The following is a 70,839-nucleotide window of genomic DNA, read 5'->3' as shown; positions in this document are numbered from 1 at the left end:
AAAACTGTTCTCAAACTGGCAAAAATATTCAAGTAATTTCATAAATGTCATGTCTTTCAAAATGTTTTATAAACTTTATAAATATTCGTGTATTTTTCATTAAAGAACGAAAAATGGTTCGGTATTTCAAAAAATGTTCAAGGTTTTGTTAAAACCTTGAGAGTTAAACAGTAAAATGATAAAAGGAAAAAACCTAAAGTAAACTGAAAACAACAAAATTTAATTTAAATGGATGAAAAAAGGAAAATGATGGAATAAAACACAGAAAAGTGGAATAGGAAAAGAAAAAACTAACTAAAACCATAAAGCATTTTTAAGACAATTCCCTGAAGCTTTATTAATTCGTCACACTGTTTACACGGACGGATGAAAGATTTTCCGGATGACCTAACCAAACATGACGACCACCACCCAAGGCAAGTGCATGATTCGCTAAATTGTGAGCTTCAAAATTTGAGCTCCTAAGTTCATGAACGATATTACATGAAATAAAGGAAACAGAAAGGTTTGTAAACTCTTGAACTATCGCAGTATAGCTGGCCAAATTTTGCTTCTGAATGTCGTCCACCAATACCTTGCAATCCGAAGCGACATGAATTCGTTGGATGTATATGTCCTCCGCGAGTTCCATAGCTTCTCGAATTGCCAAAGCTTCCGGTGTAGGTGGATCTGAGATAAATCTGAAACAAAGGTCGAGGCTCTCAGGAATATACCTCCCCGGTCCCTACAAATCACACCAATAGACCCAAAACCATGCCGGAACACCGCAACATCAGCATTGAGTTTTGCATAGCCTAAGGCTGGCGGATTCCAAGGTGACCTGCGTTGCTGAGTAGTACTGGCAAGAACCATTGGAGCTTTTACCTTGATCTCCTGCAACTCTAATAAGTAAGAATTAATGAAATTGTGTACTGTTGCGGGCGACTGCAAAATATCTTCATGAATTGCCTTCCTCCTTGCTCCCCAGATTGCCCATAGGGTCATCACAAGTCGTACAAAATCGTCATCGACCATTACTTCATGTAAGCCGGGCTGGCACTATCCTCCATGTGGCCACTCATCATCTCTACTATATGATCAGGTGCTAGCGCCCAAACCCCCCTGCCTGGCAATTGGCAAGAGAGCAGAGCATGTCGCCAAGTATCCCGAGCCCCACACAAAGCACAAGTCTTGGTAGTCGCCATATTCCGGTGGTTTAGCAGAACTCCGCAAGGTACGGATTGTCTTGCCAGTCTCCGCACAAAAACTCAAAGTTTTGAGGGAACCTTGATGTACCAAATATATGTCCACTGATTGCTTTCTGACTGGTTCACCGATGTGTCAGCCTCGCCATCAATCCAACTCTCTCTACTAAGTTTCATACGCAAGATCATATGGTATGCCGATCAGGCAATGAAAATACCCCTGCTTTCCTCATGCCAAGCCCAGAAATCTGAAACTGTTCTCGTGCAAAGTGGTATCTTGAGGATATCCTCCGCATCAAATTGTGTGAAAATTGTTCAGATCGAATTATCGTTCCACGAGGCACACGTAGTATCTATGAGCTGAGCAACCATTTGTGGTGGATTGGGAAATAGGGAGATGATAGGCCGTTTGAAATTGTCCCTTGGTATCCAGTCATGTGTCCATATAACCGTGCTCGCCCCATCTCCAACCCTTCGAATAATTCCTTGCGACAAAATATCTCGCCCATTCAAGATCGCGCTGCCAAATCTTAGAGGGATGAGATCCCAGCTCTGCCTCTAGCAAGTTACAGCTAGTAAAATACATTGCTTTTAGCAACCGGGCGCTCCAAGATGTACCATTGGTTATTACGCGCCACGGTTGTCTTGCCAGAAGAGCCAAATTGAAGATCTCCAAGTATCGGAACCCTAAACCACCCAGGTGCTTTGGACGTGCCATTATGTCCCGTGCCACCCAACAGGGCTTTCTCCTCCCTTGCTTAGAACCACATAAAAACTGTAGACTGATCGAGTTCATGCTGTCACACAGCCCCCGTGGCAGCCTGAAATAGGACATAGAAAATACTTGTATAGCTTGTGCTACTGATTTAATCAAAATTTCCTTCCCTGCCGCAAACAAGAGCTTCTCCAGCCACCCTTGCATCTTTTCCCACACTCGACCTGTGAGATATTTGAAAGTCTATTTTTGGAGTGACCAACATCGGTAGGCATCCCCAGATGGCACTCACTAAGGGTTTCATTATGGATGGCAAAACTAAGCGCAGGTGTTCGGTCCGTCCACATACAGCCGTCGTAAACGGGCTGGCCCAGCTCCCACACCCCGTGTGTTCGGGCAGCAATTTTGACGTAGAAAGTGTCAGATAGGATTGTTATTCTTCCGCATTCGCTACCGAGAGCTGACTTGAGAAAACCATTAATGGGTTGAACCAAGATAGCCAAGTTGCAGGTATGTACTTTTTTGTAAAAAGATGTTCACAACATAACATACTAAAATATATACCTCTGTTACAAAGTACAGACAACTATGTAATATTTGAAAAAAATGACTACATCACATGGATCACTGTGAAGAATAGGCTCAATCCCATCGATGACGCGAGTTGTCGAATGTTCACAATTAGCTTGACAAATTTGTTTTTTTTCCTAGAAATAGGTGTTTACGCTTAAAAAACAACTATGTGCTTCGTTGTTTCTCACATAATGCTTCCTTTGTATAGAAACCTGCAACAAAATCCGGATGTGCTTCTTTGTTGCCAACAAGATGTCAACGATGTTGCAATAAAGTTAAGTGCGCTATAACTGAGACAAACCAGGCATTGCTCTAAGTTGTCGGTTGTATTGGAACTGCAATGACAATGGAGAGCTCTAGGCACACGCGGATCTTGCCCATGACCATCTTGTAAAAAGTTGTGTTGAAATATGATTTTATATAGTTGCAAAAAAGTGTTGTAATATTTTTTTCTGTACCTTATTAAATTTGTTTCAATCCTTGATCACTCTCTTTATAATTCCCCATGATTTCTTCGCTAAAAATGTCTCCGTTATACAAGAAAAAAAGTTTCCTTGACACAAAAAGAAGCTTTCAAATCTTGTACAAACATAAGATAGATCAAATCCTTCTCTTGAACAATATTTTTCCGTCGCACTACAAAGTATATTCTACCATAAGTTAAAGGGAATGCTTCCATGACACAAAAGCTATGCCATTGTCGCATAAAAATACGCCTCGGAGAAAATTTGTTATTGTATTGGATTTCGCGTTATTTGAAATGTATGCTTCCATCGGTTCAAAGTAATGTCATCATGGCAAAAAGATGCACATTATCTTCTGTAATTAGTGGAAACGAGGCGCATGCCTAAAAAAAACCACAGGGTCCATGCATGCATAGATATTAGCATGCAGCAGACATTTAATGCTTCAATCCCGGAATCATGCCTGAGACTTTCCTAGTTAATCTGACGACTAGCATGCAATGAATCGGAGGGCCATGGAGTGGTCTGATAGAAAGGAAGCATCAGTAGTCTGATGCCTAGTGTTTTCCTTTATTTAACTGTGCCTATTGTGGTTAATCATCTAGAAGCGTTTTTGTGTTTGTGTGTGGAGCCGAGGTCTATAGAGCTTACCGAGGGAAAAAATAATGAAGAGAAGGGGGGCTAAAGATGCTAGTCAATCTAAACAGAGGATTATTGCTGAAAATGGACGTTTGAAGCCCGAGCTCCATGATGGCCGAAATTTTTGATTTTTTAAAATTCAACATTTTCGGATTAAAAAAATTCTGAAAAAATATGCAAGTAAGGAGGGATGTTATGTGTATGTGCGTAAAATTTTAGGACGAAAACCTTAAAATACGATCTGCACAAAAAAAGACAAATTCATGGTCTGAAACAATGAATAGTATCATGTGTTAAAAAGTTTCAGATTTTTCTTTTTCATACAACCCTCATTTCAACGTATTTTTTCTGGAACTTTGCACACATGTGTGTTACGCCTTCACTTATCTCTGTATTTTGTCAGAATTTTTTGAAAAGTAAAAATAGAAATTTTCATGAAATTTGAATTTCAAATTTAAAGGCCTCCATGAAGGCCGAGCTCCAAAAGCAATTTCCGATTATTGGTGCTATATTTTTGTAGTTAGTGTACGACGACCCTAAAGTCTCAGAAACATCATTGTGCTTGTGGCTCCGGTGCCGTAAATCATGCCCAAGATTAGGGAGCTATGTTTGAGTTCTACTTCGATTCTATGAGTGGAGCATTTGAAGGTGGACTCACTGCCGGCCTCGTGTGAGGAAGATGATCCACCTCTACCATGTGAGCATATCGAGGCGCCTCATGAGTCCTTCAGGTCATACATTCCCAAGGGTGAGGATGTTAGTGTCGCCGCCGAAGTGAAGGCGTGTGTGATTTTCATGACGGATGGTGCTCAGTTTATTGTGCCATCGGTGTGGCTTCGTATGCTCGGCTCATCGTTGTCGGTGTTCTCGTTATGTGTTACGTTGTGTTGTATAAGTGTGGTGAGCAGTTGTTGTGTGTTGGAAGCCGCATGTATGGTCATGGTGCTTTGTGAGCAGCCCACTTCCGGCCTGTTTGTATCGATTTACCTTCGTTTTTATATAAATTAATTGGGCAATATTTTTCTTCTTAATTAATTGATGAATCAAATTATTAAAGAAAAAAGGACGCGGCTCGCCGGTGCAAAGACGTTCCTTCGTGGGCGCGAGCCTACTCCTAGAATAGGACACTACGCACGCCTTGTAAAGGACAGTTCATAAAAGGAAACAAATTGGTTCCCTACGTTCGTTCCTTTTTTTTAAAAGCTCCATCATTTGAATCAAACGCCAGAATTGAGATCCGTTTTCACGGCTCGCTTTCTTACGACGAGTTCTTCAAAGTAGATCCCATATGGATAGGTTTTGATAACGTTTTTTTTACAACTTTAGATGATATTGAGGCAACTTTAGTATTACAGGAAAGCAACTCATTTTGACCTAGTTGGGCTACCTATTTGGTTGATTTTCGTAAAAATTAGAAAATCACACAAAACATGAGGCACATTTAGTGCTACGTACAAGTAATTGCGTGCGGTTGATGCTTAATTGCCTACAAATACTATGAAATTGCCAAACGTTGATGCCTAATTGCCTATTAATGATGATTACTTGCCTATGGTTGATGCTCAGTTGCCTAAAAATAGTGTGACATTGCTCAATTTTGATGCTCGGCTGCCTATTACTAATGATCAATTGCCTATGATTGATGTTCAGTTGCCTATCATTGATGCCCGGTTGACTCCTATTCGTAAATAGTTGACATAATTACACTCGAGTATCACAAAAAAGTTAGCAACTTTTAATTTGTTTTTGCGCAACTCCAGTGCATTCAACAACAACTCATGTGTATACACACGATGCAATTCATCTAGCATCAAAGTTGTTTCTGTTTAGCACCAAGGTTGCCTCATCTAGCATCGAAGTTGCTTTTGAAAAAACATTATTCAAAACATTCATATGGGATCTCGTTTTGAAGAGTTCGTCACGAGGAACCCGATGATGAAAACGTATCATAATTCCACCACACGGTTTAGCTTTTTTGAATTTTTTCGTACAGGAATTAATGCACATCCAACGAATGAGGAGCCGAGCATGCACATTCAAAGCATAATTTAACCATTTCAGTTTAGAAATAGCTGACTACATCTTCCACGTGGTTGATAAAAGGTGTAAGTTAGTTAACCTTCTAGTCATGGAGATAATTTTTAAGAAATTTTAGTTGATAGACGATCATACTACGCACACTAATAACAAATTGCTTTTTCTAGTAGTAAAGTTGTTTCAATATCACCCCAAAGTTGCTCAAAAAAATAATGAAATCTATCCAAATGAGATCTAATTTTGAAGTATTCATCGCAACAAACACAATGGTGAAAACGGATTTAAAATTCGACGCTAGAGTCAAAAGTTACGAATTTTAGAAAATTTTAAAGTCTCAAATAAATGCATACGTGTGGAATCAAAGGTGAGTGCGCTCGAAACTACTCCCTCCGTCCTAAAATAAATGTCTCAACTTTGTACTAGCTCTAGTATAAAATTGTACTAAGCTTGAGACAGTTATTTTGGGACGGAGGGAGTACTTAAGAGTGCAGCTGCACTTTTAAGTATTTGAAGAAAAAATGAGAAACGTTTCCCTTCGGTGCGTCGACCGAACGTTTCGGCTGGTCTCGTCCACTTGCACTGCATTTCAATGAACCAACTCGCGACACATATGATGTGTACTAGCTCCTTTGTTTCTTCCACCTCTAGCATCTTCTTTTTTTCTCTCTCTCCCCGTCGCACATGGTGCCCTCCGCTCTGTCCGCTGCTCCTCTGCTTCTCCGCTCCCCCTTCTTTATAGCACACAGCCGCAACTCCGACGATCCTTAACTGGACGGCAGCTGAGGCATCACAAAAGCCACTGCACGCCCTCATGCTACACCCGCTGTCAAAAGAAGCTTCAAACCCAGATAAAAAAGCTTCAACCAGGCATATAAAAAGTTGCAAGCGGTCATCGCCATGGCGGAACGCTACAACCTTGACATAAAATGCTACAACCCTTGATAAAAAAAGCTTCATCCAGACATATAAAAAGCTGCAAGCGGTCATTACCATCGCAGAATGCTACAACCGTTGACATAAAATACTACAACCGTTGATGAAAAAATCTGCAACAGAAACGATAGAGAGCGCATTAACCGAGCGCTGCTAAAAGATAATAGTTGCAACCCTTGATAGAAAAGCTTCGACCATAGACGAAAAAACCTCCAACCATTGAGAGAGAAAGCTACAACCATACACTGCACAATCAGAAAAGTTACAACCGTTCTAAAGAAAGCTTCAACCGTATGTGCGAAAAGCTTCAACCAGCTTCAGGGAAAAAAGTTTTGACCGTCGGCAGCCTCTGCTACAAGCAACAAGCTTGACAACGATGGTGAGATGGGGCAACGGGAGAAGGACCCCTCAACAGCCGAGGGTGGGGGATGCGGTTTTTTGGACGAGGATGACCGGCAAGGTGCTCGCGTTTGTTGGCTCTGCAAAAACGGTGACCGGCAGCGAAGACGTCCAACGAGAGGGGACGACGGGAGAAGGACCCCTCGACCGTCGGGGAGGGGGGCAGAAGGAGAGGGGAGGGGTGGGGGGCGCCACTGCGCGTTGGACGAGGATGGCGGCGAGGTGCTCGCGTTCGTTGGCTCGAGGTTAAGAATTAGAGAGGAGATCTGACGGTTAAGCGCTCCCTAATTTAACGGCTGCTGTGCGACTGGGACGAGTTTTTCGGCCGGCTCCCCGACGCCGAGTACTGCCACAAAAATAAGTACCAGCAGCGCTATAGCTAGTTGTTGCTGCACTTGGTACTCCACCATGGGGCCACAAAAATAAGTACCAGCAGCGCTATAGCTAGTTGTTGCTGCACTTGGTACTCCACCATGGGGCCGGAGGCAAAGGTACACCGTACACCAACTTGTGAATGGTACGCGACGGTGCGCGGCCCTTCCACGATCGGGCCGTCGGGGCCATGCATGCTAGCTCCCTGCTCGATCGACGGGCTACCCACCGAGCAGAAAACAAACATTGGCAACGAGCTTCAGGACGTCCACCGTAGTACATGTACATGCACGTACGTACGTCCGCACCTGCCTACGAACGTGCACTGCCCACTGGCTGCTGCTATAATTAAGAATGGATGGATAGTTGGAGAATTCTTGCACGTTGACTAGACGCCACTCAGTTCAGCCGTTGAGCAACGCACTCCATAATTAACTAAGTATGCATATCAATATCACGAGCCAGCCTTCCAATGACACTATGACAGCGTGCTATTGCTGGTTATTTGCACCTACAGTCTACACTTTCTGTGCAAAAGGAGATTACAAGTGTTGAAAAACTAAGCGCCACTCGTGCGCAACGGGCGACACTTTGAGCTTTCGGGCCGAAGACATCCCATTTTCATACGGTGCAAGAACATATGGACGACTGGTGGACATGGTCACATATGAGACGACGCAATAAGGTTCAAAGACTATATTACATAAATATCACGCACCGGCACCAAGCAGAAATATTTGACCAAACACAAACTACCACGGTACCACCCCATTCTATTTTGAGGGAAAAAGAAGGGTGACGGTTCCTTGGTGCAGCGATACTTTTCTCGGTGTGGACGGTTCTCGTCAACGACAACTCGTCGGTGGTAAGGGTTGTTATTTTCCTATCTTGAAAAGCAGTGAGAAATTGCAGTTGTATCTTTCTTCTTGGATGCAAATTGTTTTGTGTTCCAAACACATCTATTAAAAAGTCACATTTTACCACCTATGACAATTTTTGTAACACCTCTTAGCCAATTTAGCAGGCATTGAAGCGGTTATGTTTCACCTTTTACCTCTTTCAGTGGGTCGCGCTAATGCTTTTAAATCGTCATGGTGAGCCGAGTCAGACTTCACATTCGACGTGCATTCTCTCGGGCGTCAGTGCAGCAACACATATCTGGTCGGGTTGACCAGATGTTGCCAAATAAGTGTCCCATGCCGCCAGCATCAGCATCGTGTCTGTGCTAGCACTGGCCGCCATGCGCTTGCTTCCCCCCACGTGGTTTATTAGAGCATCTACATGACTCCTTAATTCCATCTCAAACATCCGAGCAGCTCGTTCGGTCACTGACCGGTCATAAAAATCAATTCACATGAATCATTTATATTCATCTCAAACGTTCGGACTGACCGACACCCTCATATCCATCTTAAATAGGAAAAAGTCCAAAACAAACCTTGAAGTTATAGACGGAAGCTAAATCAAACACTGAACTTTAAATCCCTGAAATCGGCACACCGAACTCACTGATCCTGGTCTATTTTAAACCTTGACAGAACTTAGCCGGGATTTTCTGAATTGGGCCGGGCCCATTAGCGCAGTTGCGCACGCGCGCACCCTCTGCTATGTTTTTTTTTGTTTTTTCGTTTTCTTTTTGCTTTTCCACACGTCTATATTTTTTTCAGTATCCAATGTATTTTTTAACACATATATATATTTTTTGATAAACTTCCAATATTTTTCAACACATTATGTACATTTTAAAAGTACACCTTACAAAAAAAATACATGGTAATATTTTTCTAAATAAATATTTTATATTTTATAAATAACAATAAACATTTTATAAAATTGTATATATTTTTGAGGTATAAATAACAATAAATGTTGAATGTTTGGCGCTAGGATTATGCTCCTACAAATTTATAAAATGCATGTTGGACCAATACAAATAGAATTAAAAATACGAATAGACTTAAAAATACGAATAGAATTAAAAAAACCAAACATTTTTTTGAAACAAAAAAGACACAGAATTTGTGACAAAAATAGAAAACATAAATATTTTTAACTTGTGAACAATTTTAAAAATGCGCGAACTGTTTTTAAACTTCGTAATTTTTTTTGTTAGTGGGCCGGTCCAATTTCTGTCTATAAGAGTAGCAGCCTAGCACGTTATCCCGGTCGGGATTGTGGTATTGCCAGAATCCCGGTGTGCCAAACGGGCCTAGGGTTCAAAATAGACCGGGATTACAAGTTCAGAGTGCCAATTTCAGGGATTCAAAGTTCAGGGTTTGATTTAGCTTTCGTCTATAACTTCAAGGTTTGTTTTGGACTTTTTCCTCTTAAATATGAAGAGTGGAGACGATACGAGGGCTCGCGGACACGTCAATCAGTCTGCCGCGTAGGACGCGGCCCCAACCCCGGACCATCTTTTCTCTTTTTTATTCATTCTTTTCTTTCTCATTCCTTCTCCACTAATCACATGACATATGAAAAAAAATATGAAATGTGCGGCTGCACATATGAAAGGGTAGGGGTTTAAAATGGACACATCCAGTTCAAACCAAAAGGGTCTTTCGGCCAAGGGCTGAAAGACCATTAGTCCCGGTTCAAACCAAAACCGGGACTAATGCCACGCATTGGTCCCGGTTCGGTTTGCCGGAGCATTGGTCCCAGTTCGGTTCACCTCATTAGTCCCGGTTCGGGGCAAAACTCGGGACTAAAGATCAAGTGACTCCCACGTGATGTGTTGCGGATCCACGTGGCGTGTCATGGATCATTACTCCCGGTTTATGGCACGAACCGGAACTAAATGGTAGGATATTAGTCCCAGTTTTAGATAAAAACCAGGACTAAAGTGTTGCCTATATAAACCCTCGCCCCTGCCCACCCTCTCCTGTGTTTTTGGGCGTTGAGGTGTGACCATGCATGCCATGCTCTTGCCACTCTAGTTCATGCACATGAGGTGTTCGATGAAATGCCCGAGCCATCATATATGAGAGAAGAAGAATACCGACTATTGTTGTGGGAGTCGCTTCTCCTTCTTCTCCTTGTGTTAGATATTTGTTATGCACTAGGAGGAGAAGGAGTAGTGACCATCATCGACGGTCGAAAAATCACGTGAGGGAGTGTCCATCATATATGAGAGAAGAAGAATACCGACTGTTGTTGTGGGGGTCACTTTTCCTTCTTCTCCTTGTGCTAGATATTTGTTATGCATTAGGGGAAGAAGGAATAGCGACCATCATCGACGGTCGAAAAATCAGGTGAGAGAGTGTCCATCCTATATGAGAGAAGAAGAATGCCAACTGTTGTTGCGGGGGTCACTTTTCCTTCTTCTCCTTGTGCTAGATATTTGTTATGCACAAAATCAGGTGAGGGAGTGTCCACCATATATGAGAGAAGAAGAATGCCGACTACTGTTGTGGGGGTCGCTTTTCCTTCTTCTCCTTGTGCTAGATATTTGTTATGCATTAGGGGAAGAAGGAATAGCGACCATCATCGACAGTTGAAAAATCAGGTGAGGGAGTGTCCATCATATATGAGAGAAGAAGAATGCCGACTGTTGTTGTGGGGGTCGCTTCTCCTTCTTCTCCTTGTGCTAGATATTTGTTATGCACTAGGGGAAGAAGGAGTAGCGACCATCATCGACGGTCGAAAAATCAGGTGAGGGAGTGTCCACCATATATGAGAGAAGAAGAATGCCGACTGTTGTTGTGAGGGTCGTTTCTCCTTCTTCTCCTTGTGCTAGATATTTGTTATGCATTAGGGGGAGAAGGAATAGCGACCATCATCGACGGTCGAAAAATCAGGTGAGGGAGTTTCCACCATATATGAGAGAAGAAGAATGGCGGCTGTTGTTGTGGGGGTCGCTTCTCCTTGTTCTAGATATTTGTTATGCACTAGGGGAAGAAGGAGTAGCGACCATCATCGACGGTCGAAAAATCATGTGAGGGAGTGTCTGCCATATATGAGTGAAGAAGAATGCCGACTGTTGTTGTGGGGGTCGCTTCTCCTTCTTCTCCTTGTGCTAGATATTTGTTATGCACTAGGGGATGAAGGAGTAGCGACCATCATCGACGATCAAAAAAATCAGGTGAGGGAGTGTCCACCATATATGAGAGAAGAGGAATGCCGACTTTTGTTGTGGGGGTCGCTTTTCCTTCTTCTCCTTGTGCTAGATATTTGTTATGCATTAGGGGAAGAAGGAATAGCGAGCATCATCGATGGTCGAAAAATCAGGTGAGGGAGTGTCCACCATATATGAGAGAAGAAGAATGCCTACTGTTGTTGTGGGGATTGCTTCTCCTCTTCTCCTTGTGCTAGATCTTTGTTATGCATTAGGGGAAGAAGGAGTAGCGACCATCATTGATGGTCGAAAATCAGGTGAGGGAGTGTCCACCATATATGAGAGAAGAAGAATGCCGATTGTTGTTGTGGGGGTCGCTTCTCCTTCTTCTCCTTGTGCTAGATATTTGTTATGCATTAGGGGAAGAAGGAATAGCGACCATCATCGACGGTCGAAAAATTAGGTGAGGGAGTGTCCACCATATATGAGAGAAAAAGAATGCCGACTCTTGTTGTGGGGGTCGCTTCTCCTTCTTATCCTTGTGCTAGATATTTGTTATGCACTAGGGGAAGAAGGAGTAGCGACCATCATCGACGGTCGAAAAATCAGGTGAGGGAGTGTGTTAGAGCATATATCTCCATATGTGGTTTTGGTAATTGATGACAATTCCTATGGACTAATGGTTGCCTTAAGTTATATTTATAGGATTTGTCCATAGGAGCTTCCTGAAGTCCATCTGTTGGGTTCAAGGAGTTTATATGTTGACCAAGATGTTATTCAAGTTATTATCCAAAGAATGGTCATAGAAACACTAGGTTGATCAAGATCTAAGACAAAGAGTAAATCAAGATGATCAACACATTGCTTTTATTGCAATTTGTCCATAGGCACTTCTTGAAGTCCATCTGTTGGGTTCAAGGAGTTTATATGTTGACCAAGATGTTATTCAAGTTATTATCCAAATAATGGTCGTAGAAACACTAGGTTGATCAAGATCTCAGACAAAGAGTAAATCAAGATGATCAACACACAAAGCGTATAAGATGTACCGAGAGGGATCAAGTGATCCCATGGTAAGGTAAGCATTGTCCATTACGTGTTTGTGTACTAACCCATGGTCTTTGTGAGACTCCTATGTGGGGGGTAGGTGTGTTTCCATTGGGCTTGCGTCAAAAGGAAGATCTCATACAACCCATGAAGGATGACGTCAAGTGGTGATCGTCATCAAGATTGTGGTGTGCAAGTTCAAGTGGATCAGCACGAATATATCATTGAAACTATTGTCAATGATCATGTGCTAACAAGGATAAGATCAAGATAAGCATTCCTGAGCACTACATGCTTGATTCTTGTGGATGTTCACATGGTGGATAGGACAAGATCAAGATAAGCATTCTTGAGCACTACATGCTTGATTCTTGTGGATGTTCACACATGGTGGACAAATGAAGATAAATACATAAGCTAGGCTTTCCGCATTGTGTATGGGAAAGCTACTTGAAGACTTCATCATGTCTTGCTTTCAACTTGAGCCAAGAAGGAACAACAACATCAAGCTCAGGTGAAAGGGCTAACTCAAAGGTATCAGTTCCTTTGACGTTAGTTGTGCGGAGTGATGATCAGCGAATAAAAGTATACACTCAAGTATGGATCATCAGTACTCTTTTATGATTCTTGAGTCCTTAGGGATCCCGCACTATTAAGAGGGGATCACAGGTTTTGCGATGAACTTGCTCAAACTACATCATCACTTTCTGCTCAGACCACATCTCCACTGTTTTGTTGTTATCTGAAAACAGAACCAGTGCCTCGGACATCCGGCTTTCTCCGGACGTCCGAGGACCGGACGACTAACTAGTTCGGAAATCCGGAATTCTATACCACAGAAATCAGAGCCATATAACTCGGACTTCCGGCTACCTCCGGACGTCCGAGGCCCAGATGTTCGGCCAAGTCCCGGAAATCCGGAAGCCTGCACCAGTAGAAGTTGAGTTCTATATCTCGGAAATCCGGCTCCCTCCGGACGACCGAGCGCCGGACGTCCCACACCCGTCGAAAATCCGGAACCTACCACCAGTAGAAGTTGAGCTGTATAACTCGGATTTCCGGTCCTCTCCGGACGTCCGTATGCTGATAAATTCAAATATGTTCAGGCACATCTACAGGCCTCGGACGACCGACCCCTGTCGGACGTCCGGCCGCTGATGAATTCAGAAGAGTTCCAGTCATGCCTAAAGGTCTCGGACGTCCGGTCCCTCGCGGACGCCCGGATTTCTGACAACTGTCGGACGTCCGGACCCTGTGTGACTTAAAGTGTCCCCAACGGCTCTTTTTCTCTCCACACTATAAATACCCCCCTCCCACTTCGTGAGAGGGTTGCCCAACACAGCCTTATTCTCATAAGAACACACTTCCACCTCACACACATTTGCTCACTCCAAATCTTAGATCCCAAGAGCATTTGTGAGCCCCTTTGAGAGTTGTTCCAATCAAAAGATAGATCTTCTCCCTCTCCTTCTCTCAACCCAAGCTATTTGTGATTTGAGCAAGTTTTGAGCATTCCCCGTGATCTTGTTACTCTTGGAGGTTGGAGACTCCTAGGCAGTAGGAGTTCTTCGGAGAGGAATCAATCCGTGTGATTTCCCCCGGAAAAGTTTGTGAGGGTTTGGAAGCCACCTCAAAGGCTTACCACTAGTGGTTGAGAAACGCCTTTGTGGTGTTATCTCAAAGGGAGAATAGGGTGAGCCTTCGTGGCGTTGGTGTGCCTTCGTGGTAACATCCACCTCTCTAACGGTGACTAGCTTCCCTCCAAGGAAGTGAACATCGGGATACATCTTCGTCTCAGTGACCTTGGTTATCCTTAACCCTAACTCCTTACTTGTGGTTTACTTGTGTTATTTGAGCATACATACATTGCATATTGCTTGTGCTCATTATATTGTGTTGGCCATTTCTTGTACAAGATTAATCATTCAAGCATACTCTCTATATCCACACGTTCATACTTGCAGCCCTTGATATATCGTGTTGATATAGTGTGATCTAGTATCTTGTGTTGTTCACCTACTTGTCGTGTGATATAGCTCAAGTAAGTTTGTGTAACTTACTTGTGCTTGTTAGTAACTGTATTGTGTCCATCTCGGTAGATCGTGTTGTTGATACACGTTGCAGTGCCTAGTGCATTTAGGATTTGTGCTTGACAAGTACCCTCTTAGTTTATTTCCGCATTAGGTTCAAGCCAAATCTGAAGAAGCTTTCAAATAGCCTATTCACCCCCCCCCCCTCTAGGCGTCATCGAGGTCTTTTCAGAGTGTCCACCATATATGAGAGAAGAAGAATGCCGACTATTGTTGTGGGGGTCTGATATGTCTCCATCGTATCTATTTTTCCAAACTCTTTTGTCCTTGTTTTGGACTCTATTTTGCATGATTTGAATGGAACTAACCTGGACTGACGCTGTTTTCAGCAGAATTGCCTTGGTGTTTTTTTTGTGCAGAAATCAAAGTTCTCCAAACGTCCTGAAAATTTACGGGAAGCAGTTTTGGAAAATAAGAAAAATATATGCGCCAAGTTCCACCTCAGGGGGTGGGCCAGTGGGCCACAAGCCCTGTCTCCGCCACCACCCTCCGTGGTGGCGGTGGGCAGGCTTGTGGGGCCCACACGGCTCTGCCACCCCCAATTCCAGCTCTATAAGATCCCTTTCGTCCCAGAAAAAATAAAAAAGAGAAGTTTTCGTCGCGCTTTTGATACGGAGGCGCCGGCACCACCTGTTCCTCATCTGGGGGGCAGATCTGAAGTCCGTCTTGGGCTCCGGAGAGGGGAAATCATCGCCATCGTCATCATCAACCTTCTTCCCTCTCCAATTCCATGAAGCTCTTCGTCGTTCGTGAGTAATCTATTCGTAGGCTCGCTGGGCGGTGATGAGTAGGATGAGATCTATAATGTAATCGAGTTAGTTTTGATGGGGATTGATCCCTAGTATCCACTATGTTCTGAGATTGATGTTGCTACTACTTTGCCATGCTTAATGCTTGTCACTAGGGCCCGAGTGCCATGATTTCAGATCTGAAATTATTATGTTGTCACCAATATATGTGTGTTTTAGATCCGATCTTGCAAGTTGTAGTTACCTACTATGTGTTATGATCCGGCAACCCCGGAGTGACAATAACCGGAACCACTCCCGACGATGACCATAGTTTGAGGAGTTCATGTGTTCATCAAGTGCTAATACGTTGGTCCGGTTCTTTATTAAAAGGAGAACCTTAATATCCCGTAGTTTCCTTTTGGACCCCGCTGCCACGGGAGGAATGTTGGAATTATGCCCTAGAGGCAATAATAAATATAGTTATTATTATAATTCCTGTATCAAGATAATCGTTTATTATCCATGCTATAATTGTATTGAATGAAGAGGAGCAAAGAGGGGCAGGCCTCAGCCTGGGCATTCGGGTATTTTGGTCATTTCGGTTCGGGTAATTCGGTTTATGGATAATTTGGGTATTCGAAAATAGGAACCAAAATTATTTCTATCAAAAAAATACCCGAACCCAAATTACCCAAAATTTCGGTTCGGGTAATTCGAGTACCCAAAATACCCAAAATATTCTGAGCATACATCAACTTTTGATATGAATAACTCAAATAGTATGGGTATTTTTGGTAATATGAGTATTTTAGTTAGTATGGGTAACAAGTTAGTGTAATAATAGCATGAAAATTTCGGACATTATGAATAATTTGGGTAGTATGGGTATTTCGGGTTTTTCACACTAGAACCCGAACCTTAACCCGAAAACCGAATAGTCAAAAAATAAGAACCGAAACCTTACCCGATACCCGAATTACCCGACAATTCGGGTAATTCGGTTTGGGTAGCGGGTTCTGGTACCAAAACGCCCAGGGTGAGGCAGGCTACCTTCTTCAATTCCATCTTACTCGTACCTCACTTGGAGTGGCAACTACTGATGCGGCAATAGTTCAATACATTCTAACTTATCTGCTTTTGATGATCATATTGAAGACAATGGATCAAGACAATGTTTTATGATCATATTTGAGACAATGGATCTAACAATGTTTTGTTGATGCCTACTATATAATATGCAAACCTTGCAAATTTGCTTCAATTTAGCTTCTCAATTTGAACTATCAATTTCATATCTCTACAGAGTTTGAATTATAAATTTAGCTTCTGAATTCATCCGTGAGAGCGCCCAACTATCCCAAAAGTAAGTGCAAATCCTGATTGACTTTGCCCTGTCAGCGTTTTTCTGCCCAAAACGGCTCGAGGGTTCAATTTGGACCGGGATCAGAGAGTTCAGAGTGCTGATTTCAGAGATTTGGAGTTTGGGGGTCTATTTAACTTTCTTCTACGAGTTTAAGGTTTATTTCAGACTTTTCCCAAAAATAATTATTGCCACAAAACTTTTTTCATTGCGAAAATTTGGCACCGAACTATTTTGTTTAGTACTAGTACACATGTCTGGCTCAAGTACAAATGCAAAAAGGCAGTAATAGTTTTGCTTTGACTTTGGAGACCTGGGTGTGAATGGTTCCAGGATCACTGTTCAGTGGTTGGCCTAATTGCCATAGAGTAACAAACATGGCGCATATCTCGATGAACAGTGTCAAAGATCATGTGTCTACTGTCTAGTCTCACTCTCATGGCATGCCTAACTGTTGCCCCGAGTATGTACTGAAGCACGGTTAAGTAGCATGTCTGTCTCACTCTCAGTCTCTTAGCATGCCTAACTGTTGCCCCGAGTACACATTTTCGCCGGACGGAGGTGACGGCCGGCACAGCGGGCAGACGCCGAACCCACGACCACCGGCCGAGGAGCCATGGACGCACAGCCCGGCAACAGTGGACATCAGCAGGAGCAGTTGTTCGGCCGGTCACGTCGTGGCCGGCCCACCTCGATCATAGCTCCTGCTGCGTGCCCACGTTCCTGTCGCTGCCTGTCGTCGACCGAGGCCATGCCGGTTGCGGCGTCGCGCTCCCGGCGCTCGACACGTCCGCCTCCAGATTGGGAAGCCATGACGGGCCCTCTCCTGCCGGCCGGAGTGGCCGTTGTTGTGGAGTACCTGGGGCCGGCGACAGGTGCGCCCCCCACATGCGCGCACAGTGCTCGCGTACCGGTCGAGGTAGACGGCCCTCGACGGATTGTGCGGAGCGCACGTAGCCCGCCCGAGCGCTCCGGCACGCCGACGCTGCTGGACAAAGCAAAGCATCTCGACGTGCGGCCTCCCACGTTTTTGTTACGATTTTGAAAGAAACGGCAGAGAAATGTGGGAGACACCGTGAATTCCGCGCGCCCGAGCACCTGTCGAGCACGCACGAAATAATAATCCCCCGACGATCGATCAGAAAAGGAGAGCGCACCGGACCACGCCCTGGCATTGCCATGGCATGGCAGTGCCACTTGAGCTTGCGCCCCCGACCAGACAAACCCCACTGTGATCCGGGGCCCAGGCAACCCTCCGCGGCGCTATAAATAAGCGCGGCGTGTCCGTGACCGTGCGTGTGTCCAGCTCCGCTCGCTCGCTGGTCAGCTCCACTCACTCACTCACCCGCGCGCGCACCGGCGGCAGCAGCCAGGGTCCCGAGTGGACGCGGCGGAGCGCGACGGCGGACGGGATGAGGCACCTGATCCGGCGGCTGTCACGCGTGGGCGACGACTCCTCGCCGCCCGCGTCGCCGTCGCCGAAGCGGCGCGGCGGGGGCGGGGGCGGGAGGGCAGCGGTGCCGGAGGGCCACGTGCCGGTGCACGTCGGGGACGGCAGCGAGGCGGAGCGGTTCCTGGTGCGAGCCGAGCTGCTGGGCCGGCCGGCGCTGGCGGAGCTCCTCGGGCGCGCGGCGCAGGAGTACGGGTACGACCACCAGGGCCCGCTCCGCATCCCCTGCTGCTCCCCCGCCGCCTTCCGCCGCGCGCTCGCCTCCGTCGCCGCCGACTGCTGCTAGTGCCCGGCCTGGACCCAGCCCAGGCGCGGCCGGACTTTAGTAGCCCTTGCACCGATGCACGGGCCGGCGGGAAGATGGTTAATTAGCTCTGGGTTCGGCCATGTTTTATTTTATTTTTCGTTAGTATTATCATCGTTCGGTGTACGATGTAATGTACCACCTGAAACGACGGGTAGTGTACGTAGCAGAGTATACCACTGCCGGCAGTAGTTGTAGTACTCTGCAGAACTGGAAGGCCACCGGTTCATGATGGTGCATTATGTAGCATGAAGAAATGGCAGTGAGTCTATGCATGGCTATCTTGCTCTGTTCATGCAATGGCGCTTAGCTTCTGCCCAAATCACACGAGCATTAAAATTCAAAATTCAAAAAATATGTGCATTTTTGTGGTGTCAAGACTCTCGAGAACGCTCATGGACTCACGGCCTCGGCAGCAAGATAGAATAAGAAGGCATGCCGACAAATTTCGATAGGAACAATTTTTTTGCTTTCCGGGAACACTGTCACTGTGAGTGCGTGGTGTGTTTTGGGAAATTAAATTACTGCGGGCAGGGACGCAGGGTCGTTGGCCTCTAGCTAGCTAGTCCGGTCCAGGAGTTGTTCAAAGCGACTCCTCGAGCGGTGAGAGGTGCTGGCTAGCTTTGGGAGGAGGCACCTGACCTGAGTTGGGATCTTGGGCGGTGGCTCCCGTTGGTGTCACTTTGCTTGCGACCGTCGCTAGCGCGGAAAGCAGCCACGACGTCCGAGGCAGCAAAGCATACAGTGAGCATTACAGTCTTGGTGGGCAGATTTTTGTTACTGGTAGGATGAACCGTAGCTTTCCATCAACTGTTTCTGATCAGGGCCGCCTTTCCTTTCCTCTTGTCTGGACAGTAATTACCATGCACCCAATGTGGTCCGTTCTTTTTCATCGTGGATAAGAATAAGATAAAAGTGAGACAAGATGCACCATCGGTGTCAGGCTGGCTGTATGTAATGAGAAGTATCATATAATGATACGTATTGTCTTTGTAATAGTATATATAGTATCACAAAGTACAGTACTCCCTTCCTAAACTAAACTAATATAAAAACGCTTACAACATTATTTTAATAATATCAACGATCTTTATACTATTAGTTTACGGATGACATATACGGTTTTTTTTTATGTATGACATAAAATAATATACTCCTTTCATTTTAAAATAAGTGTCTTAAGCTTTGTACAAATTTGTACTAGAGCTTATACAAAGTTGAGACAGTTATTTTGAGATGAGACGAAGGGAGTAACATTTAAGACGGTATGATATTTATCTATGTTACTTTAATCATCTTTCTTTTTAATCACATCAACGTGTTTGTCATTTAACGCTAATATACCAGCGTTATGGCCAGCAATAAGGATTTACGGCCTCATCGCTGTCACGGGAATGAAGGGGGACGAAAGCGACGGCGCGGTAATCACCACTCGCTCGCCCTGATCCGACACTTGTGCGGTTCATCGCAATATTTATCTCGTCCCTGCGACGACGAGAGCGTTTGGGTCCGTCCGTCCGTCCGTCCGTGCGTGGCTAGTGGCGGCAGGTTTACTGGGGTCACGTCACGTCGGCGATGGGTGATCCTCTTGCATAGTTGCATTGCATGCGTGCCGACGGGACGGTGAGAAACGCTGCTCGTCGGCTTCCCTCAGCCGGCGCCGACTAGAGCGCCTAGGTAGAGTAGAGTAGGCAGGTGCCCGTGAAAGATCCGGTGGTGGCCGCTGCATGCCGCTAGTCTCCACGGGGGCAACCGGCCAAGCGACCGTTCTCGGCCGTCGTGCGCGCCGGGGCTCGTTCGTTGGCTTCTTGCCGTCTCATTTGCCGGCTCGTTCGAACCGTGCTACAATAATGGCGGAGCTGCGCCACCGTGGGCCGCCGTCCGTCGGTCTCGGGTCGTGTTTTCGTTGGTTGTTTCGTTCGTTGTTTGTGCTGGATCGGAAATTGGACCATGCATTAGGGTTGGGTTGGGGGGCTCGTGGCGGCCGCGACGACCGTGCACTGTGCGGCGGCGCACGGAGCGAATCCGGCGAGATTCCGCGGGCCGGTGGGTGGTCTCGTCTCGTCTCTCTCTGTGTGTGTGTGCTTGGTCGGGGCCGGTGGGTCGCGTGTCCTTCTCCCCCGTACCCGTAATAACAAGCCTGTTCCGCTCACGCTCGGCCGCATGTGCACGCTTCACCTGAATACCTACTCTACTTGGGTACTCCGCCGCGTCATCACGTTCACATGCGTCCTGGTTTTCTCCGCGCATGATACTCCTGTATCATCATATGGATGCCCGCATTGACCCCATATGTATTCATCATCATCCGCTTGTCAGACTAAACCCTATCCACTTTACTACACTTTCATCTACCATCCAAGCTCACCTCCGACGATCTCAGGCCTTTTTCGACATGACGGGCAGCGGATCCGAGTTCTTCACCCCTAGATCCGTCGACAATGAGCTCATCCCACGGGCCCCGATGAGGAGATGGTCGCCCGACTTGCGCTCCGCCGCTCCCAGGAGGAGGTCGCCCGACACAGCACTCGGACTCGCAACGTTGGGAATCCTTTGCGTTGGCACTACCGGTGCTTGGATCCGACATCGCTGCCTCACCGAAGGCGATGCGGGCCGTCTGGCATACGAACATCATGACGGACGCGAAATCCATCTGTTGGCGCGTCGAGGACGCATCATGGACGTCCTCGGACGCTAACATGACGCTTTGTGCTCGCCGTTCGAGGCAACGAGCACAGGAGGCGCCCGAGGCCCTCGCGGCAGTGGGCATTGGAGAGACGGAGTCACACTCTCCGGCACCCCATATGCTGCATGGTTGCTGGCACCGCAACCGCGTCATGGTGGACACCATCTCCCCCAGGAAAAATCCGTCATCGACCTGACGTTCACCGACACCGTCCGGGTTACGGGCTGCGGCGACGAAGTGTAGGGCACGGGACACTGCAGGAGCTCGACTCCTATGAGTCGACTAGTGTCTCATGTTCTACTCTACCTCGTCGGCGACCGGACCGACACTACGAACGGCGCAGCCAACCGTTGGATATGAGCACGGGGAGCCAGACGAACTCCACTTGTATTAGGTTTATGTTGCATGTAATAATATAGATTTGAGGTTTCTAATTTAAGTATTCGGTTATAGAATGCATTATTTGATGCATGACCGGTCATTGTTCGCGGACGTACTCGGACGTGTCCACGGACGTTTGAGAGATTGAATTTGTCTAGTCCGACTATAGATGCGCTAATACTACACATTCATTACCAAAGGTGGAGGACAAAAATATTAAGGTGTAACAAAGTGTTAAGGAAAAAATTATTTTGATGAAAATAGAAAGAGTCGGTATACGTTACAAATGAAAACCAGATACAAAGAAAACGTAGGCATGTTTTAATAGGAAAACAACCTGAAACATATCTACAATGAAGCTTTCAACGGCGTCTAGAAGTATCCTCAACTGCGAAACATATCTTTCTTTTTCTTTGCGCTGAAACATATCTTTTTGTGTGTGTGGAGAGATCCCAGTTTCCTGCTTAAAACGCTTACAAAAGTACTCTACCCCATCACGAGTGGTCTGGTGGACCGTCGTCGGCCTGGGTCTAGATCATGGTCCCAGTCTGTACAGAGACAAAAAAGAGAAGTCATCAAACACAAAATTTGAAATCATGTCAATATTATATTTTAATAAATAAAGGTGTTCAGCAATATTGCTGATGCATACAAAAATATAGAATGTGTATTAAAACAAATTAAACATAAATCTATTGAAATGTTATCAGTCTATAAAACGTGTTAATTATAGACATAAAAATGTAATCATGTCTTTAAAAACTAAAATATGTAAGTCGTCATGAAACATTCTTCTATAAGTTAATCATTTACTTAAAATTTTGGAATGAAGTATAAAAGATGTTATTTTTACATATCTATTGCAGTGTTGAGTTGTAGCAGCAGCGTCGTGCTGCAGTACTCGCCAAGTGTTGCAGTATATCGCCCCGCTCGCTACAGAGCCCTACTGATGGGCCGGCCCAGTCAGGACGCTCCCTGTGCGAAGGAGTGGCTACCCGCCGCAACAACCGGCGTGTCCCTTGCTTTTCCTCTCTCCCGCGAAATCAATAGTCAGGGAGTACACCTTGCAACGGTTACGCGGGGTGTACTCTGCGCGTGACAAGTGTCGCGTTCTAGGCGCGCTGGAGACCTTTCAACGGTGTTGCGCGTTGTTTTTGAGTACTGAAATAAGTATTCAAATATTAACGTGGAAGATCATTATATTGAATTTTAGAACATAAACTACTGATACTGAACTGAGTCAGGTGGTCGTGTTGTTGTTTTTCAATACGGAGATTAGTATTAAAATATTAACGTGGATAATCTCAATACTGAATTGTAGTAGCAAAAGTAGTGATATAGAAGTGAGTCGAGTGATCATGGTGTTGTTTTTTAGTACTGAAATGAACATTGAAATATTAATGACGGTAATCACAATACCCAATTTTAGTAGCAAAATTAATGATACAGAACTGAGTCAGGTCATCGTCGTAGTGAAATCAGTACTGAAATATAGAACTGAGTCCGGTGATTGTGGGGTTGTTTTTTAGTTCTGAAATAAGTATTGAAATGTTACAGTGAATAATCGCAATACCGAATCTTTGTACTGAATTAGTGAATTTTAGTACCGAAATTAGTGATATATAATTGAGTCACGTGATCGTCGTACCAAAATTAGTACTGAAGTATAGAACCGAGTCGGGTGATCGTGGGGCTGTTTTGAAGTAGTGAAATCAATATTAAAATTTAAGGTGGATAATCGCAATACTGAATTTTAAAAGAGAAACTAGTGATATAGAACCGAGTCGGGTGATCGCGGTGCTATTTTAAAATAATAAAATCAGTATTGAAATATTAACGTGGATCTACTAATATAGAACTGAGCCAGGTGATGGTGGTGTTGTTTTTTCAGTACTAGAGTCAATGTTGAAATATTAACGTGGATAATCACAATACTGAATTTTGGTACAAAAAGTATAGAACCGAGTCCGGCGATCATGAGGTTGCTTTTTAGTATTGATATATGTGGACAATCGCAATACTAAATTTTAGTACCAAAACTACTGTTATAGAACTGATTCGGATAATCGTGGTGTTGTTTTGTAAGTACTGAAATCAGTGTTTGACATATTAAGGTGGATAATTCCAATACTGAATTTGAGTCCAAAAGATTGTGATATAAAACTGAGTCGGGTGATCGTGGTGCTTCTGGAGCTCTGTAACCATTTCGCGGGATGAACATAGTTCAAAATGCACGAACTGTCTAGTTGGCACGGGATGAACATATTTCAAAATGCTATCTTCACCTATGATTGTCTCTCCTTGGTGCAGGGACTTAACTCTTCATCTCTCAACTGATCTTTCAATTGACTCGATGGTGGCTGACATTAAGTTGAATCATCGATGGCTTTGCCTCCCTGATGTTCAAGCATGTCCGTCGACATTGTAATGTAACAGCTCATTTATATTAGCCAAATCATGTACCAGTATGTACCATGTTGACCATGAAGGGGTTTTATCCGTTTTATATTATAAAGCAATCATCTGGTACATTCAGCTTGCTGGGGCCGCAACACAATTAAATCCAAAAGAAAAGAGTGAGAAAAAAGATAAACAAATGCCGATACCGGCAGGTCAATAAAACGAAGATGACCGTTAACTGTTGCACCCTTCGGAGAAGTTCCATCGCACTCCTAGCACTTTGAAGCGTCGCGTATCGAGCAATACCTTCAAGAAATAATGCGACGACGACGCCGCTGCTGCCCGGAAAAGACCTAGGCCTCCCTCGGTACATTTGCATATACATATTCGTCAAAAAGAATGTTAGGAAAAAATCACAAAATGTTTCATACCTTCTCTTAAATGTTGTTGTTGTGTTATAAAAAAAATTTGTTGTTGTGGTACGGTTCCTAAGGGTTTGCTCTGTGAGGGGTGATGATGTGCCGTCTCTCGTTAGTGCACGCATGTTATCAAAATTTAAGCTCATGCGTGGCGGCGAAGGACTAAATTTGTCGTAGGTGAAACCTGTAGCATGTAGAGAAAGTGACATGACACAAAATATAAACTCATCTTTCATGACCATATGAAGATTAAAGTGGGATCCATCACCAAATGAAGTTTATTGGACACTACCAATTTATAAAATGGAATCTACATTTTAAAAAGTATATTATTTTGCTAGGACTACGTCATGTTTGCTAGGGTTTTCCTTTTTTTTCCTGGTACTGTATTAGGTCCTGTTTGAAACCACGATAGATTATGATAATCTGGATTATGAAGATAAATTATATAATCTGGTTTATAAAAATAATCTAGGTGGACATGTTTGGAGGCCAGATTATATAAACTGTAATCAAGGTTTACATTGCATAATGACCTGAGTGTCTTCTGTTTTTTTTAAAAAGAGAAGGGTGGCGGTGGTAGGAATGTAATTATCTCCAACTTTCCAAGAGTAATGGGTCATTAACAATCCATAATCTGATTTTAGCTTGTGTAGAGTAGATTATGAGTTTTTAATAATCTGTTCACCTAATTTTTATAATCTACACGATAATCTGTCCTGTTCGGAGACAGAATAGATTATAAAAACTGGATGGTTTCAAACAGGGCGTTAGTTTCCTAGGACTACGTTAATATCATTGAGATCGCTAATTACTTCTTTGATGAACGCCCAACCATTGCCATAACATGTCGTGGCCCAATCATTGCCTTTTTTTTTCTCTTTCCTGATCGCCCAACTACCCATTAAAAGCACACACAAATTTGATGCAAACGAGAAAAAGCCCCAGGCCCAACTCGCTGCCTGGTAGAACGTTTCGGCTTTCTTCTTCATCCAGAACACACACAACAGCTTCAACTTCTCTAATGGCGCTTCCATTTGGAGTAGAATTCCTTATGTATTCCTAGCACCGGGCTCCTTGGATACGGGGGCCCGAGGCGTCCGCCCCTCTCGCCTCCCCCTCCCCCAGGGTTGGGCCTGCTATAGGCGTCACTGTGTTGATACCATCCAACCTGCCGTCCACCGGCATGTGTGTCACGCCCAAGATGCGACCCTATCCTCAATTTGGCACGAGGCCTCGTCAGGGATAGAAGCGCACCTCGTCGTGTCGCAAGAATGGATATCGTTACAAGTACATGTACTGAAAAGATGAGATATACAAAGGGTTGGCTTACACTCGCCACAAGCTACATCAGAGTCACATCAGTACAGTACTTAATCATCAAGAGTAAGAGCAGGGTCCGACTACGGACGAAAACAAACGACAAAAGAAGAACGACGTCCATCCTTGCTATCCCAGGCTGTCGGCCTGGAACCCATCCTAGATCGATGAAGAAGAAGAAGAAGATGCAACTCCAAATGAACAATCAACGCGCTCGCGTCAAGTAACCTCTACCTGTACCTGCAACTGGTGTTGTAGTAATCTGTGAGCCACAGGGGACTCAGCAATCTCATTTCCAAAGGTATCAAAACTAGCAAAGCTTAATGGGTGAGGTATGGTTAAGTGTTGAGGTTGCAGCAACAGCTAAGCATATATTTGGTGGCTACAACTTACGAGTACCATAAATAAGAGAGGGAAGATCTACGTATAGCGGACGTGATCTACAGATGATCAAATGAATGATCTTGAACACCTACCTACGTCAGACATAACCCCACCGTGTCCTCGATCGGAGAAAGAACTCACGAAAGAGACAGTCACGATTACGCACACAGTTGGCAAGTTTTTAATTAAGTTACTTCAAGTTATCTAGAACCAGTGTTAAACAAAGTTTCCACGTTGTCACATAACCGCGGGCACGCCTTTCCGAAAGATTTAACCCTGCAGGGGTGCTCCAACTAGTCCATCACAAATTACCACAAGCCGCATAGGAATCCTCAATCACGAAGCTCGCGACCTCGTCGGATTCCCTAGTGGAAAACCTCAACTCTGAGATTACCCAAAGCATCACCGGAATCCCGATGCACAAGATATCTCGTCAAAGGTAAAACTAATCCAGCAAGGCCGCCCGACGTGTCGACGTACCCGATAGGAGCCGCGTATCTCGTTCTCAGGACACGACGGATGGAACTAGCTACACGTGCCAAACCTCGAGTTTCCTCGCGGTGGCCCCGCAGGCAGACCGTTTGGGACCAACACCATCAGCACTGGCCCCCCCTGTTTATGTAAAATTACTCCTCGGGTAGCGCTAACTCCCTATGCATTTCAATATTATCAAGTTATTATGTTGGGCAAATGTAGAACCAAAGTTGGGCCTTGCCAGACCAGCCTTAATCTAAAACGAATTATCAAGGGGGTCCCAATAACAACCCCGATCGTGTTAGGAGCGCTCATTTATGGAACATAACACCGGTAGCCGAAACTAAGGGGGCAAAGGTGGAACAAAACACCAGGCTAGAAAGGCCGAGCCTTCCACCTTTTTACCAAGTATATAGGTGCATTAAATTAAATAGCATTAATATATGGTGATATGACAAGGAACCCATGTTATCACATGGAAGCATCTGCACCTGCAACTAGCAACGCTAACAACAGGGTTAAGCAAGCGGTAACATAGCCAATCAGTGGTTTGCTAGGTCGAACAGGTTGAAGGTTTCATGGCATTGTTGAGAGGCTGATATTTAACATGTGGTAGGCAACGAGACATCATCGATAGAAGCGATAAAACTAGCATGGCAATGATAGCAATAGTATCTGGGGAAATGATCATCTTGCCTGAGATCCCGCTTGGAAGAAGAATGACTCCGTGAAGCAGACGAACCGACGTAGTCGAACGGGTCCTCACATCCGACACGCTTGCGGAACTCTATCGAGACGGGGGAAACGGAAACAAGCATCAACACACGACATTCACCACACGATGCACAACACATATGATGCATGAGATACTGAATACATGCAAGTCACGGCATGACAAATCACACAATCACACCTACACATTAAGTGAAGTTCAATATGCACGAGTTGCATATTGACGAAACTCCACGTTAATTATTTAGTTCATTCCCGGTTATCTACACGGCAATATTAATGTTGTCAAACATACACGAGGTGAAGCGGAAATTAAACTACTTATCAAGACATTTTAAATGAGGTCGGAAATGACATATAGCACCTCCGAAACGACCTCACATGGTAATTTACAATTCTGTCCAGATCTGAATTAACACCTTTAATTAGTTGTTAAACAGAAAAACCAATAGGTTCACGTGATTCTACGCGTCAAGGCAAGCAACCTACACGTAAAGAACATCTCCAACGGAGCTACGGAACAAGAGCTACGAGCACCGCAAGATATGATGGCATGAATGCAAAATGTGTGCAACGGCGGCTATGAGCACCTCAACACAAACAACCAGCAAGAGAAAATGAAACTACACAAGATTCTAAGCAAGTTTCATGCAGGACACGATCAAATCGGAGCTACGGTTCGAAAACTACGAGCAAAACAAGAAAACACTACAATCTGCCAAAATCAGCCTCATAGCATATTCAACGCCTCACAACTTCGGCTACCCAACTCCGATAAGCTCAAGCAAGGCATGGCACGGAAGAGGGCAAGAAGCACTACTACAAACAACTAACAACATCTAGCATGGCAGCAAGGAGCACTAGGACACGAAGACACAAAATGGCATCTCACGCACTATTCTGACTTAGTGAAAATTACACCTCATGAAAGTGCAGTTTCAGCCTGAAGGCGTATTGACAGCAGCAAAAACCTAAGCTACAGGACTCCAAATGGCGTGAAACTTAACAGCATGCTAGAGAAACATAAGGGGTACAAATAACTCCATTGGACCAACCCCAAAAGATATACAGATCACAAGATGCAAGCAAGACAAGACAGCAACAAAATAATAACAGATTCCAGACTTAGAAATATTTCAGCTCCTCTAAAACAGCACTATTCAAGCAACTTGAGAGCAAGCAAACAACACCTAAACATGCATTTCTATCGCAACCAAAAATACCAGGGGCTAAACAAAACATCCAAGATCAACTCCCTAGTTGACAACTAATTCAAACGAGGCACGGAATAAATCCTACGAATTAAACAAAAGGGCATCACGGCAAAATATCTCGCGAACTAACTTCCTCAAAAACTAAAACTAATTGCACAGAAAAATCCATGGGATTTTTCTACCCCGATAACATATAAAATAAGTGGGGTTTGCAACTCAAAATAAAGCCACCCATTAATGCGAGTTAATACCTCTGAACGGGAAAATAAACTACCGGCAAAACCCTACACGGAAAAATACGAGTGACCGCTCTAAAATACGTAGAAATATGGTCCCTAAAACATGGACATTAAATCTATGGCATACGGACAATCCGGATACGCACGAAAATTAACTACGGAATGGATCCTAGTTAAACAGCACGTAAAACGAGGCATTAGGCACTCTAAACAGCGTTAAACAAAAATGCATGTTGGATAATCGTGTTCTACTCGCGAAGCTACCCCAAAACGATATATAACACGCGTCGTTCCGACTTACGGTTTAGAAACTACGAGCGTTTAAAAATCTAGTGATTTCCTGAAAAAGATAAAACTGAAAACCTAATAAAAAAAACTAACGGGCCGAACGGGGTGCAAACAGATAAGGTGCGCAGGGGGGCGAGGGATAGCTTACCTTGGCCACTTGGGCCTGGCCGGTTGGAGAGGAGGCCGGCCTGGGGCTGCTCTACTGGGCCGAGGCGAGGCGAGGCCAACCCGGCTGCTGGGCCCGGCTCAGGCGCTGGGGAAGCTGGGCCAGCGGGGCCCACACGTGGGGTCAACGGCGCGGTCTTGGGGCGAGCGGGTGCAGCGCCCCGTCGTGCTGCTCCCGACCGGGAGCTAACTGGCGGCGGCGGGAGGATGGTGCGGGCCGCAGGGGACCCGAGGGGCGGCGTGGCCGGCCGGATCTGGCCGGACCTCGCCGGATCCGGCCGCCGGCGGGGCGAGGCAGCAAAGGCGGCGGCGCTAGCGGGACAAGGCAACAAGGTTCGGCCGGCAGGGAAGCTCCTGCGATGATGCGGCGCTCCGGCGGCTAGGGAGCTCCGGCGACGCGGCTGGCCGACGGGAGGGGGCCGGTACGGCGCGCTGGAACCCAGAGGAGGCGGCGCAGGCGTCCCGGGCAGGCGGCGAAGACGGTTGGCGGCGCAGGCAGGGAGAGGAGCCGGCGGCGGCTCGGGCCCAGATGGGCTCGGGCGGGCCTGCCTCGGGCTCGCGGGCCCGGCGGCGCCGGCAGGGGAGAGAGAGGCTATGGGGGCGGCTAGGGTTTGGTAGGATGGGCACGGAAAACGAGGCAGGGAAGAGGGGCTTTCTAATTAATGGCATGGGGGGTATTTATAGCGAAAAAGGGGGTTCGGTTAACCGGAATTTCGTTCCGGATCCAACCGCGGGGTCGGATTCGGACGATTCCGAACGCGGGTATGGGTACGCGACCGTGTTGTGTAGATGTCCGGAGACGAGAGGGAGAACGGGCAGCGCGGCACGTACTTTAACAACACCGACAGACATCCGACGAATAACCGAAGACGGTGCCGCTACGGTCGACCGTTCGGGTACCAGTCGGTCTCCGATCGCGACGAAATTCGACAGGCGGCCTAGCTACATCTAATCGCGACCGCGTGCCAAGTCTCACCGCGGTCAGAGAGAGTTTTTAAACGCACTACATAAACAGGGTTTCAACGGTGCCGCGGGCGCGTGCGTGTGCGGTCGGGCTCGGAACGGACAACGACGCGAACCGGCAACTAACAACGGATGCAAGTTTTGAAAACTGGCGGCAACGGAGATGCCGATGCAATGCTGATGATGCGCATGATCCGATGATGATGCGGCAACTGAAAATACCCACACGTCGAAAACGGAAAGAAAAGGGGAAGTTTCTGGAACGTCGGCATCGGGCTGTCACAACTCTCCTACACTACAAGAGGATCTCGCCCCGAGATCCAAGAATGAAAGGGGGAGGGGATGAGAAAGAACAAGAGGTAAAACTTAGTCGCTTCTTGACAAACGAGTGAAACCAACGAACCTTGAAGGTTGCAAAGAGATGAGGACTGACATGAGAAGAAGCAAGAAATTCACGGAAAATTTCGGCAGCACTTCGGTAGGAAAATGGGACAAAATTTTCGAAAATGTGGAAGAAATAGACCATATTCACAACAAACAAGTAAATAGAGCAAGGGAACACCATGATCTTGATAGAACAACAAGACAGACCCAAAAGAGCAACATCACAAAGCCTCCGGAACAAGAGAGTAGAAACTAGCTCATACGGAAGAAGAGTATGAAGAAAAGAATGACAGCTACTAACTCCAATGAACTTGACAAGCATCCTTGCAAGAAGAATTGGACGAAGTTGTTGGAAAAACAACAATGAAAAGAACAAGATAGTAGTGGGCTTATGAAAATCATCTCAACAAATATGAGGTGACAAACAACCACTAAAAGGAACAAGGACAGATTAAAGCGAAGATATGAAAACTTCTTACACCGAGAGGATACATTGAGAACTGGGATTAATGACAAGCACCACGATAGCACAATCCATAGGAAAAGCTTTAGGTGAAATCCAAACCAAGATAGCTCGATGAAGAAACCATGAGTTAAGAATAATCTCATGATCAAAGGATTGGTGGGTTTAATTATCTCATTCTTGAAAGAAAAACTCTTCAAGGCTCCTACACTAACAAGAAGGCTATAATACCACCTGAAAGGATAAATGAAGAACAATTGCACATATGAATGCAAGAGAAAGGATACTTGAGGAACTCCAACAAGAAACTTGAAGAACACATGAGAATGAATTGAAACCTTGATGAACCACCAAGAAGGACCTCCGTATACGAATGAATGATGCAACGATAACAAGGTAGAAAAGAATAAGATTATGACCTTACTTGGATTTAGATGAAGCTTCACAAAGAGATACTAAAAGAACTTGAAACTCCGGAAAAGAAAGATAAGCGCTAGAGAAAATAATTAATATCATGAGTCCTCCGGAAGAAGAATTGAAATATCTTGGAAGAAAGAAGAACAAGAATAAGAATTAAGTTATGCTTATCCTTCATCAAGTTAAATTGATGACAAGCAACGGACCTAGCATACCACTTATTCTTCTTGAAATGACTAAGGAGAGATATAAGCACAAACTAGAAGAATTCTTGAAAGAGGCACCGGTGAGAATTGAAATGAATGGGAGTTCCAAGAATGCATGGAAACACATGAGAATGAAGAGATCATGATCCACCTAACAGAAAACTTGAACAAAGCACCAGATAATCGAGAGACGAACGAAGAGACAACAATTGAGAAGATTTGAGGATGAAAGCTGAAAGCTGAGAACGAAGAATCTTCTGAAATGATGGCCTTCGAAGGACCGAGAAAATAAAAAACAACTCAGAACTACACCGGATAGCAAAAAAGGGATACTCATGATAGAAACAATTGAAGATGATAGCCCCAAGCTGAAATGACAATCTTCACGAGAATGGAGCAAGATTAAGAGAAACACTCCTTCGAATTTGCAAGCTAAGAATGATGACGAGGAACAACACCAAGAATAGCTGAGACCTCCGGAATAATGAAGAATAACAGGTTGAGCCAACTATGAGAATTAATTCAAATTGATCTTGACGAAGGAATATGACTGATGAAATTCATACTTACGTCATAGCTGAAAAGAATTAATGATCTCCGGATAAGACTAAAGAGCCAGGTAAGATCCTGGGAAAAACCTGTGGGTTATGGGCCCACTCAAGAAATCACCGTTGAAAAGATTACTAGAAAGATTGATATAGCGCCGGTATGAAGAGAACTAGATGAGGTTGAGCACCTCGAAATAATTAAAAGAATTGAAAACACGAAACTTCCGAGATATCTTCAACACTCCGGAAGAAAAGAGAGGGATGAATAACCAAGATAGGCTGAAAGAATCTCCAACATAGGAAAGAATTACAAGGATCAAAAGGATATGAAGAACACGGACAACTGAATTGAATTCACCGGAAAAATAACAAGACTGAATAATGATGAACATGAAGTTTCTGAGAATCTTTACAACGAATCAACGGATAAGATAGAAAAGAACAGACAGCGGAAACACAAAGAAGAGAAAACTCTTGGATGAAAATTGAATCACTAAGAAAAGGGTGGGTGGGCGGGGAAAAACAAAGACAACTCGGGACAGATGAGAGAACTCTGGAAAGAATTGAGGGAATGATCTGCAAAAATTAGAGTGGATTGAATCCATTTGGAGAGAAACACGCCGGTTGAAAAAGATTGATATGGCGACTCCGGTAGAAAAGAATTGATAAGACAACTGATTGAGCAAAGAATTAACGCTCACATAAAAATATGAGAACACCAATTAGGAAGGATCTGAAAACACCACTTGACATCGAAGCAACTGAATTACCATATCCAACAAAACAAAGGATGAGGCTTAAGAAACAAGCCAGAACAAACTCATGAGAAATATTTCGTCCGATATTTTCGTGGACAGGATCGCACGGGCACGGTTTACAGTAGCCATCAAGTGCAAGGCAGTGCACCTGACATACGAAGCGTCCCCGAGTCGTAGCAAGCTACAAGGACTCTTTAAGACACAACGTGTACCGCTGTAAGTCGACCGTGAACAAACGGATCCACTAGATGTCGAACCCCAACCTAACATCATGCATTTGTTGGAAGATTGTCCTATAAGTAACTACTTGAATTCCCACCTGTGAATTCCCGAAATATCTGGTCATGCAATCTGGTACACGGATACAAGGAGTAATATCACACAACTCCTATACTAAACCGTCACTTGTATCACATCCGTCAACACACGACCAGAATCTCGGACCTTCATCCACAACAGACCCTCGTGATCACAACGATACAAAGTATGGCAGTACCCCCGAACAATCTGCACCAGTACTGGGGACATCGGGGTTATCTCGCCACAACTAGTATTGAAGCAATTACGAACATCCTTCGTTCTGAGATACTAAGAAATCTGAATGATAACGATGTGCTCAAGAATCCCCTGGAGCTCAACTCCCCGGAAGAAAATCAAGTCACACAGGAGGCACCAAGACAGAACTCCGTCACATCGGCATCATATAGATTCCAAGAATATCCGCGTGATCCTAAAAAGATTTTGAGTGAGAAGAGGAGTAGATTAAATTATTACGTCGAGATTCCTCACCAGAGCATAGAAGAGGAGAAAAAAGAATCCTACTCTCCGATATATAACTAGACTCAAATAGTTTTTCACTAGACTCGACTCGGCCAAGTTCGATCAATCAAGGGGGCTCCTAGGTCGGTCCTTGCTCTGATACCAACTTGTCACACCCAAGATGCGACCCTATCCTCAATTTGGCACGAGGCCTCGTCAGGTATAGAAGCGCATCTCGTCGTGTCGCAAGAATGGATATTGTTACAAGTACATGTACTGAAAAGATGAGATATACAAAGGGTTGGCTTACACTCGCCACAAGCTACATCAGAGTCACATCAGTACAGTACTTAATCATCAAGAGTAAGAGCAGGGTCCGACTACGGACGAAAACAAACGACAAAAGAAGAACGACGTCGATCCTTGCTATCCCAGGCTGTCGGCCTGGAACCCATCCTAGATCGATGAAGAAGAAGAAGAAGATGCAACTCCAAATGAAAAATCAACACGCTCGCGTCAAGTAACCTTTACCTGTACCTGCAACTGGTGTTGTAGTAATCTGTGAGCCACAGGGGACTCAGCAATCTCATTTCCAAAGGTATCAAAACTAGCAAAGCTTAATGGGTGAGGTATGGTTAAGTGTTGAGGTTGCAGCAGCAGCTAAGCATACATTTGGTGGCTACAACTTACGAGTACCATAAATAAGAGAGGGAAGATCTACGTATAGCGGACGTGATCTACAGATGATCAAATGAATGATCCTGAACACCTACCTACGTCAGACATAACCCCACCGTGTCCTCGATCGGAGAAAGAACTCACGAAAGAGACAGTCACGATAACGCACACAGTTGGCAAGTTTTTAATTAAGTTACTTCAAGTTATCTAGAACCAGTGTTAAACAAAGTTTCCACGTTGCCACATAACCGCGGGCACGGCTTTCCGAAAGATTTAACCCTGCAGGAGTGCTCCAACTAGTCCATCACAAATTACCACAAGCCGCATAGGAATCCTCAATCACGAAGCTCGCGACCTCGTCGGATTCCCTAGTGGAAAACCTCAACTCTGAGATTACCCAAAGCATCACCGGAATCCCGATGCACAAGATATCTCGTCAAAGGTAAAACTAATCCAGCAAGGCCGCCCGACGTGTCGACGTACCCGATAGGAGCCGCGTATCTCGTTCTCAGGACACGACGGATGGAACTAGCTACACGTGCCAAACCTCGAGTTTCCTCGCGGTGGCCCCGCAGGCAGACCGTTTGGGACCAACACCATCAGCACTGGCCCCCCCTGTTTATGTAAAATTACTCCTCGGGTAGCGCTAACTCCCTATGCATTTCAATATTATCAAGTTATTATGTTGGGCAAATGTAGAACCAAAGTTGGGCCTTGCCAGACCAGCCTTAATCTAAAACGAATTATCAAGGGGGTCCCAATAACAACCCCGATCGTGTTAGGAGCGCTCATTTATGGAACATAACACCGGTAGCCGAAACTAAGGGGGCAAAGGTGGAACAAAACACCAGGCTAGAAAGGCCGAGCCTTCCACCTTTTTACCAAGTATATAGGTGCATTAAATTAAATAGCATTAATATATGGTGATATGACAAGGAACCCATGTTATCACATGGAAGCATCTGCACCTGCAACTAGCAACGCTAACAACAGGGTTAAGCAAGCGGTAACATAGCCAATCAGTGGTTTGCTAGGTCGAACAGGTTGAAGGTTTCATGGCATTGTTGAGAGGCTGATATTTAACATGTGGTAGGCAACGAGACATCATCGATAGAAGCGATAAAACTAGCATGGCAATGATAGCAATAGTATCTGGGGAAATGATCATCTTGCCTGAGATCCCGCTTGGAAGAAGAATGACTCCGTGAAGCAGACGAACCGACGTAGTCGAACGGGTCCTCACATCCGACACGCTTGCGGAACTCTATCGAGACGGGGGAAACGGAAACAAGCATCAACACACGACATTCACCACACGATGCACAACACATATGATGCATGAGATACTGAATACATGCAAGTCACGGCATGACAAATCACACAATCACACCTACACATTAAGTGAAGTTCAATATGCACGAGTTGCATATTGACGAAACTCCACGTTAATTATTTAGTTCATTCCCGGTTATCTACACGGCAATATTAATGTTGTCAAACATACACGAGGTGAAGCGGAAATTAAACTACTTATCAAGACATTTTAAATGAGGTCGGAAATGACATATAGCACCTCCGAAACGACCTCACATGGTAATTTACAATTCTGTCCAGATCTGAATTAACACCTTTAATTAGTTGTTAAACAGAAAAACCAATAGGTTCACGTGATTCTACGCATCAAGGCAAGCAACCTACACGTAAAGAACATCTCCAACGGAGCTACGGAACAAGAGCTACGAGCACCGCAAGATATGATGGCATGAATGCAAAATGTGTGCAACGGCGGCTATGAGCACCTCAACACAAACAACCAGCAAGAGAAAATGAAACTACACAAGATTCTAAGCAAGTTTCATGCAGGACACGATCAAATCGGAGCTACGGTTCGAAAACTACGAGCAAAACAAGAAAACACTACAATCTGCCAAAATCAGCCTCATAGCATATTCAACGCCTCACAACTTCGGCTACCCAACTCCGATAAGCTCAAGCAAGGCATGGCACGGAAGAGGGCAAGAAGCACTACTACAAACAACTAACAACATCTAGCATGGCAGCAAGGAGCACTAGGACACGAAGACACAAAATGGCATCTCACGCACTATTCTGACTTAGTGAAAATTACACCTCATGAAAGTGCAGTTTCAGCCTGAAGGCGTATTGACAGCAGCAAAAACCTAAGCTACAGGACTCCAAATGGCGTGAAACTTAACAGCATGCTAGAGAAACATAAGGGGTACAAATAACTCCATTGGACCAACCCCAAAAGATATACGGATCACAAGATGCAAGCAAGACAAGACAGCAACAAAATAATAACAGATTCCAGACTTAGAAATATTTCAGCTCCTCTAAAACAGCACTATTCAAGCAACTTGAGAGCAAGCAAACAACACCTAAACATGCATTTCTATCGCAACCAAAAATACCAGGGGCTAAACAAAACATCCAAGATCAACTCCCTAGTTGACAACTAATTCAAACGAGGCACGGAATAAATCCTACGAATTAAACAAAAGGGCATCACGGCAAAATATCTCGCGAACTAACTTCCTCAAAAACTAAAACTAATTGCACAGAAAAATCCATGGGATTTTTCTACCCCGATAACATATAAAATAAGTGGGGTTTGCAACTCAAAATAAAGCCACGCATTAATGCGAGTTAATACCTCTGAACGGGAAAATAAACTACCGGCAAAACCCTACACGGAAAAATACGAGTGACCGCTCTAAAATACGTAGAAATATGGTCCCTAAAACATGGACATTAAATCTATGGCATACGGACAATCCGGATACGCACGAAAATTAACTACGGAATGGATCCTAGTTAAACAACACGTAAAACGAGGCATTAGGCACTCTAAACAGCGTTAAACAAAAATGCATGTTGGATAATCGTGTTCTACTCGCGAAGCTACCCCAAAACGACATATAACACGCGTCGTTCCGACTTACGGTTTAGAAACTACGGGCGTTTAAAAATCTAGTGATTTCCTGAAAAAGATAAAACTGAAAACCTAATAAAAAAACTAACGGGCCGAACGGGGTGCAAACAGATAAGGTGCGCAGGGGGGCGAGGGATAGCTTACCTTGGCCACTTGGGCCTGGCCGGTTGGAGAGGAGGCCGGCCTGGGGCTGCTCTACTGGGCCGAGGCGAGGCGAGGCCAACCCGGCTGCTGGGCCCGGCTCAGGCGCTGGGGAAGCTGGGCCAGCGGAGCCCACGCGCGGGGTCAACGGCGCGGTCCTGGGGCGAGCGGGTGCAGCGCCCCGTCGTGCTGCTCCCGACCGAGAGCTAACTGGCGGCGGCGGGAGGATGGTGCGGGCCGCAGGGGACCCGAGGGGCGGCGGGGCCGGCCAGATCTGGCCGGACCTCGCCGGATCCGGCCGCCGGCGGGGCGAGGCAGCAAAGGCGGCGGCGCTAGCGGGACAAGGCAACAAGGTTCGGCCGGCAGGGAAGCTCCTGCGATGATGCGGCGCTGCGGCGGCTAGGGAGCTCCGGCGACGCGGCTGGCCGACGGGAGGGGGCCGGTACGGCGCGCTGGAACCCAGAGGAGGCGGCGCAGGCGTCCCGGGCAGGCGGCGAAGACGGCTGGCGGCGCAGGCAGGGAGAGGAGCCGGCGGCGGCTCGGGCCCAGATGGGCTCGGGCGGGCCTGCCTCGGGCTCGCGGGCCCGGCGGCGCCGGCAGGGGAGAGAGAGGCTATGGGGGCGGCTAGGGTTTGGTAGGATGGGCGCGGAAAACGAGGCACAGAAGAGGGGCTGTCTAATTAATGGCATGGGGGGTATTTATAGCGAAAAAATGGGTTCGGTTAACCGGAATTTCGTTCCGGATCCAACCGCGGGGTCGGATTCGGACGATTCCGAACGCGGGTATGGGTACGCGACCGTGTTGTGTAGATGTCCGGAGACGAGAGGGAGAACGGGCGGCGCGGCACGAACTTTAACAAAACCGACAGACATCCGACGAATAACCGAAGACGGTGCCGCTACGGTCGACCGTTCGGGTACCAGTCGGTCTCCGATCGCGACGAAATTCGACAGGCGGCCTAGCTACATCTAATCGTGACCGTGTGCCAAGTCTCACCGCGGTCAGAGAGAGTTTTTAAACGCACTACATAAACAGGGTTTCGACGGTGCCGCGGGCGCGTGTGTGTGCGGTCGGGCTCGGAACGGACAACGACGCGAACCGGCAACTAACAACGGATGCAAGTTTTGAAAACTGGCGGCAACGGAGATGCCGATGCAATGCTGATGATGCGCATGATGCGATGATGATGTGGCAACTGAAAATACCCACACGTCGAAAACGGAAAGAAAAGGGGAAGTTTCTAGAACGTCGGCATCGGGCTGTCACAATGTGCCACCACGGTCATCGAAATGACCTCATCGTCTCACTAAGGCCATCGACACGAGACCTGAAGGGAGGAAGAGGAGACACTGGGCTCGGGGGCATCCACAACTTAGTCGATGAGAGGGAACATCCTCAACCGCCGCCTCAGGGGCGAGCAGACGATGGGGATCTACGAGGCCCTCACCGGCCCCGGCCGTGGGCCTAAATGGGTCCAGGCAGCTCTTGTCGGCCCGCTGCAACACGTCGGCCGACGATGACAGGGAAGAGAGGCGAATAAGGGGATCGAGGGTTCGCCCGTCGCCCGCGCGGGAGGGGGGGGGAGGGAGCGTAGGAGCTCCTTGTTATTCTTTACTTTGTTCTATTTTTTTCCTTTGGATTACCATGTTACTCCTTGTATTTTTCGTTCCATTCTGGATTATACCTGAAAACTTGGTGATATACTCATTTGTTTTAAAACGTAAATTTTTTATAAAAATTATTTTAAAAAAATTATGTGACATAGACGTTGTCCTTATAAATGAGACTAGTCTATAACAAAACCTTGAAAAAGACTTATCTCTCCCTAATAATAAAGCAGCTACTGTTTTTTGTCGTCCGTCGTGGCGGTTTTGCAAAAAAGTCCCTTGAAAAAGACCTCGATGACGCCTAGAGGGGGGGTGAATATGCTATTTAAAAACTTCTTCGGATTTGGCTTAAGCCTAATGCGGAAATAAACTAAGAGGATACTTTTCAAACACAAATCCTAAATGCAATAGGCACCGCAACGTGTATCAACAACACGATCTACCAAGATGGACACAATACAGTTACTAACAAGCACAAGCAAGTTACACAAACTTACTTGAGCTATATCACCCGACAAGTAGGTGAACGACACAAGATACTAGATCACACTATAGCACACAATATATCAAAAGCTGCAAGTGTGAACGTGTGGATATAGAGGGTATGCTTGAACGATTAATCTTGTACAAAGAAATAGCCAACACAATATAATGAGCACAAACAATATGCAATGTATGTATGCTCAAGTAACACAAGTAAACCACAAGTAAGGAGTTAGGGTTAAGGATAACCAAGGTCACTGAGACGAAGATGTATCCCGATGTTCACTTCCTTGGAGGGAAGCTAGTCACCATTAGAGAGGTGGATGTTACCACGAAGGCACACCAACGCCACGAAGGCTCACCCTATTCTCCCTTTGAGATAACACCACGAAGGCGTTTCTCAACCACTAGTGGTAAGCCTTTGAGGTGGCTTCCAAACCCTCACAAACTTTTCCGGGGGGTAATCACACGGATTGATTCCTCTCCCAAGAACTCCTACCGCCTAGGAGTCTCCAACCTCCAAGAGTAACAAGATCACGGGAAATGCTCAAAACTTGCTCAAATCTCAAATAGCTTGGGTTGAGAGAAGGAGAGGGAGAAGATCTATCTTTTGATTGGAACAACTCTCAAAGGGGCTCACAAATGCTCTTGGGATCTAAGATTTGGTGTGAGCAAATGTGTGTGGGGTAGAAATGTGTTCTTATGAGGATATGGCTGTGTTGGGCGTACTCTCATGAAGTGGGAGGGGGTATTTATAGTGGGGAGAGAAAAACAAACGTTGGGGTCACTTAAGTCTGCCAGTGGTCGGACATCCGGCAGTTTCTCGGATGTCCGAACACCCACAAGGAGTCGGACGTCTGACAGGGGTCGGTCGTCCGAGGGCTGTAGATATGTCTGGAATCATTGTGGAGTTGAACAGGTACCGGACGTCCGGAGAAGGCCGGAAGTCTGAGTTATTCGACTCAAACTTCTCTCGTGCGAGATTCCGGATTTCCGAAAGGGGACGGACGTCCGGCCCTCGGACGTCCGGAGGGAGCCGGAAGTCCGAGTTATATGGCTCAAGTGCTTCTGGTGCAGAGCTCCGGATTTCCGAAGCTGGTCGGTCGACCGGCCCTCGGACGTCCGGAGGGAGCCGGAAGTCCGAGTTATATGGCTCAAGTTCTTCTGGTGCAGAGCTCCGGATTTCCGAAGCTGGTCGGTCGTCCGACCCTCGGACGTATGGAGGAGGTCGGATGTCCGAGGCATTAGTTCTGTTTCGAGATAAGAGCAGAGTAGTGAAGATGTGGTATGAGCAGAAAAGTAGAGATGTAGTTTGAGAAAGTTCATCGCAAAACCTGTGATCCCCTCTTAATAGTGCGGGATCCCTAAAGACTCAAGAATCATAAAGGGGGTACTGATGATCCATACTTGAGTGTATACTTTTATTCGCTGATCATCACTCCACACCACTAACGTCCAAGGAACTGATACCTTTGAGTTAGCCCTTTCACTTGAGCTTGATGTTGTTGTTCCTTCTTGGCTCAAGTTGAAAGCAAGACATGATGAAGTCTTCAAGCAGCTCACCCATACACAATGTGGAAAGCCTAGCTTATGTAGTCATCTTCATTTGTCCACCATGTGAACATCCACAAGAATCAAGCATGTAGTGCTCAGGAATGCTTATCTTGATCTTGTCCTTGTTAGCACATGAGCTTGTCCTTATCAACACATGATCATTAACAATAGTTTCAATGATATATTCGTGCTGATCCACTTGATCTTGCACACCACAATCTTGATGACGATCACCACTTGACGTCGTCCTTCATGGGTTGTATGAGATCTTCCTTTTGACGCAAGCCCATGGAAGCACACCTAACCCCCACATAGGACTCTCACAAAGACCATGGGTTAGTACACAAACACGTAATGGACAATGCTTACCATACCATGGGATCACTTGATCCCTCTCGGTACATCTTATACGCTTTGTGTGTTGATCATCTTGATTTACTCTTTGTCTCAGATCTTGATCAACCTAGTGTTTCTATGATCATTCTTTGGATAATACCTTGAATATCATCTTGGTCATCATATAAACTCTTTGAACCCAACAGATGGACTTCAAGAAGTGCCTATGGACAAATCCTATAAATATAACTTAAGGCAACCATTAGTCCATAGGAATTGTCATCAATTATCAAAACCACATATGGAGATATATGCTCTAACATCCCTGAAGTTTTGTGTATTCAACCCGCACTCCCTTTTTAAGTGGAAAAACAAAAAACGGTTCCCTTAATTTGGTGTATATAAAGTGCCACCTCAATTTCAGCACAATCATCTACCTAGCACAGTGGTTGACGCACCGACTGCTTGTTGCACCAACAGGAGTAGACGAGAGTTTGACTCCGGCACCGGCCTGTTTTTCCTTTTCCATTGCTTCTTTTTTTGTGTAAATTCAAATGCTTTTAAAACATTAATATCTTTTAAATCCTAACTCCAAATCTAACATGTTATATATGAAAATTGCTCGGAGAAAAGTGAAGATTTCAAATATGCTATTATTTTGCAAAACCGCCATGACAAACGACAGAAACAGTAGCTGCTTTATTATTGGGGAGAGATTTTGCATGTTACTTTCCTGTTTTTCCTTTCCTATTGCTTCATTTTTTGTGTAAATTTAAATGCTTTTAAAACATTCATATCTTTTAAATCCTAACTCCATTATATATGAAAATCACTCAGAAAAAGTGAAGATTTTAAATATGGTATTATTTTGCATGTTACTTTCTACAATAAATCTTATTGTGCAATATTAATTAATACCTCCTCTATATTGGTTATTTTGGAAATGCCTATTACATATGTTTCTTGTCTCATTTGACTTGAGTAGATATAACAGTTTAATGCTCACACAAAAGATAGAGTTGACACTATAGCGGATGTTGATTCCTACTAGCTACCATATGCTAAAGGTTACAATATGTACATAGGCATCCTATTTTTCATCGTGCACAATAACCAATCTTTACCTAATAATAAAGAGGCTATCGTTTCCGTCGGAAAACCCACCAAAAAAGCCCTTACTGTTTATGACATTAAACTCGTAGTATATATTAAATATTTTTTTAAACTCATATCTTTTAAACCGTAACTCCAAATTTAACATATTATACGTGGAATTTGATTAGAAAAATATGTAGAATTTAAATATGATATTATTTTATCTGTTAAACGTTTAATAAAAATACTATCTAGGGTGCAATCTTAATAAATAAGTCATTATTCGTCTTTCATTCATACCGGTACTCATCCGAGTTGGGAATGAACACGTCAACAAAATCATGATTAGAGATGAAACTCAAGGTCACTTGACTGATTCTTTGTACGTATTAAATCTACATGCAAGCCATGTTAAAATAGAAGACCTGTGAAATTTTGAACTGCATTTTTATAGGATAAGACCATCTTTATTTGTATCGTAACTATAAATTCTCAAATTATAGACATTTTTTATAAATTAAGAGCGTGTGCCGTGTGGTATTTCTTTCTTCCGTTGCAACGCATGGACCCTTTTGCTAGTCAATATACAATGATGTATGCTAAACTGTTGATATGAGGTTTATGTAAACAAGTGAACTAATGCTGACCTTCATATTTATTTAAATCGTGTCCATAAGGATTTTTAAAAACACATTGAGTACACTAAAAAAATCATGCAGTCATTACATTTTTATGTAACACGTTATTTATCATGTTGGTAGTTGTCAAAGGATTTACAAATATCGTCCAATATATATAAGGGGGTGATTAACGCAGGGGCATGTTTGCTAGTATTTAGAAACGTAAGGAGTAATGTCGTTGTTGGATCAATGTAAATCCGATGTTCTCCCAAACGTTGGAACATTACGAAGAGAAAACAACTCGTTTTTTACGGAAAGAAAAGGCACCAGAAGCGATGCGCGCCGCCGCCTTCACACACACACACACACACAAGCGCTGACACAAGCTGAGCACTGCAGCAAGATGGCCCGTTCCCCAAGAAAGGAGCTCCGTGGGGCCCACATCCCGATTATCATCGTCGTCGTCATTATCATCATCGGCGCAGCCGCACCGCAACGCAACGCAACGCGAACGAAAAAAAATACACATCGAAACTATCGTCTGCTGTTGCTATTACTCCGCGAACTGCCCCCTCGGAATTTCAAATCCCCAACCGATTTCCCGAGGGCCGTGCCGGATTTGGAGAGCGAGCGGCGGCGGCGGCGGCCGGAACCCCTTCCCGATCCGCCTCCCCCCCCCCCCCCCCCCCCGGCCGGGCCGAATCGAAGCTTGCTTGGGCGCCGGCGCGGCGGGTGAGGGGGGCGATGGATCCGGAGCAGACGTTCCTGCGGGTGCACGCGCGGCTCTCCGGGATGCTGTCCCAGCTGCTCACCCCGCGGATCCGCCTCGCGCTCGAGTACCTCTACCTCGCCGGCGCCGTCGCGCTCTTCTGCCTGCTCGTCGTCATGCACACCAACTTCGTGCAGCAGGTGACCGACCCCCCCCCCCCCCCCCCCCCCCCCCCCCTGCCCCGCCCCGCCCCGCCCCTCTGCCTCGCAACGAAGAGGAATCAAATTCGGTGCCCTAGCTAGCCTTCTCACCTCACACATATACGCGATGAATTAGGACCGGGCTTCTGTTGGATCCCTGCCATTGCGTTGCCAATTCGATTGCAAAATTGGTCCAATCAGCGTAACATTTTGGTGCGCTGCTGTGCTGACGATTTCCCGACCAAGGAGCTTATGAATCATCATCCTCGTTTCCTTACGAGAGCCTATGGTCTATAGATATCTTGTTGTTGCTAGACTAGTCCAGCTGTTGGTTGCTTTATTAGGCTGCTTCTGTAACTCGGACTTCATCTCCTGTCATGTTTTTCATGTGTTTTGGTCAAGCTCTTTCCCACAATACCAAGCATTCTGACCCAGTAGTAGCCTAGCAGAAAAGTCTCAGATGTAGTACTATTATTTCCGCCTTTCGTCAAATCGTCACCGCGTTAATCTCATATCTATAATGTCCTTTGCTTCCATTCCCTCTTTTGCATTCATGGCGAATGTTTCTTTGAATTATTCTGCCAACTGCTTAGGTTTTACTATGAGATACAGTCTGCACCTAAACGAGAAAGTTTGAAGTACTGTTGCCTACTTCCTCTGTTCCTAATTAGAGGGCACCTAGTTTTCCCCTTTTGTTCCAAGTTAGAAGGCGCCTTCCCTCCCGCGTCGCTATTTTCCCGTTTATACCTTGTTTTCCAGTATGCAGCAGAGCTGGCGACGCTTGGCCTGCCGTCCGCATTAATTGTTTGAGTCGTTGCATCGAAATCAACCGGCCACTAAATAGCCCAACCAGCTGCAACTCAAATGCGAAACCCAGTATATAGCCCAACCAGCTGCAACTCAAATGCGAAACCCAGTATATAGCCCAACCAGCTGCAACTCAAATACGTAATCAGTCGGCTGCTATGTAGCCCAGCCAGCTGCAACTCAAATGTGAAAACAATCAGCCAGTACGTTCCCCGCCCGCATGTGGAGAGCTCATCACCGCCGTATTGGCCATGCTGCTGTATGCACTGGAGTGTGAGCATTAATTGCTGCAGCGCCTGCATCTTGACGTGTGTGAGCGGCGAGATGGCCTACCCTAGATTAGTAAGAAAACGAGAAGAATACCAAGCCATTCTATTTCGTGCGCAGTAGCTCATATTTGTTCCTTCTGAATTTTTTTTGGGTCCATAGTTGTCCAGTGTGTATGTGTAGCCTCTAATCTTTGAGTTGTCTTTTCCATGCGAAGCCGGGCTGCTCAAGTGAGTTCACTGGGATTGAATTTGGTGAAGCACAACTTGTCCAAATCAAGGTATGTTTTTATGCTTTTCCTCCTTGCATGCTTGGATTTCCAGTATAGAAATGTTCCCCGTGATTGTTGTTCCTATTTGCAATACATGTTCATGTTTCCTATTGGTATTATTGTATCGTCTGTAAAGTGCTACCCTGATTTTGAGTTGTAGATAATCAGTGGTGGGCTATGGGCCAGCAAAGGTGCGTCTTATATTATGGATCTCCAGAACCTGGGGCGTTCAGCTGAGAAAATTCTAGAGGTTAATGGTGATAAGTTCAATGTTTTGGCATCTAAGTTTTTGTCAACTTGGGTTGGTCCTGGAGCTAGAAGGAGTAAGATTATGTTTCGAACTTGGAATGAAGACAAAGAATTTGAACCACAGTCAGAGAATGCAGCTGACGCAATTGTTACTGCAATCATTCCAGGGGTACCGGAAGTGAAGACAACCGGAGAGGGTTCTGTACATCATCCTTTATCTGCTAAAGAGTCGATTAAAGCAGCGGTTGCATACTTATCCAGAAAGTGGTACTCTCGTGCGGCCATATTTTGGAGGAACATAAAGCAGGTTTCAGATAATACCCTCCAACTAATGGTAAGAAGTTTGATCAGTATCATAAACTATTTGCATTTGTAGCTCCTTTCCATACTTTTCTTCTACAGTTGGTCCTTGAAGGATCATGTTTGCAGTAACACAACTGTTAGGTGCTATTAAAGTAAAAGAAAATTTGTTAGGTGATTCCGTTTGTTGTATGAGGAGCACATCTGGACGTGCAAGCTAGCAATATCATTTGATTAATAAAATGGATACTTATTGAGATAATTCTCCATGCTGAATCTCATAAAGCGGGGTCATGATTTTCCTGTTTTGGAGTTGCTCTTTCATGACTGGTGCTGGTGCTGATATTTGTGTCTCGTTTATTAGTCATGCGTATATTCTAACTAGGGGTTGATCTTTTCTTCCCATATATGAATGACAGGTCAGATCGAACTGGGATGACTTTCTCCACCTCATTAAGGATCTTCAATTACCAAGCATGGATCATCTTCTTTCGACCGTTGGTAATGTTTTCACTTTGCAGTAAAATGGCCATATTCTCTGGTTCTTCCTCCTACAATGGTGCCTTTAGAAATTTTAATAACTCTGTCTGCTGGTTGCTAAACTTCGAGTATTTATTTTTTCGGACTTCTCACTAGGTTATGTTGTTTGTTACAGTGAAGTGGTTTGAGAAAAGAAGCAAATCGTTTGAGCCTACGTATTTATATGGCGTGGAGAAGGTAAGGTTCTTGGCTTATTGGTATCATCTAGTCATTTTATCAATGCACTACGGTGCCTGACTACTTAATGAACTTCCTAGCTGCTACTTTTACTGGGAATGACTGGGTTTGTAGTTTGTTCTTAAAGAGAAAAAGGCATCGGATCTCCTTAAAGTTGTGTGGTTTTCCCACCTACCTCTCAAAACTTTCAATTGATAGTCTGTGCCTCCTACATTTGTGCTCATTTTCATAGGTCCAAAATGTCTCTCCTAAACTAACTCACACACACACACACAAGTATGATTTGCCAATGGTCTATGTGATCTGGGTGCTGGCATGGAATGACAGGAGGGATATCCCTTCTTTATTGAGACAGGCATCACAGTGGCAAAGATGGTCCCGTTGTGGATAAGACACCACTGTAGTTTAAAGAGAAGTAATTGTGTGGAATACATGGGGTTAGCAAAAAGAATACTGACATGTTAACTCCTGGCGGCGATGAGTCGCACTGTCTCCTCCACTTCATTGGGCTAGTTGATCATGGTGCCACACTGACACGGCTCTCCGCGACCTCGCTGTCGAACTCCTGCCGGTGCTGTTCATCTGCATGTTCATTTCGGTGATGATCTGGTGCACGGTGTTGAGGCCCCCATGCTGTGCGGCGAGGTAGAGTTTCGTGTCGCTGTGCTGACTGGTCGCTTGCTTGACGTACTTATACTTGGGAGTATGGCTCAGCTATAGTCAATTAGAAATCTTAAACTAATACAGTTTTTGTGTCATGACCTGTCTGCATAGACCCGTTTGTAGCCACAGCATAACATGCGATGCCACAAATTAGGCTCATTGGAAGCCATGCCAATGAGATCTGTTAGTTAAATGCAGATGGCAGTTATGGAGCAAAACGTAGCTAGCTTAGGTGCACAGAATGTAAACTAAGTATTCGGGGAGGAAAGTGAGAGGATCACAACAGTTTAGAGAGCTCCAAGCCTCCAATGCATTTTTCTCCTTAGTATAACTCCATGAAGTCATTCATGGGTTGGAGGCCCATTACATTAACTTGGATGATTGATTGATTGTACTTTCAGAAGAAAAAAACTTCAATGATTGTACACATGTGCTGGCTTTGTAGTTTGGCCAGTATTCACTGTAAGAGGTTTCTTATGTCTTACTTTGTTTCCTGCAGGGATATTTCTTACTTTCTGAAGTAGCCAAAAATAGTCATGGTGTCCGAACTATAAACATCACGATTTCTGCTCGAAATCCTTGCTTTGGGAACAGGTAACCTTGACATTTTTTTTGGTAGGAGACGAATCTTGGGACACACATTTATTTAAGATGAACTGAACTGCGAGCGGATATTTACATCTCCTTTCCCCCTTTTTCTTTTCAGGTGGCAGCAGCTTTTGATAAACAGCATTGTTGGTTATGATACTATACTTACAAACAGCTTAGTGAATTCTCCTGGTCAGGGTACGCTTCTGATATGGCTTGTGCTTATGCTGGTCTTAAAATTGCCATAGTTCCTCTATGTAATGTTTGCTAACTTAGTCCTTGATAAACACACAGGACTTGCTTGGAAGCATGTCAAATGTCAGATGTTAGCAGTCTATCTTTATTTGTTCTTTAAGACGACCCATTCTGATAGATGGGTTTCCCCCTTGGTATAACATGCAGGTTATCTATATAACTTTCAGACAAAGGAGCTTTATGATCTTAGTTATGGTCATGAACCGCCGACAGGTCCTACAAGATTCGGAGGTCTGTATATTGTTTTCTTAACTTGTTCTCTCAAAATTGACCTGACTACAGGCTGTGTCTGTCTTCACGGTGTAGTAGTGGCACCGATGTTTTTGTGCCTTATGAGATTTGGACTGCTAATCTTACAACATAATGTGATTAGAAAATGTGGAACCACAATATTTTCAACTTTTGTAACAGCCCTTTTATTGCTTTACATGTCTCACAAGATTCCTATCTCATTTACGTCTATTGAATTCTGATGCGTTGTACCTTCGCTGTTTGCAGATTACTTTGTGACGAAATGTGGTGTCCTTCTAATGTCACTCTTTGTATTCTTCACAACCACCATGTCTGTTTCATTTACCCTGAGGGAAACACAGTCCCGCATGCTTAGGTTCACAGGTTTGTGTTTCTTTCTGTAGGTTGCAGAAACTACTAGTTAATTCATGAATGGATAATAAATGATGCATGTTTCCTTGAAATTTTCAGTGCAGCTTCAACACCATGCACGCCACCAGCTGCCCACATTTCAACTGATATTTGTGCATGTCATCGAATCACTGGTTTTTGTTCCGGTATGGCAAAGCACTTTGATGTATTTAACTAACTGAAATTCTTGCTGAAAATGTATAGCTGTACACTTGAAGACAAATTCTGCTTAACTTACTAATCCTTGTACTCTTGTCTCTGTAGATCATGATTGGGATCCTCTTTTTTCTGTTTGAGTTCTACGATGACCAGCTGCTCGCATTTCTTGTTCTGACTCTTGTGTGGTTATGTGAGCTGTTCACTATGATCAGGTGAGTATATTGCAGAATGCTTTATGATTACTACTGCAAAATTTCCATCCTACTATAGCGTGGACATGTAAAATTGTCTAAGGAATAACTAGGATTGTTCACTGAACTACTGCAAGAGCAGTTAGATTTACTTCGAGATAGAGAAAGCTTTACAGGGAGTGCTGGGAATTTGTGCATCATCTAGATTCACTTACAGGCAGAAATAATATCATGCATACAAAGTGACTTTAAACTGAACTACTTTAATTCTTCTATTTGTTGCAGTGTTCGCACATCTATATCAATGCAGTTCTTTCCGCGCTTTTTCTTGTTGTATTTCCTGGTTTTCCACATCTACTTCTTCTCATACACCTACGGTATGTAGCTGGATATGTTTCTCTGGAACTTACTGTCGACAAACTAATGAGAGTGTCTTATAGCTGTATGACTTGCATATTGGTGCAATCTTTTGTGATTTTGTCAGGCTTCTCGTACCTGGCTTTCTCTGCTACGGCAGCGTTCATGCAGCATCTAATCCTGTACTTTTGGAATCGTTTTGAGGTGAGTTGATCCAACTGTCTCTGTAGCTTTGTACTTTCTCCACTCTTCTTTGTTCAGGGCTCTTTACTGTCTTGTTTTATCTTTGAGCATGTAAATACCAGTTGACATTTTGTTCCCTTGGGCACGATGAACTGTTCCATTTGTAGATTCTGACAACTGCTTAAGATGCATCTCTTGTCACACTTTTCATGCATTATAGGTCGCAAAGATTGCTTTGGTCTCATATAGCTACCGAGCTAGATAGGGTGCACATAGGATGGTGGGAAGATTGTATAATGGCTAAAGGGTTCAAAAGCCCTGACGTCACCTTGTCGCCCGTGATATTTACCTGAGATTGGCTTGTTGTTTGTCAGGTGCCAGCCCTCCAGAGATTCATCAGGAGCCGAGCTCACATTCACCAACAGACCGGCGTCCAGATCACATCCTCTACCATTTACACTTCGACACTACATATCGCGAGGGTAAACGTAAGAGACCCCGGCACGATAAATGACGACATTGGCGCAGCCCGTGAAGCAGATCCCCTGCTGGCCCAGGACGAGCCCACGAGGAACCAACAAGAGGTGGGGCAGCAGCTCAACGAAAACGCCGAGGCAGCAGCCGCCAGCCCTCTCCAGTACGAAGATCAAAACCTTGAGCAAGCCGGCAATGCCCCCGCAGCCTCGGGCTCCTTGAACCCGTTCGGTTCCCTCTTGCTATGGTTGTTAGGAGGCGGCGCTTCTGACGGCATAGTTTCTTTCTTCTCCATGTTCAGGGACGTTCGCGACCACCAAGGTCAGGACTACGCCGACCCGCCCAGAAACGAGAACGAGCAGGTGACATAGAAACCGTGGAGACGGAAAATATGAAGGCGGACCATATAAAAGATGAAATGCCGAGCATGGCGGGCGGATTGGACAAAGCGATGGTCCGGTGTCGTTATAAGCTGATGATGCTAGCCCGCCCGCCCCCCTTCATCAAAGGATAATGACGAATATGCTTGCGTAGCGGCTTGCGGGCCGGAAATGCTGCCGTGTTATCTCCCATATGCCTCTCTCTCTCTCTTTTTGGTTGTTGGGTCTAGTGTATGTAAATTGCTAGTGCCGTTGGAGCCTTGTACAAAAAAACGCCGTTGATAGTGAGTGTTGTGCGATTCTTTTTGTACTCCAGTGTGTGGGTGCGAGGTGTAACATGTAGTAGTGGTGCCGAATGCTGCAGACGAATGGAATGACTTGTTGCACATGTTGTCCCTCACATTTTTCCTTTTTGTTCACCTGGTTTTGGGCCAAGGAAAGGGTACCGAGTACAGGCTGACTCGGTATAACGTTTCTTGATGGACTATTTCATATCTGTAATCAGGAGCATTTCGAAGGTAAATCCTTGCTAAAAAATACTACATGGAGTTTAAACCAGTGTAGAGGAAGGATATTTTTCCCCTTCTTTTCACAAGCTGTGTCCCTTTGAGCATCGATCGATTCATCATATTAAAAGAAGGTAGAACAGAGCTGTCCGGTTAATTTGCGAAAACCACGCCCATAAGAAGGGATTTGGGAAGGCTGTGTATGAATCTCGGTTTCAACACGTACGGCATGGAATCCTATCTAAAAGTAGAGGAAGTTTAAATCAGCTGGAGGACATTTTCTCGAGCACCGTCCTTCACAACGAGAAATCTTTCTCCTTGAGCCCGAAAAAAAATGTTGTTCAGCCATATTTCATACTCGAGTTTTTATATACTCCAGTATAAAATGAGATTTTGTCGTAAGTGTGATCTACATCAGAGTTTCATACGACGGAACTCTGATATGGACGAGAAATTCCACGCCGTAGTTTGGACAAAACACAAACAGACAGTTGCTATTCCGGGCCGGGCGTCCGTCCACCAAAACACAAACAAAGACGGGACCGAGGCGAGGTCCCACCCCAAAACAATTCGAAACCTCGCCTCCGCCGCCGAGCCGAGGGGAGCCGTCCAATTTCAAAACTGAAATCTTTCCACGCGCACCCGCAGAAGCGGCGAGGCGGCAGTGGTCCCTTTCAGCCAGCTCCCTCCTCTCCCTCCTACCCCATCCGAGATCTCGTCTCGTCTCGTCTCGTCGCGCGGCGGACGACGATGCCACCGGCGGAGGGCGCGGCGGGGCTGGGGACGTCGGAGTTCGCGCTGCCGGACGGCGTGCTGGCGGTGCTGCCGCGGGACCCCTACGAGCAGCTGGATCTGGCGCGCCGCATCACCGCGCTGGCCGTCGCCGGCCGGGTCACCGGGCTCGAGCGCGAGGCGGCGCGGCTCAGGGAGGGCGCCGCCGACAGGGACCGGGAGAACGCCGAGCTGCGGGACCGCGTCGCGCTGCTCGACCGCGCGCTCCAGGAGACCAACGCCAGGCTCCGCGCCGCGCTCGAGGACAATGTGAGCGCGTCTCGTTTCTCTTGTCTCTCCGCTCTCCTCTGCCTCCCGCTTCTGTTAATGGTTGCCTCACCAAGCTTCTGCTGCTTTGCCTTTGCGTGTGGTGGTGTGGGCGCAGATTCACCTCAGCAAGGAGCGGGACTCGCTGGCGCAGACCTCCAAGAAGCAGGCGCGCGACCTGCACAAGGTTTGCCGCCCCCTGCATCTTTTTTACTGCAGTAATTAGACCGTCTATTGATGTGCAACCAACTGAAATCTATGGTCATGTGATTGGTTTGTTGGTGGATGATGACTAGTAGCTCAATCACTGGGATTATGTGTCTGAAACTCGTTCGCCAATCTTGACTATTTGGTAATTGGTACACTAATTTTGGTAGTAGTACCAAGGGAAGAGTGGATTGTGAATTCGGCATGCTACAACTGAGAGTGAGGTTTGACAGCAAAATGAATCCTTCATATCACATACTCCCTCCGTCCGGAATTACTTGACGCAAAAATGGATAGAAATGGATGTATCTAGAACTAAAATACATCTAGATACATCCGTTTCTTCGACAAGTATTTTCGGACTGAGGGAGTATTTAATGCCATGTGCAGTGATAGCAGATCAAGTGCTAGTAGGAATGTAATCAACTGCATTTATTCTGGTGAAAGTAAAATACAATTAATGTAATCAGCGAAAATGTTAACTGGCATTGCTTCCTGGTTGCTTTAAGGCACTCTTTGTTAAGCTATTTATTCAACGACCAAGCCAGATGATTGCTTCCTGGTTCTATTGTTTCTTTTCTCTTCTCCATTCATTCGACAACATTCTGAACTACTTTCTCCATTATCAGCTGGAGTCGTTCAAGAGGCATCTGATGCAGTCACTCCGTGATGATAGTACATCGGTGTGTAACAATCCCATTATTATCTTGGTCCTTGCGGGTTATCTCCTGCTACTCTGCAGCAATGTTTGACAGACAGTTTTCCCTTGATTCTCTGCTGACTCTTTTCCAACAGCCGCAAGAAACGGTTGACATTACAACATGTGATCAGTCAGTATCATCCAAAACATCGTCCTGTGGAGGTTTATCCCCAAAAACCTTGTGTGTTCTATGTATCATTGGAAATACCTGACATGGATCCCTGACTGCCATTATCTTTTGAATATTGAAGATGGATCTATCAGCCACGCTGCAGCAAACTTGTTGAATGGGTCTGGGGATCTTGGAAGCACAACAAGAGAAGGTCTTCTTAGCTTCCTGTTGATTGTCTATTTCGATGTTCTCAAGCTATCTATGATTTAATCCTCTGCATTTTGGCTAATCTGTTTGGTACAGTGGCAAGGCCTCCAGTCCAAAAGTATGCCCTCTCCCCACACGTCAACCAACGCCTTACGCCAGAAGCCACACCAAATGTAATGTCCACCTCTGCATCTCCAAGAGGAATGTCTACCACAGCAACACCAAAGCTGATATCTGGAGCTACCTCGCCCTCAAGAATTCGAATTGAAGGACACATGTCAATGACACCATGGTATTCAAGCAAGCAGTCGTCTGCAGCTAACTCGCCTCCAAGGGGTCGTCCCAACCCAGGTCTCATTCATTCTGAACTTTGATGACATGTTGTGCCTTAAATGACTGTGCACAACAAGTTATGATTGACATAGTTTAACATGGTTGATGCTTGGGTTTTTAGGTCGCACTCCTCGTATTGATGGAAAAGAATTTTTCCGTCAGGCCAGGTCAGTTGCTCTCCCTACTCTTTACATCTGCAACAGCAGCTAAGATGGGTGTATCAAAATCCCTAAAGCACACTATTATTATTCCAGGAGCCGTCTATCATACGAACAGTTTGGAGCGTTCTTAGCAAACATCAAAGAGCTCAATGCTCATAAGCAGTCACGAGAGGTTGGTCGTCTGTGTCTTTATGCTGGTTAATGAATTGAGTTTATACCGTGCCACGAACCTTGATAAAATGACTTACCATGTTTACATCTGAACCAGGAAACACTCAAGAAGGCTGAAGAGATATTTGGCCCAGATAGCAAAGATCTATACCTCTCTTTCCAAGGCTTACTAAACCGCAGCTTGCCGTAGGGCGTAGGACTAATGAAGTGCTCCGCTTCTGGTAAGGCTTCCTACCAAACTAAACAGTTCCATGACATATGACCTATGCGCTGAGAGAGTTATGTGGTAACAAGGACCTTAATTTTGGTGGAGTTGCAGACAGTAGGAAGTTGTCGCGTTGGATAACTTATGTCATCTACTAGAGTGGTACTCAATGCTCAATCGGAATTTTGGACCGTTAGATCATGAAATGATTGGATGTCTGAACAAAGGGCTTACAAGTTGTAATCTGGTGAAATCTGGTTCTCAGCTTTGTTTTTCAGATCATTCGTTACTTCATTCACGAGCCAGCATTGTAACCAAAACAGAAAAAAAAAACTTGAAAGCTATTTCATGCCTTGTGACAACTTGGGCTGCATGCAATGGTCATCTGATATCCACTTATTTCCCTTGATAGAGATGTTGTTTCTCTTGCTCTGCTCTGCATGAACAAAATATAGCATCTTGAAATTGCAAAAAAATGCAATGCTGATCATCTGATAAGGAACAATTTGAGATAAGAGAACATGGGAACCTGCATTTCTGCATGTCGAACTGAGTAGAATTCAGAGGGTAGCAACAAGGTTCTTGCAATGGGTAGCATCACAAAGAAAAGCACACACATCAAATGTCTGTAGCCTGTAGGAGTTGTTTCTTCTTCTACCTTGTGAAGAAAAGCACAGCCAAAAATCCTAATCCGCGGATACGCTGGAGGTGTATTACGGGAGAGAAGAAGACCTCCACCTTCCTCCCGGTGTCACCATGGTCTACTTTTAAACACTAATAATGCTTCTATATATACCAAACCATCATCACCTGGTCATCATCACAGCACTAAATCAGCCTAAGTAATACTGTAATATAGTAGCAGCATTGTCTTGGAGCCTTCAGAAGGACCAGAACCTGGAGCACTCCAGCTCCAGCTCCATGACGCCGGGCCGGTTCACGGCGGCCATGTGATGGTGGTGGTCCGGCGTGGCCTTGGTCGGCGACGAGATGGAGGACGGCGAGCCGCTGGCGCTGCTCCCACCGCCGTTGCGGCGTGCTGCTCCGTAGGCGTTGGCCATCCTGAGCCTGACCATCTCGGCCTGCGCCAGGGCGAGCTGGGTCTGCAGCGACTCCACCTGCCGCTGCAGCGAGGTGATGGCGCCGACGCAGCCGTAGATGGGGTCCCGCACGCGCGCGTTCGCCTCGTACACCAGGCTGCTCACGGCGTCGCCCCGGTGCTCTGCCGGTATCTCCTGCAGGTTGCACGCGCACACACACACCATGATTGTTTGTTTCAGAGGAAGAAGAAGAGGAAAACACAAGTTGTTTCCTACATATTAATAATAATACTCAGTTCAAAAAAGCAAGCGCTAGGCGTTAATTGTGTGGTCTGCCACTGCCAACTTGCGCTTTTATGAACAAAGCGCATGCTTATGTGCAGTTATGCGTTAGGCGTTTTGCTAGAGCCTAGACGCACTTAAGTGCTCGCTGAGGCGTGTTTTTTTTTAACTATGATAATACTACACATGCAAGATTAGGACCCTGACAAGTGAAATGCTTGCAACATGTTTGGCGCAGCCGAAAGTTCCTGAATTGTTGTGCTGAGGTTGGAGGCATGTGCATTGCTGGTCTGAAGATGACCGATGCAGAGAGAGAGAGAGAGCTAGGCCGTATGCATAACTGATTTACTGATTGTTGGCATGGATCATCACATGGGAGGTGCAAGATTTCATTTGGGGATACTGCCCAAGTCTTTCGTGGATTTGATAATTAAGAACCTATTAACCTTAGTAGCTAGGTCTAGGTGTGTCTTTGGGACACCAATCAATCTAGTTTATATTGACCACACTGCAACTGCACTGCACATGTTGGATTGGTTGAGGGATGAGCAGTGAAAGTAGTAGGACATGATCCAATCGAAGTAAAGAGAGGTAGACGCATGATCTTGTTGTGATCACACGGCACATGCTAGCTGAGAATCCCTAACCTAATCTAATCTAGCTGAACAAAGAAAGCTGGTACGTACATGCCGCCATGAGAAACGAAACTTGCTAATTTCGTACGCACGGAAGCTTGCTATTTTTGGCATAATAATGCCGCTTGTTCGTTCGGTCGGTGGCTGCTGAACGAGAAGAAGAAGAAGAAGAAGAAAAAAAAAGACAGTCTCAAAGTGAAGGATCATCTGCAGAACCAGGAAGAGGGAATGTCTTGATATCGCAAGGAAGATAGACATGGATGGGGGCGGGCGCAGCGGGAAAGCTCCGACAGCACGACGACGACGACGACGACGACGGTAGCATGGAGCGAAAGCCGTCTTGTTGAGTTGAGATGAGGTGCAGAGGTATGTGCCATGGAGATGGAGCAGAGCGGTAGCAGCGGTGCAGAGGTATGTGCCATGGATTAGTACTGACCTGGAGGAGCTTGCTGATGTTGCTGGCGCCGAAGACCTTGTGCACGCTGGCGAACCTGTGCGGCTCCCCCGCCGGGAAGTATGGCGCGAACACGCACCCCGGCGAGCACCGCCGCCGCAGCAGCTTGCACGCCGCGCACGGCGACACCCCACCGCCCCCTCCCGCCGCCACCACCTCCTTCATCCCTTGCCGGTTGCCGCCGGCCACCCACGAGCCTTCTTCTTCCTCCCCGCGACCGCCGAATTCGGAAGGATGAGACGAGAGACGAGACGGGGAGTTTCAGTGGTGGCCGCGTGCGCACGTCGGTGCAATGCCGCCTGGCCCTCCCTGGGTTTATACCACTAGTATAGTATGGCTGGCAGGACGGGTTTGCGTCGCGTCGTGGAAGGGAAGGGAAGGGAAGGCTATCTTTTTGACAGGATCGAGGAGGAGGCACAGCACTGCACTGCACTGCACTGCAGAGGAAAAAGGTAGGGCAGGCAGACAGAGATGCATCCTCTCCTTGATTCTGTTCCTCCCCCCTCTTGTCTGCTCCGTCCCTTCCCTAATCGATCGATTGCGTTTCACCCCATCCCATCCCATCCCATCCCATCCATGGTGCACGCCATTGTTTCAGTGCCCACAGGCGCTGCTGTGGAGAGGAGCGTGCTAACCGATCCGCGCATGCTGATCGCCGCATCGATCCTGTCTGCTTGTCTCGGCGGCTGGCTGGCTGGCTGGATTATGCCGCGATCATCATCGACTCACCAATTCAATAACTATTACTACCTCGGTTCAAACCTAGTTTTAGGTTATCAATTCAACCAGCTAAATATATATTATATGCGATAAAAGTTACATGTTCAGAAACTACATCCCCACGTCAATCTAATGGTGTATTATTTTATTATTTATTACATATAATACATATTTAAGTAGTTAAATTAACATCCTACAACTACACGCATGTGCTATACACCGGAACGGAGGGAGTACTACTTAAGGCATGTACAATGGTTGATAAGATAATTTTATCTTTAATGTTGCATGTAATATAGAGATAACAAAAAAATAAGTCTACAATGGATCGTCTCTTAGTCTTATCTTTTATAATTAGTTATTCCTAAAAACATGGAGAGACATATTGTGTTAAGATATCACCTCTTGTCTTCTCTTAAATAAGAGAAGGTAAAGCCTTTTTTCGTGTTCTTTCTCCTCCGCCTCATCATTTATCCTATGTGGCACTCCTAAGATAGCATCATTGTACACGCCCTTACCGGCGGTAAGGGCAACCCCACCCCCAAATGACCCGACGGTGTTTGTTTGGATTGAAACAGACAGGTGAGATGGCTCAACGGACAACCCATGCGTAAAATCTGTTCGTGTTTGGCTTGGCCCATTTCAAGGTCGAAAACTGAGCTCGGACCCTCCTGCCGTGGTCCGATGCCCACCTCCCCAATTGGCAACTTCTGAGCCCGGATCGGGTGCCCATCCCCCCGTCCCGACGAGCGGTTGTGCCCGCCTCCAAAAGATCATGCGTTGCCGCATATGGATCCCGCGCAAGTTCCTCGCCGACCGTAGGTACGACGCCGCTCGCCAATTTGGGACGCATGGTTCCTGGACGAGCACGACATGCGTCGGTGAACCTTCTTTGTCGGCTGTGCTCGTAGCCCCCGCCCGTCGAGCCGCATGTGCGCGTACCTAGCCCACCCAGAGTGCGCAAGCGTAAACGCGTGCACGGCCAGAGGCCAACATCATCTTCCTCTCTGTCTCCGCCGCCACCACAAGCACCACCATCGGCCGCATGGGAGTTGTGGTCACCATCACCACCCCTTCCACCACAACCTAAAGCGCGTTGGGGTCACCAACCCACCTCTAGACGTTGCCTCCCTACATCGACCTTAGGATGGTGGCGCCTGACGGCGGTCACGGCATCGATGGCCAGATCGACCTTTTTGATGTTTTTTTAATTTAAACTTAAGTTCTTTGCGCGGTCGTGAATTTCACAGAATTTTTATTAAACCCGTTTTAAGTTATTTTGAAATCTCTTTTTTTCAATTTTGTTTTAAGTCCGAACCGGACATATGTTTGAGATGCAATGGCCCGTTGGACGTATCGACAGACGGACGGTCCAACATAGACAGATGAAATTCAAACAAAACAGGGGTTCGTTTAGAATCTGGCGTTGGAGTTGCTTAACACCGGAGACATGCATTCTGATACAAAGTCAACCATTTACCTGTGCACGGAATAATTCGTGGCTGGATGGTTAGAGGGACAGTGATATCTTCGGTCCATGAGGAATCAGGTCTTGATGCAGGATATGTATGGGTGTTTATAGAGACAAATGTATATACACATATATGTGAGTGCGCTTGTGTGTGGAATAGTTACCTTTGGCCTGTGGACTGTGGTGGAACAGCCCGTGCACTGCACATGCGACGCCGACGGGGTGGCGGTGTTGTCGGACGCATCGCTTTGATTGGGTTGGTTGGTCAAACAAAGATGTGTGATGTGCTGATGGACGGAAGCGATGCGTCAACAAAAAAAAAAAAAACAGACGTCTTTTTGTCTGTACCGATTCGCAGTGGACCGACCGACCGTGGTCATGCACTGCATTGCATTGCATTGCATGGCCACTTGATTAGCCGTGCGTTGTTGCTCCGCCCTTTGGGAGACACCACTAATGCCTAATCCAACCCAACATTCGCCCCGCCACCTTTACCCTCTTCTACACACACACACACACACACACACACACACGCATGGTACACATGCTACGTCCGCCTTGCTTGCTTGCTTCCAAAGGAAGGAAGCCACTGACTGGCAATCACGAGCTTCAACAATTAACAGTTTAACATCATCGTCCTCGTCCTCAACGAACGAACGAACGAACGTAGGTTTGTAATGTATGGTGAAGATGTAATGGTCCTCGTCCCATTTGAGCTGTCATTGACATGGCTGCGTAGCTTGCAACGGCTCCTAAGAGCCTCAACAATTAACAATTTAACATCATCATCGTCCTCCTCAACGAACGAAGATATGTCCATTTTGCATCATGTTTTCATACCGTTATATACAATGTTTTATGCATAATGATGCTCTTTGAAGAAATTCTAATGTCTTTTCTCTCATAATTTGCAATGTTCACATAAAGAGGAAGAATACCGGAAGGTGGAATTCTGGACCCGAAAAAGCATGTCGGAGTTACCTATTCCGCACAACTTCAAATGAGCTGAAATTTTACGGGATTTTTTTTATGGAATATATTAAAAATACTGGAGCAAATAACTACCGGAGGAGGCCCACCAGGTGGTTTGACACTCTTACTTATCAAAAGGACTACGATTGATCTCTTATATTTGTGGGTCATCAGGTAGCTGGGCTCCTCACTGGGCTCCTCCTCCTCCTCATTATCCATATGCGTGACCATCTCCTTGACGTTCGTGTCAGGTGCTTGGTAGTTGGGCTCGTGTGAGGGCTCTGGTTTCTATTTCTCATCCATATGCGCGAGCATCTCATCAACATCCAAGGTGTCCTTCATATACTGCATAAGACGGCGTGTGGCATCCGTCGTTGATTCTGACCCGACATCCCCACGTCCTCCTCCTTCCGTACCTCCTCTTTCTCCTCCGCCTACAGGTCCTTCTGATGCAGTGGATCCGAATGTAGCCCCATGATGATTTGGGCTTCGCGCCTTGCCATGATCTGCTCAAAGAGATGCAGTCGACAATCCGAATACGTTGCCCCACGGCGTGTGGCAATGGCTACTAGCGAAAAGTGGCAGGCGAAGAGCAAAAAGTGACAACAGTGATGGACGGGGCGGGAGGGGCGACAACATCGTATTTGCTTCTTTGCATGTGTGTACATCATATACCTTATCTACATCCATATGCTCATTACAAATTACCTTGCTATCAAACTACTCATTATCTACAATTTCAGCGCTTGCAGAAATTACCTTGCTGAAAACCACTTGTCATTTTCTTCTACTCCTCGTTGGTTTGACACTCTTACTTATCGAAAGGACTACGATTGATCTCCTATATTTGTGGGTAATCAGTTAGTTGGGCTCCTCACTGGGCTCCTCCTCCTCCTGATTATCCATATGCGTGAGCATCTCGTTGACGTTCGTGTCAGGTGCTTGGTAGTTGGGCTCGTCACTGGGCTCCTCCTCCTCCTGATTATCCATATGCGTGAGCATCTCGTTGACGTTCGTGTCAGGTGCTTGGTAGTTGGGCTCGTCTGAGGGCTCTGGTTTCTATTTCTCATCCATATGTGCGAGCATCTCATCGACATCGGGAGCGTCCTCCACGTACTGCATAAGACGACGCTTGGCCTCCGCCTCTGATTCTGAACCGACGTCCCCCACGTCCTCCTCCTTCCGTACCTCCTCCTTCTCCTCCGCCTCCGGTCCTTCGGATGTAGTGGATCCGAATGTAGCCCCACGATGATTTGGGCTTCGCGCCTTGCCATGATCTGCTCAAAGAGATGCAGTCGACAATCCGAATACGTTGCCCCACGGCGTGTGGCAATGGCTACTAGCGAAAAGTGGCACGCGAAGAGCAAAAAGTGGCGACAGCGATGGACGGGGCGGGAGGGACGACAACATCGTATTTGCTGCTTTGCATGTGTGTACATCATATACCATGCTCTAGATTTATACAAAGTACGGAAAATAAAAGCTACATGCTACTCTAACTATGCTTCATCGTCGTCGGAGATGTCCACGACGTCCATGTCGGGTGTCTGGTAGTTGGGCTCGTCGGAGGGCTCTGGCTCCTCCTCCTCATTCACTTATGCGAGCATGTTGTCGACGTTTGTGTCGGGTGTCTGGTAGTTGGGCTCGTCGGAAGGCTCCGACTCCTCCTCCCATCCTTTTACGCGAGCATCTCGTCGATGTCTGTGTCGCGTGTGTGGTAGCTGGGCTACGATTCATCCTCCTCATCCATATGCACGAGCACCTTGTTGACGTCCGTGTGAGGTGCCTGGTAGTTGGGCTCGTCTGAAGGCCCTAGCTCCTCCTTATCCATATGCAGCATCTCGTCGACAACTGGGGCGTCCTCTGCCTACTGCATACGACGGCGCTTTGCCTCCGTCGCTGATTTCGATCGAAGGGAATCGCTCCACCTACAATTCCATATGGACGCATCTGGACGTGGTTGTTTGAAGGATTGGATTTGGCAAGTCCGGATGTAGAAGAAGAAGAGGAGGAGCAAGTTGGGGACGGATTGGATTTGACAAGTCCGGATGTAGAAGAAGAAGAGGAGGAGCAAGTTGGGGACGGATTGGATTTGGCAAGTCCGGATGTAGAAGAAGAAGAGGAGGAGGAGGACAAGAGTGCAGGATATGGCAGTAGGAGAATAAAAGCAAGGGACGGATCGTATCCGCGGCAGGCGCCGGAGCCCCACACGTCGCCGTGTCTGTCGGAGGCGTGCAGGTGCATGAAGCTGGGCGGGAGCAGTCGGTCAAAGGGAGCCGTGCGCGAGCCACAGTAGGGCGCGGCGCGGCGGACGGAGCGGCCACACGACGAGACGACGACCCCCGTAGCCCCGGCCCCGGACGATCCACGCCATCTTCTCCAACGCGCACCGCACCGTGCAGCGTACACGAACCGGACGCCGATTGTCAAGGGTTCATAGTACCACCACTGATCAGAAACAAGGACGGCCTGCTTTGGCGCATTGAGACTTTTCAGATTAGATTAGATTAGGGAATGGTGATTAAGGCTGGTGGTGGATTGTCATGTACCCGGCCAAGCCGAGCTAGTATATAGATCTGCCTCTTTGGGGATTGGCAACTACTGTTTGGAACTTGGGGCTTGAATGCTTTTACACAAACTTTTCTTCTCCACATTGCTACCACCCACTTCTCTACTCTTTTCTTTTTTTCCTTCTATAAATAAGGTGAAAGAAGCCTCTTGTCCAAAGCGAAAAGGCCTCGAGACGAGCATTTTTTCACCGGCCGCTCATGATGAGTGGCTAGAGGTAGAGCTTACATGAACCCCACGGTGCTGACCAAATTATGGGGGCCAATCATCACGCCGGGGGGCATCCGGATTACAGTACTATTATGGAAGTGGGAAAAGGAAGACACGGCTTGCACCGCTGCTTTTTTCGGCTAGCAAGAGCATGGTTCTCATATCATCTATAGTAAACACATACATCCATTCATACAACAAGGTTGGCTATAAAATTGACTATAAAATTATTATTTTATTATTATCTCTCTGTCTCTTTTTAACATTTATTGTATCTGCCTAGAAAAACTCATATAGCTGGGCTTTAGCATAAGAGGTCACTTTCTTTATTTTTGCATGTGTCTTTCTTTCACATAAGCCAAATTGCCATGTAAGCATTATTGTGCTTGCTCTAAGAGCATGGTTAATAGTATAACCAGCAGCTGGCTACTCCCTCCGTTCCTAAATATAAGTCTTTTAAGATATTTCATTAGAAGTCTACATACGAAGCAAAATTAATGAATTTACACTCTAAAGTATATATATATACATTCGTATGTAGTCCACTAATGAAACCTCTTTAAAGACTTATATTTAGGAACGGGGAAAGTATAAGCCATTGTCATGTCATATATAGTCCATCTTATAGCTAACATGTACAATAGTTGGTTAAAAGAGTATATTACTTTCTTATTATAAGAACCACCTTTCACTCTCATAAAGTGTCTAAAAGCATGTGCTAGAGCTGACTCTTAACTAAGAAGCCGCTTACCTTTTCTCTCTTCTTTTTTCTCCAACTAAGTAAAAAATATACTAGTTTATTTTTATAGCCCATTGATTCAATTCTACTGTATTTGCTCAAAGTACAGTATGTTAGTAGGCTCACTAGTTGATGAAATTTTTGCTCCTAGCTTGCTAGTAGGTGTGGAGTTGCTGGCCGCCATGTAGGAGACATGAGCATTGATGGGCTACACGCTTTGCACTGCTTGACAACAGGATTAGTGCATCATCTTTCGGTTGGAGCCCGGGGAAAACCAATCATGGATGCCTCACATGCTGTCTCGTGGTTTCAGGGGCGGTCTCAGGTCTTCCAAGAATGACTGGTGCGTTCTGGAATGCTATAGTACATATCATTCCGGCATCATACACTACTGGTATAACATTTAATACCATCTCCATGAGAAGAGTATCTAGATATGAACTTACAAGTGGAAACCCCAAGTCTTTCTTTCACCCTCTGGCGACGCGACTAGCGCGAATTCTTTCTCCCCTCGATCTCCGTCGATGAGCCCGTGGAATCGCCTTTTCTTTCTTTGCATGCCACTCCGACGACCGATGTGGGGAGAGGGATCTCCGTTGATGGTTAGGGTTCTCGTCGTGCGTATGTATGTGACGGTGGGATTTGGTGTTAGGATCTACATATCGCTTCAAGGATTGTTTTGAAATATAATGTCGGACTTTCTTCGTCAGTTCGGACTTTTAAAGCAATTGCTTATTATAGCATAAATTCAATATTGTATAGGAGCCAAGGGGTCTTGAGTACAAGACATTGCCAACGCAGTTTTTAAATAAAAATATTTTGCGACCTATATTGTTTCCACGTCGAAGGACTAAATAAGCATAAATGTGACGGGGAGTTTTAAATATTTGCTCGTCTTTCTCCATTCGGTTCGGACTTTTGGAGCCACTGGTTGTAGCATGAATTCAATAGGTTGAACGGCAACGATTGGGTTCTAAGACACTATTTTTTAGGGGCGCATGCAAGATTGTTTTCAAAACATACATATATCTATTAATATACTATGTTTTCTAACTCTTAAGGCCTCACAAACAATTGAGGTCTTCAAATTGAAAGTGGATCATCCGATTTTGGCCGGGTCAACATTTTCTCAAAAAGGTTTTCTATTAAATTATTTTAATTCAAAATGCTCCCTAATTACGAAGCTCTTCCATTAGTTGAGGTATTCAATTTTGGATTTATTTTTCTATGATTTTTAACAAGCCAATAATTTTAAAATCAATTGGTGGCAACCGGACTATAAAATATGTCAATCCCGCGCATGTCTCTAAAAATTGTCAACATGTGATACTGTAGCATCATCATAGTACATCCAGCCACTGACGCGAAACATTTCTCTACATAAATATGAGTTGATTAAATGATAACAACGAATCACACTCCATAAGGCTCACCAAAACACTACATAATGAATAAAAAAATTATTCCATCGTCTCCCCCCCCCCCCCCCACTCGCCAAACCATACTCTCTCAATTCCAAAATATAAGGTTAATCAGTTTTTTGAAAAGTATTTTTTCTTTAACTTTCATGTCCAAAACCAAAAATATATATATCCATAATACTAAATAAATAAAATATAAATTTATTTCATGATGAATATAATGATACCGATTTGATATTATGTGTATTGATATATGTTTCAGTGTTGGAGTGTAAGTGTTGTTGCGCTGGCCAGGTATTTTGGTTAGGAACATATTAGATGGTTTTTCATTGTTATTTATTTTCTGTGTTTCCATCGGGTTTTTTTGTTTTCCTTACTATTCATTGTTTTATTTTATGTTTTCAAATTCTAATTCATGAATATTAAAAAAATCATCGTGATTTGGAGAATGAGCATTTTCTAGAATTTCATGAATATTTTTTTATTCATGAATATTTTTAAAGTTGCGTACATTTTTAGATCTCTGAAGATTTTTCAAATTCATGGACATTATTTGAAATGAATATTTTTATACTAAAATTTATTTTATGATGGAAAATACACGATTTGCGAACTTCATCAAATAGAAAATACGATATCCTTTTTTTTCTAAGCTAGCAACGTAGCGAGCATAAAAAAGAACACTAAGCGAGGGAGCAAAGCAGGGAGCCGAGCTGAATGAGCGATTGATTCACAGAGCGTCTCTCTCACTGCTGGCGATTTAACAGGTCGCGCATCATGGTGTTGGATGGATCATGTCTGGGTTACTTGAGCTCTACATCAACCAGACATGATAAAAGGAGTGCTAATACAGAAACGAATGTTTCTATCCCATACTTGCAATGAATCGTCCTGAAGAAACGATCGATAACTCCCTCCGTTCCTAAATATAAGTCTTTTTAAAGATTTCAATGTAGAATATATACAAAGCAAAATAAGTAATGTTTTTTGTAAGATATGTAAAATATGTCCACATACATCTGTATGTATTTTATATTAAAATATCTAAAAAGACGTGTATCTAGTAACGGATGAAGTATCTGGGATCAGTGTATGTTATATTTGGTTGGGAAGTTGACGAGTATGAGAGCAACTCTAGCAGACCCCGTAAAATCTCGACCCGCAAAATGCGTTTGCAGTTTCACGAAGATCTCGTTTACGGGTTAAAAATGAGCGCGGCCGAACAGAAACCGTAAATGAAACTGCATAATTTGAAAATATAGTTTCACGGGAAGTTCATACTACATACTACATACTACATCAGTGCGAGCTCAGTCCTCCTCGCCGGAGCTGCAGAGATCGATGTACATCGCCTTCTGCTCCTCGCGGATGCGCCGCCACTCGCCGTCCTTCGCCTTGGCGGCGAGGTTGGCCTCGACCGCCTGCCGCCACTGGAGGTCTTCGATCTCCTCGTCGTGGCGCCGGCGCTCCGCCTCCTTGTGCAAGCTACGCTCGGCAATGACGGCCGCAACCGCGTCCACGTCGGCGACGAAGTCCTCCGGCTCGAGGACTCCACGGCGGCCGAGCTCCTCGGGCTCCTCCTTGACGGCGACGACGTCCTCCGACTTCTCCGACCACTGCCTCTTCACAGGGAGAAGGCGCGCGGAAGAGGAAGAGCTACCGGTGTAGGACGAGCCCGCGGCGACATGCCGACGGTCGTACTCATCCGTCTCTCGGACGAGGAAGCTCGCGGGCGGCGACATGCCGCGGTTGGTCCACCTCCGGGCCCCGCGCCTCCTCACGGCGTCCGAGCGGACGCGCCGCTCGCGCTCCGGGTCGCTTCCTCCGCCGGATCGGCTGCCGGAGCCGCGTCTGGAGCTCCACATTGCGGCTGGAGGCGGGGGAGGTGGTCGCCAGCGGCGAGAAATGTGGAAAAGGGGTGGAGAATCGCGGGGGCTCGACGGCGGCGGGGGATAGTGTTTCGACCCGCAAACGCGCCGCGAAACCGTAGATATAGTGGTCGGGGCGTGCGTTTTGCGGGCCACAGCAAAAAAAATTACGGACCGGGCGAGTATGCAGGCTCTGTTCTGGCCGAAAAAATGGGCCGAATCCGCATACTCGCCGGAATTTTACGGGTTTGCCTCTTTTGCGGGGTCTGCTAGAGTTGCTCTGAGTATGGGCATCCCAAAGAAGACCCTCAAAGCTCCAATGTACCTTGCTGGTTTTGAGTATGAACGAAGTTGCAAGTTTTTTTCTCAAAAATAAAATAAAAAATCCCTTGCATGTTCTAGAAGAGAATACAATAGAGAATGGGGTTTTGAAGCAAACAGACTGCTGAACTGGTTAGTTTTTTTAGGGAAAAGCATGAGTTATCGGTTATATCTGTTAGATTGGGCAGCAACAGTTGCATGCTAACTATAGTCACAGAATTACATATAAACAGCAAGCATGAGGCTGGACATGTTCATAAAGATAACATACGCAATTCATATACTTGACATGTAATTATTAGATAACACAAACCTACACATGATACTGTTTGAGCAAAAGAAACATAAAATAGTAGCTGAATTCAAACGGGAATTATACATACAGATAAGCATCAGTTCAAAATGATATTTTAGACCAGTTTACAACCCAAATCTTTCTTTGCCAAGGTCTGAACACCACGAGAGCAAGCAAAGGAAAACATGCTACACAACCAACATTCCTGACAAAATCCAAGTGATACAGGTAGAGTGCAACACTTTAAAACCTCTAGACCAAAATGCCACAAGTAGCAGGGAAGTGGCTGCCAGGGTTTTGCTAGTCACACTTCAAAGCCTTCAGACCAAAACGGCCTCTCAAGTCTCAAGTGGCAAGTTTGTTGCCATGGTTTCCTTTCCGCGCTTACTTCTTGCCACGGCCGCCGCGCTTCGGTGGCACAACAGTCCACCCATCAGCATCAGGGGCAGGCTTGGGAGGCTTTGGCTCATCCACCGACATTGATGATTCATCGCCGTCGTCATCATCCGAGCTATTGTCGTCGTCATCTGAGCTATCATCGTCGTCATCAGTTACCATCTGTTCAGGAAAAGAAAATCAATTAGTTACAGGGGCTGTATTCTAGATTTGATTGATTTCCAGCAGAAGGGTGCCATCAAAGTTTGAAGTAGTCCACCGAAACAAATTAGGAGTTGTTTAACAAGGAGAGAATATGAAGAAGTGACGAATATTAATAAGAAATACAAAATCAAGTTGTGGTTTCTTCTGCTGACCAAATATTCAGCATTTTGTCTTAAGTTGGCATGTAACATTATTTCCAGCTATTCACACGTTTATCTGATATGTATATGGAACAAACAAGACCAAAATGGGGGGAGAAATACACAAAACTGAGTCAAAGCAACCAGCAAACCCAATCGGTTAGCTTGTGCAATGCCGATACAGTCAGCAAAGTTCAGGGACCTCCAAGAAATCAGTGCTGATGAAAGGATGACTTCAGGCAACAAGTGTATATACATGGTTCCCAAAGTATAAATATATCTTGAAATAGCACTGATTCCCAATTCTAATTAAAAGACAACGTTAAGATCCCCATGCTAAAGCAAAAAACCCACTGAATGTCTGAATCTATCATTCTCTAATTATTCCCCAATGAAGCACAATACAATCATATCAAGAACGCCATGTTGTAATGAAGTAATAAGTCAATTTATCAATAGGATTTTGGAAGTGAACTTTGATAGAACATCGTTGAATCAAGTTGCAGCATTAGTGAGCTCAAATGTGAGAAGAGAGGCAGCAAAAATTTCATGGCAAGAAAAAAAAAGCACTTAATCACACTAAAATTGGCATACAAAATAGGTACCATTCTACTTTGGGAAACAGCAGCTCCTTGAGTGCGTGTGTTCCTTAGCTTGTCAATCGACGAATAGTTGTTTTGCAGGCATTCTTCATGCATAATCAATACTTGTTCAGCAACCTGTTTACCACAAAGAGCGTTGACTTAATAAACACACTTACACACATGGTGCCGTGCACAAGCAAAGCAAATACAGCCTTTATGTAAACTGAAAGAAGCAGTATATTCCGACTTAATTATGGTCAAGAAGTTTCAGATTTTCAGCTACATAAGCACAGCGATGGGAAGGGTTGGTCCATCGCCGCGCTTAACAGTCCTGCAAAATAGCAAACCAAGGGCCACAGTAGCGACCCTCAAGTATAATAGGTGAATTGGGCCAAGCAACTAAAGGTCCTTTGATACGAGCAGGTCAACCCTTTCACCCACAACAACATGTGCTGCCTCAGGTATTCATTACTTCTCTACATTGGCATAGAGGATAGTCTCAAAGATTCTTAAAATCTAAGTCCTCACCACCATCTTCCTGATGTCTGCCATTGGAGTTCCACAGCCATGCTCCAGCCGGTGGCCTCCAGTTCACATTTGCTACTCCGTCACTGCTTTGATTCTCTCCCCCCTCGAACGATGACCTTGTCTCCATTCTCACGAAAGGTCAGCAAGGTATTATCGTGAAATGTCGGGAAAGCTTGCCGGATGTGGTGTATCAATTATTTTCTTCCATGTTGTGTCGCTTGCCTCTAGATCTTGATTTGAACAAATGCGGTAATAATATAGCTATTTCTTGATACACATGTACATTGCGATGGCTGGTGCAGATACTAGAACACAAAAAGAGAAGGGAAAATGGAGTAGGAGCAAGAGTTGATTCAGTAAACAGCAGACATGTCTATTGGATTTTGTTTGCGGTTTTTATTTTCTTGCATTTGTAGTGTGAATTGGAAGGTTTTGCCATCTTGATTCACTTCAAATGGCCTCTCTACTGTTTCAAGCTAACAGCAGTATGTGCCATGACCCAGCGGCTCACTGGTGTCACGGGAGAGACGCCACATAGGCCAACTCATTGTCCTAAACCTCCCCCATGGTTACCAAGGGCCAGATATGCTGTCGGTCCAAATTTACTCCTATAATGCTAGATCAAGTCCCAACCTACTTTTGCAATAAGAAATTGTAAGGTAAAGGTACAGTACATATTAGAAATGCAAAAGAACTTGTTCAAGGCCTATGGCTGGTGCTAAACATGGCCAAAACAACAAATAATTACCTCCCCAACACTTCCATCCTCAAAGTCAGCATTGAAGAATTCGGATATGCTGTCAAACATCATCTCCTCCAAGTCATCATAATAATATGGACCTGGAAAATGAACCTAAGGAATATTACATGCCGACCCAGACATGAAAAATGAGCGAAGCAGATAAGACCAGACGTAGTAGACACAAGCCAGCCATGCCAAAATCACATTTTGAACCAATGGTAATACTAGATGAAAAAAAAACGCGACTTCCTAAAATAAACTAGAGGTGTTGGGATTTTTAATAACAGAAATCCACTGCTAATCTTAACTGAACACAAGTGTGTGAATAAATAGAATGATGTGTATGGATATCCATTTCCATTTGAGAACCAGAATTAACCGGCGAACAGAATGAAGGAGCTCAAAGCTGGATATGCGCATCGCTACGACCTAAATTGTTTCACTGATCATACTACGGGCATGGCTGAAACCTGAAAGCCCGTGAAACTCTGAACTGAAGCTGCTACCGATTATACCACGGGCCTGACTGACTGAAAGCCCGTGAATTGAATCGGACGAGGACGCTGAAGGGGGCGGACAAGTGGGCACCTTTGGAGCCGGTGAAGAAGGAGAGGACGTCGGCGGCGAGCCGGTCGGCCTTGGCGCGGGATTCGCGGCCGCCCCACCCGTTCTCCACCGCCATCTGCAGCGCCGTCCACCGCCCGAACACCAGCCCGATGCCCTCCTGGAGGGCCGCGGCCGCCTGCGGCGAGAGCCCCCCGCCGCCGCTGGTGGAGGCCGACATGATGCGGGAGTTCTAGGAAGATGGCTAGGGTTCCGGTGGACTTTTGGGGGTGCTTGGGCCGGACGGGAGCGAGGCGCGGCGGACGGCGAGCAAACGATTCTCGGCGGCGTGGAGGCGTTCGAGCTCGGGTGCTCACACCAGGTGGAGGAAGCTGGGGAGTTAATATTAGGGTTAGGGGTGATGGGCCGGATTTCTAGTTGGGCCGGGCCTCACTTATGGCCCATTTGGATTGTACGATTTCAATCCTAATGATTTTTTTTCTTTCCTACGAAAGCCATTTGGATTGTAGGATTTGCTAAAAAAAATTGGATTGCAGGATTTGATTCAAAGGTTTTCGTATGATTGTAGGATTTTACGGATTGTAATTCTTAGGAATTTTATCTATGTTAGGTCG

The 70,839-nt window shown here is 45.5% G+C and overlaps 5 protein-coding genes across 8 annotated transcripts; 3 read left to right on the top strand and 2 right to left on the bottom strand.

Annotated features, from left to right (window-relative positions):
* Window positions 1-17,303: 17,303 nt before the first annotated feature.
* LOC123450980 (auxin-responsive protein SAUR71-like) lies at window positions 17,304-18,652 on the top strand. The gene has a single exon (XM_045127990.1). The coding sequence runs from the start codon at window positions 18,011-18,013 to the stop codon at window positions 18,332-18,334; it is 324 nt and encodes a 107-aa protein (XP_044983925.1). The 5' UTR covers window positions 17,304-18,010; the 3' UTR covers window positions 18,335-18,652.
* A 24,821-nt stretch (window positions 18,653-43,473) lies between these two features.
* On the top strand, window positions 43,474-50,817 carry LOC123446951 (membralin-like protein At1g60995). Of its 3 annotated transcripts, none has more exons than XM_045123499.1 (15): window positions 43,474-43,928; window positions 45,220-45,282; window positions 45,434-45,464; window positions 45,690-45,856; window positions 46,242-46,323; window positions 46,478-46,539; window positions 47,702-47,796; window positions 47,909-47,988; window positions 48,193-48,276; window positions 48,544-48,660; window positions 48,748-48,833; window positions 48,952-49,058; window positions 49,323-49,414; window positions 49,522-49,598; window positions 49,952-50,817. In XM_045123499.1, exons 1-15 carry the CDS (start codon window positions 43,764-43,766, stop codon window positions 50,420-50,422), a joined length of 1,779 nt encoding a protein of 592 aa, XP_044979434.1. In that variant the 5' UTR covers window positions 43,474-43,763; the 3' UTR covers window positions 50,423-50,817. The 3 variants fall into 3 exon arrangements, with proteins under 3 accessions (XP_044979434.1, XP_044979433.1, XP_044979432.1); XM_045123498.1 differs by having other exon boundaries at window positions 45,434-45,596; XM_045123497.1 differs by having other exon boundaries at window positions 45,434-45,856.
* A 714-nt stretch (window positions 50,818-51,531) lies between these two features.
* On the top strand, window positions 51,532-54,469 carry LOC123446949 (uncharacterized protein At4g15545). The gene is made up of 10 exons (XM_045123494.1): window positions 51,532-51,978; window positions 52,094-52,162; window positions 52,812-52,865; window positions 52,978-53,044; window positions 53,134-53,205; window positions 53,298-53,552; window positions 53,656-53,701; window positions 53,789-53,867; window positions 53,964-54,087; window positions 54,186-54,469. Exons 1-9 carry the CDS (start codon window positions 51,688-51,690, stop codon window positions 54,054-54,056), a joined length of 1,026 nt encoding a protein of 341 aa, XP_044979429.1. The 5' UTR covers window positions 51,532-51,687; the 3' UTR covers window positions 54,057-54,087; window positions 54,186-54,469.
* On the bottom strand, window positions 54,342-56,900 carry LOC123446950 (LOB domain-containing protein 4-like). 2 transcript variants are annotated; one of them, XM_045123495.1, is made up of 3 exons: window positions 56,465-56,900; window positions 54,601-55,306; window positions 54,342-54,507 (listed from the first exon to the last, which is right to left on the bottom strand). In XM_045123495.1, exons 1-2 carry the CDS (start codon window positions 56,645-56,647, stop codon window positions 54,953-54,955), a joined length of 537 nt encoding a protein of 178 aa, XP_044979430.1. In that variant the 5' UTR covers window positions 56,648-56,900; the 3' UTR covers window positions 54,342-54,507; window positions 54,601-54,952. The 2 variants fall into 2 exon arrangements, with proteins under 2 accessions (XP_044979430.1, XP_044979431.1); XM_045123496.1 differs by having other exon boundaries at window positions 54,342-54,502.
* A 10,153-nt stretch (window positions 56,901-67,053) lies between these two features.
* LOC123446947 (pre-rRNA-processing protein TSR2-like) lies at window positions 67,054-70,588 on the bottom strand. The gene is made up of 4 exons (XM_045123492.1): window positions 70,250-70,588; window positions 69,668-69,759; window positions 68,413-68,526; window positions 67,054-67,625 (listed from the first exon to the last, which is right to left on the bottom strand). The coding sequence occupies exons 1-4, from the start codon at window positions 70,443-70,445 to the stop codon at window positions 67,452-67,454; spliced, it is 576 nt and encodes a 191-aa protein (XP_044979427.1). The 5' UTR covers window positions 70,446-70,588; the 3' UTR covers window positions 67,054-67,451.
* Window positions 70,589-70,839: the final 251 nt, after the last annotated feature.

Source organism: Hordeum vulgare, chromosome 4H (assembly GCF_904849725.1).
Source record: "Hordeum vulgare subsp. vulgare chromosome 4H, MorexV3_pseudomolecules_assembly, whole genome shotgun sequence".
NCBI lineage: Eukaryota > Viridiplantae > Streptophyta > Magnoliopsida > Poales > Poaceae > Hordeum > Hordeum vulgare.
The sequence above is the reverse complement of the archived record's forward strand: the minus strand, read 5'-3'. Positions and strand labels throughout refer to the sequence as shown.

What these genes read in the sequence shown, in the direction of transcription:
- LOC123446951 (XM_045123497.1), top strand. Translation starts at nt 43,764, where the DNA reads ATGGATCCGGAGCAGACGTTCCTGCGGGTGCACGCGCGGCTCTCCGGG. An exon ending in ATTTATATGGCGTGGAGAAG is followed by an intron (nt 46,540 to 47,701) that starts GTAAGGTTCTTG and finishes TGTTTCCTGCAG; the next exon opens with GGATATTTCTTACTTTCTGA. An exon ending in AGGTCCTACAAGATTCGGAG is followed by an intron (nt 48,277 to 48,543) that starts GTCTGTATATTG and finishes CGCTGTTTGCAG; the next exon opens with ATTACTTTGTGACGAAATGT.
- LOC123446949 (XM_045123494.1), top strand. Translation starts at nt 51,688, where the DNA reads ATGCCACCGGCGGAGGGCGCGGCGGGGCTGGGGACGTCGGAGTTCGCG. An exon ending in AGGCGCGCGACCTGCACAAG is followed by an intron (nt 52,163 to 52,811) that starts GTTTGCCGCCCC and finishes CTCCATTATCAG; the next exon opens with CTGGAGTCGTTCAAGAGGCA. An exon ending in TCCGTGATGATAGTACATCG is followed by an intron (nt 52,866 to 52,977) that starts GTGTGTAACAAT and finishes CTTTTCCAACAG; the next exon opens with CCGCAAGAAACGGTTGACAT.
- LOC123450980 (XM_045127990.1), top strand. Translation starts at nt 18,011, where the DNA reads ATGAGGCACCTGATCCGGCGGCTGTCACGCGTGGGCGACGACTCCTCG.
- LOC123446947 (XM_045123492.1), bottom strand. Translation starts at nt 70,445, where the DNA reads ATGTCGGCCTCCACCAGCGGCGGCGGGGGGCTCTCGCCGCAGGCGGCC. An exon ending in CTTCTTCACCGGCTCCAAAG is followed by an intron (nt 69,760 to 70,249) that starts GTGCCCACTTGT and finishes TTCATTTTCCAG; the next exon opens with GTCCATATTATTATGATGAC. An exon ending in CTGTTTCCCAAAGTAGAATG is followed by an intron (nt 67,626 to 68,412) that starts GTACCTATTTTG and finishes TTTCCTGAACAG; the next exon opens with ATGGTAACTGATGACGACGA.
- LOC123446950 (XM_045123495.1), bottom strand. Translation starts at nt 56,647, where the DNA reads ATGAAGGAGGTGGTGGCGGCGGGAGGGGGCGGTGGGGTGTCGCCGTGC. An exon ending in ACATCAGCAAGCTCCTCCAG is followed by an intron (nt 55,307 to 56,464) that starts GTCAGTACTAAT and finishes TGCAACCTGCAG; the next exon opens with GAGATACCGGCAGAGCACCG.